This window comes from Ranitomeya variabilis, chromosome 2 (genome assembly GCF_051348905.1).
Source record: "Ranitomeya variabilis isolate aRanVar5 chromosome 2, aRanVar5.hap1, whole genome shotgun sequence".
Lineage (NCBI taxonomy): Eukaryota > Metazoa > Chordata > Amphibia > Anura > Dendrobatidae > Ranitomeya > Ranitomeya variabilis.
In genome coordinates, this window is record NC_135233.1 from 238,880,233 (window position 1) to 238,952,321 (window position 72,089).

At 47.7% G+C, this 72,089-nt stretch overlaps 1 protein-coding gene across 2 annotated transcripts; it reads left to right on the forward strand.

Annotated features, from left to right (window-relative positions):
* The first annotated feature begins 221 nt into the window (after positions 1-221).
* On the forward strand, positions 222-53,478 carry LOC143805221 (ficolin-2-like). Of its 2 annotated transcripts, none has more exons than XM_077284221.1 (8): positions 222-597; positions 29,085-29,198; positions 29,840-29,884; positions 30,190-30,270; positions 32,631-32,758; positions 47,721-47,850; positions 48,439-48,573; positions 53,079-53,469. In XM_077284221.1, the coding sequence occupies exons 1-8, from the start codon at positions 588-590 to the stop codon at positions 53,330-53,332; spliced, it is 897 nt and encodes a 298-aa protein (XP_077140336.1). In that variant the 5' UTR covers positions 222-587; the 3' UTR covers positions 53,333-53,469. The 2 variants fall into 2 exon arrangements, with proteins under 2 accessions (XP_077140336.1, XP_077140335.1); XM_077284220.1 differs by lacking the exon at positions 222-597 and adding an exon at positions 26,507-26,695 and having other exon boundaries at positions 53,079-53,478.
* Positions 53,479-72,089: the final 18,611 nt, after the last annotated feature.

The following is a 72,089-nucleotide window of genomic DNA, read 5'->3' on the forward strand; positions in this document are numbered from 1 at the left end:
GCTCTGAGTGCCGCCGTACAGTGAGAGCGCAGCACAGCAGTGACGTCACCGCTGCGCTCTGCTCTCACTGTACGGCGGCTCAGTCAGAGCAGGAAGCAGATGGCAAGGGACCTGACGGGCATCAGATGGCGAGTATGTACTGTTTGTTTTTTTTGGTAACCAGGGTAAACATCGGGTTACTAAGCGCGGCCCTGCGCTTAGTAACCCGATGTTTACCCTGGTTACCCGGGTGCTGCAGGGGGACTTCGGCATCGTTGAAGACAGTTTCAACGATGCCGAAGTCGTTCCCCTGATCGTTGGTTGCTGGAGAGAGCGGTCTGTGTGACAGCTCCCCAGCGACCACACAACGACTTACCAACGATCACGGCCAGGTCGTATCGCTGGTCGTGATCGTTGGTAAATCGCTATGTGAGACGGGGCCTTAAGGAGAGGGTGAGGAGCTGTAATGGCGATCCCCAGAGGAAGAGAAATGGGGGCGCAGAGGACGCTGATCCACCCGGACCCTATTGTGGCTGATTCACCTACCTGGACATGAGTCGTCAGCATTACTGAGAGCAGCACAGAGCGCGGCGAGCCAGCAGGTCTTCATGGGCAGCGGTAATGATCACTGTTCCTCGTGCAGACCTTCACTATGGTGTACGAATGGCTGATATGTTTTGGTAACTGGTAAAACCCCCTGTTATATAATGGTCTCCCACCCCAGATTGCATTGTTCTTTACTAGTATGTTCTGTTTGCAACTTTCTAACGTTTCCGATAGTTGTTCATAGCAATGAATTCAGTAATTTAATTAATAACGATGGAGACAAACAGTCATGAGAAAAAGTATGTACACCCTCTTTGAATCCAATGGTTTAACGTATCAAGACATAGTGAAAAAAGAACAAAAAAAATCTTGTCCTTTAGAAATTCTAAATCTTAAGACAATCCAAGCTCAAATGAACAACACATGACTATTATTTATGAAAAATTACACCGTGTCATTATTTATACTTCAAAAAGTAGGCCAAAATGCATAAGAATTGGTGTGAAAAATTAAGTACCGTAGCTTGCAGAAGTATTTTTTAGCAGTAATTACTTGCAGTGATCATTTTCAGAATGACTTTATCAGTGCCGCACATCGTTCTGGAGGAATTTTGGTCGACTCTTCGTTACCACACTGCTTAAGTTCTTTAAGAATTGTGGGCCGTCGTTTCAGCACCGATAGCGTAAGGTCTCGCCACAACATTTCTACTGGATTGAGGACTGGACAGTGACTCACTCATTTCAACATCTTGATTTATTTATTTTTCAGCCTTTCTCATGCGGATTTGTGGTTTTGCTTGGGTTCATTGTCCTGTTTTATTACCCAGTTTCAGTCAAGCTTTAGATTTTGGATAGATGGCCTCATGTTTAAAGGTACCTTCACACTGAACAACTTAAAGGGACACTGTCACCTGAATTTGGAGGGAACAATCTTTAGCCATAGAGGCGGGGTTTTCAGGTGTTTGATGCACCCTTTCCTTACCCGCCGGCTGCATGCTGGCTGCAATATTGGATTGAAGTTCATTCTCTGTCCTCCGTAGTACACGCCTGCACAAGGTAATATTGCCTTGTGCTGGCGTGTACTCCGGAGGACAGAAAATGAACTTCAATCCAATATTGCGGCCAGCATGCAGCCAGTGGGTAAGGAAAGGGTGCATCAAACACCCGAAAACCCCGCCTCTATGGCTAAAGATTGTTCCCTCCAAATTCAGGTGACAGTGTCCCTTTAACAACGATAACGATAGCGATCCGTGACGTTGCAGCGTCCTGGATAGCGATATCTTTGTGTTTGACACGCAGCAGCGATCAGGATCCTGCTGTGACATCGTTGGTCGGAGCTAGAAGGCCAGCACCTTATTTCGTCGCTGGATCACCCGCTGACATCGCTGAGTCGGCATGTGTGACGCTGATTCAGCGATGTCTTCACTGGTAACCAGGGTAAACATCAGGTTACTAAACGCAGGGCCGCGCTTAGTAACCCGATATTTACCCTGGTTACCATTGTAAATGTAAAAAAAAAAACAAACACTACATACTCACATTCCGGTGTCTGTCGCGTCCCCCAGCGTCCGCTTCCCTGCACTGTGTCAGCGCCGGCCGGCCGTAAAGTAGAGCACAGCGGTGACGTCACCGCTCTGCTTTACGGCCGGCGCTTACACAGTGCAGGGAAGCGGACGCCGGGGAACGCGACAGACACCGGAATGTAAGTATGTAGTGTTTGGGTTTTTTTACATTTACACTGGTAACCAAGGTAAACATCGGGTTACTAAGCGCGGCCCTGCGCTTAGTAACCCGATGTTTACCCTGGTTACCCGGGGACTTCGGCATCGTTGTTTGCTGGAGAGCTGTCTGTGTGACAGCTCTCCAGCGACCACACAACGACGAAACAGCGACGCTGCAGCGATCAGCATTGTTGTCTATATCGCTGCAGCGTCGCTTAATGTGACGGTACCTTAACTCTAGAGGGGTTCATGGTTGCCCCAATAACTGCAAGGTGATTCAATCCTGTGGCTGCAAAACATGCCTAAATCATCCCCCCTCCACCTCCATGGTATGACTTGTTGTGCTGATCAGGGTGTTATGGCCAAACATCTCCACTTTTGTTTTGTCTGTCCCAAGGACATTGTTCCAGAGGTCTTGTAGTTTGTTCAGATACAACTTTGCAAAGCTATATTATGCTAACTAAAGCCTTTAGAGTCTGAGCTGCAGCTCTTGGGTTTTTGCAATTTCTTTGAGCATTGTATGGTCTGACCTTGGGGTAAATTTTCTTGGACATCCACTCCTGGGAAGATTGTCAACTGTCTTGCATGTTTTTGTTGAATAATCTACCCTACTGTAGAATGATGGACTCCAAAAAGTTTGCAAATTACCTCAAAAGAGCTACTGCTACTACCACACACTTGTGGTATATTGGCTCGGTCTACAATATACACACACAGCATCTACACTATATATACATAATCTATACCATATACACATTTCCTACACTATATACACAGGAAAGTGTAGCGAACTCATCAATCTCTCTCCTGGCCCTTTGGTAACATGACCATAATGTCACCAAATGTAATTGAACCCTTCTAAACTCAGATACTAGTCAGATAGGACTAGCATTATCAGTGCAGTTTCTGTTTTTTCAAAGTAGGCAGCCCCCCAAACCTGCCGTTCTGTAACGTCTGGCAGTGCGGGATTGTTAACCTTGGCTCCAATTTTAATTCCTGACAATTGAATCAAAAGTCACAGACGGCCCACATTTTTTATGACCAGGCACTCTACCCTTTTTTTTATAGGCCACTCTCCCCAAAACCATTTCCTTTTTGGTTGTATGTACATGTGCATTTTTTGTTGCCTTTTTTGAGCCAAAGTCAAAAGTGTATATAAAAGGATAGAAAAATAGAAGGTAAGGACTTCTACTTCTCCATCCTGCTGGATCGACTTTTAGCTGTAACTCAGAAAACAGCTGAAAAATTGCTTCTTTTTTTTCTTTCTTTTCAGACCAATACAATGGGTTATTGTAAAACAAATGGTGCAGTCTGCTGACATATAATGAAACAAACGGGGAGTCTGTGAGCGGTATGGTATATGCCAGTATGTCTATAAAGGCATGGGGGGTATAGTGATAATGGGGAGTCGCTATACACCTAGGCTCAGATCTACTCCAGAGCTGCCATTAGGTAAGATGCCTTTATTAGGAGGCTCCATGCAGATTTTGTATATTTTACTGCTGCACTGTTAATGACGGCTAACCTAACAGAACCATAATGGACCCCATTGTAAGCCCGCAGGGCCTGCCATGTAATAGATCCGTGCCTGACATGAATTCCACTGTTCTGTTCCTAGTAAAGGACAGAATAATGGCATTCAGAATGCTTCTGTGACTCTCAACCCTATACTTGACAGAGGAACCCACAGAGGACACAGAGCTGCACAATGAGACTAAGTTCACAGAAGGCTGCATTTTTTTAGTGCTAATTTTCAACTGCGTAGCACAGTACCAGCAAAGCCTAAGAGATTTCAGAAATCTCATGCACACAAATTGTTTTTTTATTCATCAGTATTTTGTGCTGTGCATGGTTTTGTAGAGAAAAAAATGCAGCAAAAACAACTGTAACAACTCTGCTGGCATCACGGCATGGCCTCTCATCTCTCACACTATCTTACCCACTGCTCCAGGCCATGATGTGGTTTCTGTTTTATGCCAGCTCCATGTTCTGTGTCTCTGCTCTCTGCATGCTTCCTGGCTGTGTGCATAGGGGGCCGGCGCCTGAACTGTCTGGTTCTTATAGAAATCAGGTGCACCTGTCTAATCTGTTCCTGACCAATTACTAAGAGGCCTCCAGTATTTAGTGCAGCTCCACCCAGTGGACTGGGCCTGTGCAATGTGTTAGCTCAGTTTGTGTTTTGCTTCTGAGTTTGCCAGGCCTTGCTCTGAGTTACTCCCTCTCTGGAGGCTTTTCTCTGTGTTATTGCCTTGATCTTGTTGTCCGCCCTCCAGGAGGCAGAATATCCTGGTCCCTGTGTCTTTGTCCTTGTTTCTTGTCTTGTTCCATTTCCTTGTCTGAACTTAGTCTTATCTCGGTCTCCTTTTCTGTGGCTTCCTTCCCTGCTGTGTCTTTCCTCGTGTTCTCAGTCTGCTTACACTCCGCACTCTTGCGGCTCTGCCTGCTCTGTACCTTTGTGGCTTTACTCCTACAGTTCTGCTCCCTTCTACTCTGCTTATCTTCTGCTGCTGCAGTAATCTCTTGCTGCAGCTCCTCTCCGCATTCCTTGTGGTTCTGCTCTGCTTTGCTGCTACAGAAACCTCTTGCTGCAGCTCCTCTCCACATTCCTTGTGGCTCCGCTCTGCTTAGCTTTTATTGCTGCGATATCTCTTGCTGCTCTACCGCTCCTATCCGCAGCCTTGCGGTTCTCCTCCTGTGTGAACAGGTCCCAACCTGTTCCTCCATACTACATATCAGTACCTGCACCTCCTGTGTGAACAGGTCCCAACCTGTTCCTCCATACTACATATCTGTACCTGCACCTCCAGTGTGAACAGGTCCCTACCTGTTCCTTCATACACCACACCAACCAGTCCTGTGTTCCTGCCCTGCCTGTTGTGAAATTGGATTTTGGGCTCCCCCGGTGGCCACTGGTGGAATTGAACTGGTGTGCATCATCCCCTCTGTTCACCTGCTTCCATCAGGATGTGGGAGTCGCTATTTAACCTTGCTCCTCTGTCACTTCCATGCCGGTCAACATTGTAATCAGAAGCCTTTCTGTGCATGTTCCTGCTGCTAGACAACTCCCAGATAAGTTGGACTTTAGTCCTCGTTTGTTTTTGCATTTTGTTCCAGTTCACAGCTGTAGTTTCGTTTCTGTGTCTGGAAAGCTCTTGTGATCTGAAATTGCCACTCTGATGTTATGAGTTAATACTAGAGTCTTAAAGTAATTTCAGGATGGTATTTTGATAGGGTTTTCAGCTGACCATGAAAGTGCTCTTTCTGTCTTCCTGCTATCTAGTAAGCGGACCTAAATTTTGCTAAACCTATTTTCATACTACGTTTGTCATTTCATCTAAAATCACCGCCAATATATGTGGGGGCCTCTGTCTGCCTATCGGGGAAATTTCTCTAGAGGTGAGCCAGGACTATATTTTCCTCTGCCAGGATTAGTTAGTCCTCCGGCCGGCGCTGGGCGTCTAGGGATAAAAAACGTAGGCAACGCTACCCGGCTACTGTTAGTTGTGCGGCAGGTTTAGTTCATGGTCAGTTTAGTTTCCATCCTTCCAAGAGCTAGTACTTATGTTTGCTGGGCTATGTTCTCTTGCCATTGAGAACCATAACAGTTTGACCGGCCAAAAAAGGGTTAAATTAATTGACAGAGAAAGGAGAGAAAAGAGAAGTCTGCTGAAGATTTTTTTTTTTTTTTTTTTTTTTCCCCTTCAGTTCTGAGTGTGCTTGTAATTGAATCTCTTGCAAGTCTGCCTATATTGCAGCCTTTCTCTCTCTCTCTCTCTCCTTCTAATCCTGGAATGGCTCTGTGTTCACCTGTTTAAAATGGATATTCAGAGTTTAGCTGCAGGTTTGAATAATCTCACCACGAAAGTTCAAAATTTACAAGAGTTTGTTGTTCATGTTCCTATATCTGAACCTAGAATTCCTTTGCCTGAATTTTTCTCGGGGAATAGATCTTGCTTTCAAAATTTCAAAAATAATTGCAAGTTGTTTTTGTCCCTGAAATCTCGCTCTGCTGGAGATCCTGCTCAGCAGGTCAGGATTGTGATTTCCTTGCTCCGGGGTGACCCTCAGGATTGGGCTTTTGCATTGGCTCCAGGGGATCCTGCGTTGCTCAATGTGGATGCGTTTTTTCTGGCCTTGGGGTTGCTTTATGAGGAACCTCAGTTAGAGCTTCAGGCGGAAAAGGCCTTGATGTCCCTATCTCAGGGGCAAGACGAAGCTGAAATATACTGCCAGAAATTCCGCAAATGGGCTGTGCTTACTCAGTGGAATGAGTGCGCCCTGGCGGCGAATTTCAGAGAGGGTCTCTCTGATGCCATTAAGGATGTTATGGTGGGGTTCCCTGTGCCTGCGGGTCTGAATGAGTCCATGACAATGGCTATCCAGATCGATAGGCGTCTGCGGGAGCGCAAACCTGTGCACCATTTGGCGGTGTCTACTGAGAAGACGCCAGAGAATATGCAATGTGATAGAATTCTGTCCAGAAGTGAACGGCAGAATTTAAGACGAAAAAATGGGTTGTGCTTCTATTGCGGTGATTCAACTCATGTTATATCAGCATGCTCTAAGCGTACTAAGAAGCTTGATAAGTCTGTTTCAATTGGCACTTTACAGTCTAAGTTTATTCTATCTGTGACCCTGATTTGTTCTTTATCATCTATTACCGCGGATGCCTATGTCGACTCTGGCGCCGCTTTGAGTCTTATGGATTGGTCCTTGGCCAAACGCTGTGGGTATGATTTGGAGCCTCTTGAAACTCCTATACCCCTGAAGGGGATTGACTCCACCCCATTGGCTAGTAATAAACCACAATACTGGACACAAGTAACTATGCGGATTAATCCGGATCATCAGGAGATTATTCGCTTTCTTGTGCTGTATAACCTACATGATGTGTTGGTGCTTGGATTGCCATGGCTGCAATCTCATAACCCAGTCCTTGACTGGAAAGCTATGTCTGTGTTAAGCTGGGGATGTAAGGGGACGCATGGGGACGTACCTGTGGGTTCCATTTCATCATCTATTCCCTCTGAGATTCCTGAATTCTTGACTGAATATCGTGACGTTTTTGAAGAACCTAAGCTTGGTTCATTACCTCCGCACCGGGAGTGCGATTGTGCCATAGATTTGATTCCGGGTAGTAAATACCCTAAGGGTCGTTTATTTAATCTGTCTGTGCCTGAACATGCTGCTATGCGAGAATATATAAAGGAGTCCTTGGAAAAGGGACATATTCGTCCTTCGTCATCTCCCTTAGGAGCCGGTTTTTTCTTTGTGGCTAAGAAAGATGGCTCTTTGAGACCGTGTATTGATTATCGGCTTTTGAATAAAATCACGGTTAAATATCAATATCCGTTGCCACTGCTGACTGATTTGTTTGCTCGCATAAAGGGGGCCAAGTGGTTCTCTAAGATAGATCTCCGTGGGGCGTATAATTTGGTGCGAATTAAGCAGGGGGATAAGTGGAAGACCGCATTTAATACGCCCGAGGGCCACTTTGAGTATTTGGTGATGCCTTTTGGTCTTTCAAATGCCCCTTCAGTCTTTCAGTCCTTTATGCATGACATTTTCCGTGATTATTTGGATAAATTTATGATTGTGTATCTGGATGATATTTTGATTTTTTCGGATGACTGGGACTCTCATGTCCAGCAGGTCAGGAGGGTTTTTCAGGTTTTGCGGTCTAATTCCTTGTGTGTGAAGGGTTCTAAGTGCGTTTTTGGGGTTCAAAAGATTTCCTTTTTGGGATATATTTTTTCCCCCTCTTCCATCGAGATGGATCCTGTCAAGGTTCAGGCTATTTGTGATTGGACGCAACCCTCTTCTCTTAAGAGTCTTCAGAAATTTTTGGGCTTTGCTAACTTTTATCGTCGATTTATTGCTGGTTTTTCTGATGTTGTTAAACCATTGACTGATTTGACTAAGAAGGGTGCTGATGTTGCTGATTGGTCCCCTGCTGCTGTGGAGGCCTTTCGGGAGCTTAAGCGCCGCTTTTCTTCCGCCCCTGTGTTGCGTCAGCCTGATGTTGCTCTTCCTTTTCAGGTTGAGGTCGACGCTTCTGAAATCGGAGCTGGGGCAGTTTTGTCGCAGAGAAGTTCCGATTGTTCCGTGATGAGACCTTGTGCCTTTTTCTCGCGTAAATTTTCGCCCGCCGAGCGGAATTATGATGTTGGGAATCGGGAGCTTTTGGCCATGAAGTGGGCTTTTGAGGAGTGGCGTCATTGGCTTGAGGGGGCTAGACATCAGGTGGTGGTATTGACTGACCACAAAAATCTAATTTATCTTGAGTCCGCCAGACGCCTGAATCCTAGACAGGCGCGCTGGTCGTTGTTTTTCTCTCGGTTTAATTTTGTGGTGTCCTACCTGCCGGGTTCTAAGAATGTTAAGGCGGATGCCCTTTCTAGGAGTTTTGAGCCTGACTCCCCTGGTAACTCTGAACCTACAGGTATCCTTAAGGATGGAGTGATATTGTCTGCCGTTTCTCCAGACCTGCGGCGGGCCTTGCAGGAGTTTCAGGCGGATAGACCTGATCGTTGCCCACCTGGTAGACTGTTTGTTCCTGATGATTGGACCAGTAAAGTCATTTCTGAGGTTCATTCTTCTGCGTTGACAGGTCATCCTGGAATCTTTGGTACCAGGGATTTGGTGGCAAGGTCCTTCTGGTGGCCTTCCCTGTCTCGAGATGTGCGAGGCTTTGTGCAGTCTTGTGACGTTTGTGCTCGGGCCAAGCCTTGTTGTTCTCGGGCTAGTGGATTGTTGTTGCCCTTGCCTATCCCGAAGAGGCCCTGGACGCACATCTCGATGGATTTTATTTCGGATCTTCCTGTTTCTCAGAAGATGTCTGTCATCTGGGTGGTGTGTGACCGTTTCTCTAAGATGGTCCATTTGGTTCCCCTGCCTAAGTTGCCTTCTTCTTCCGAGTTGGTTCCTCTGTTTTTTCAAAATGTGGTCCGTTTGCATGGTATTCCGGAGAATATCGTTTCTGACAGAGGAACCCAATTCGTGTCTAGATTTTGGCGAGCATTCTGTGCTAGGATGGGCATAGATTTGTCTTTCTCGTCTGCTTTCCATCCTCAGACTAATGGCCAGACCGAGCGGACGAATCAGACCTTGGAGACATATTTGAGGTGTTTTGTGTCTGCAGATCAGGATGATTGGGTTGCTTTTTTGCCTTTAGCGGAGTTTGCCCTCAATAATCGGGCCAGCTCTGCCACCTTGGTGTCTCCTTTTTTCTGTAATTCGGGGTTTCATCCTCGATTTTCTTCTGGTCAGGTGGAATCTTCGGATTGTCCTGGAGTGGATGCTGTGGTGGAGAGGTTGCATCAGATTTGGGGGCAGGTAGTGGACAATTTGAAGTTGTCCCAGGAGAAGACTCAGCTTTTTGCCAACCGCCGGCGTCGGGTTGGTCCTCGGCTTTGTGTTGGGGACTTGGTGTGGTTGTCTTCTCGTTTTGTCCCTATGAGGGTTTCTTCTCCTAAGTTTAAGCCTCGGTTCATCGGCCCGTACAAGATATTGGAGATTCTTAACCCTGTGTCCTTCCGTTTGGACCTCCCGGCATCTTTTTCTATTCATAATGTTTTTCATCGGTCATTGTTGCGCAGGTATGAGGTACCGGTTGTGCCTTCCGTTGAGCCTCCTGCTCCGGTGTTGGTTGAGGGCGAGTTGGAGTACGTTGTGGAAAAAATCTTGGACTCCCGTGTTTCCAGACGGAAACTCCAGTATCTGGTCAAATGGAAGGGATACGGTCAGGAGGATAATTCTTGGGTGACTGCCTCTGATGTTCATGCCTCCGATCTGGTCCGTGCCTTTCATAGGGCTCATCCTGATCGCCCTGGTGGTTCTGGTGAGGGTTCGGTGCCCCCTCCTTGAGGGGGGGGTACTGTTGTGAAATTGGATTTTGGGCTCCCCCGGTGGCCACTGGTGGAATTGAACTGGTGTGCATCATCCCCTCTGTTCACCTGCTTCCATCAGGATGTGGGAGTCGCTATTTAACCTTGCTCCTCTGTCACTTCCATGCCGGTCAACATTGTAATCAGAAGCCTTTCTGTGCATGTTCCTGCTGCTAGACAACTCCCAGATAAGTTGGACTTTAGTCCTCGTTTGTTTTTGCATTTTGTTCCAGTTCACAGCTGTAGTTTCGTTTCTGTGTCTGGAAAGCTCTTGTGATCTGAAATTGCCACTCTGATGTTATGAGTTAATACTAGAGTCTTAAAGTAATTTCAGGATGGTATTTTGATAGGGTTTTCAGCTGACCATGAAAGTGCTCTTTCTGTCTTCCTGCTATCTAGTAAGCGGACCTCAATTTTGCTAAACCTATTTTCATACTACGTTTGTCATTTCATCTAAAATCACTGCCAATATATGTGGGGGCCTCTGTCTGCCTATCAGGGAAATTTCTCTAGAGGTGAGCCAGGACTATATTTTCCTCTGCCAGGATTAGTTAGTCCTCCGGCCGGCGCTGGGCGTCTAGGGATAAAAAACGTAGGCAACGCTACCCGGCTACTGTTAGTTGTGCGGCAGGTTTAGTTCATGGTCAGTTTAGTTTCCATCCTTCCAAGAGCTAGTACTTATGTTTGCTGGGCTATGTTCTCTTGCCATTGAGAACCATAACACCTGCCATCCCTGCCAGCCCAGTGTTCTGTGCCGTGCCTGCCAGCCCAGTGTTCTGTGCCGTGCCTGCCAGCCCAGTGTTCTGTGCCATGCCTGCCAGCCCTGTGTTCTGTGCCGTGCCTGCCAGCCGTGTGTTCTCTACCGTGTCTCTGCCAGCCATGTCTCAGCCATGCCAGTCTACTCGTCTGAGTTTCAGCCTTGCTCATCTGCCAGTCCTGCCTGATGCCCGCACCAATCCTGGTGTTCCTGTCTCCCAAGTGGGATCAGCAGCCACAGCCAGACACCACTCTGGAGTAGCACCTGGCAGCTGCCTGCTGCACAAGCCTGACCTCACCATCAGAGGCTCCAGTGAAAACCCAGGCAACTGTCATAGTCACGCCACAAACCCCCGAGCTCATGCCCACCAGTCAGGGCGTGAGCGTGACAACAACTAGTGTGAACTTAGCCTATGGAGGGATTCCTTAAACTTTAAAGGAAACCTGTTGTGAATTCCGTTCTGGAGCTCCCTCCTGTGGTTGCTAATGGTATTTTTGTGAGTTCTGCCCTTGGGCTCCCTCTGGTGGTTTCGAGTGGAACTGCTGCTCCTTTAGGTAGCTGTAGCAGCTGCCTTCACTGATCGCCTTGCCTGGGTTTGTTATTTAAACCTGCTCTGGGCTTTAGTTCATGCCAGCTGTCAATGTCTTAGGTTGGATTTTGTTCTCTCCTTGGATTTCTCATATGGCCTGTCCTTGTCAGCAAAAGATAAGTTTTTGCTAGTTCTTGTTTGTCCATTTTCTTTGGATTCTATTGCTCTGCAAATATGTCTCTTTTTGTCCAGCTTGTCACTATGTCATATTCAGGCTAGCTGGAAGCTCTGGGGAAGCAGATTTGCCCCTCCACACCGTGACTCGGTGTGGAGTTCATTTTTGTAAACTCTGCGTGGATTTTGTAGTTTTTAATACTGACCGCACAGTATCCTTTTCTCTCTGTCTATCAAGTTTAGTATTTGCCTCCTTTGCTGAAATCTGATTTCATTTCTGTGTACGTCATTTCCCTCTCCACTCACAGTCAATATTTGTGGGGGGCTATCTTTCCTTTTGGGGTTTTCTCTCAGGCAAGATAGCTTTCTATTTCCTACTTTAGGGGTAGTTAGTTCTTAGGCTGTGAAGAGGTGTCTAGGGAGAGTCAGGAACATCCCACGGCTATTACTAGTGTTGTTGTTAGGATTAGGGACTGCGGTCAGTAGAGTTACCACCTCCTCAGAGCTCGTTCCATGTTGCGTTTTAGCCACCAAGTCATATCAGTGAGGCCTCTTAACCACCACGTCATAACAGAAACCTGTCAGGTAACTAATTCTGCCCAAACTGCGGGCAGCATGAATCAGAGCCCAGCTGCTTGAAATGCAGCCAGGTATGTTTTTCTCTGAAGTGCTCTAGGGTTTTAGTGAAAATATACTGTGAAGATTTTTGGACCATAGGGGGAGATGACTCTAGTCTGGCACCGCCCCTGGCTGGCTCTTCCCAGCACTGCAGCTGGTGATTGACAGGTCTGTTCCTCATGTGTACATGTGGAGAGCCGTCACTAACCTGCAGTGGAGCTGGGAGAAGTAAAGTATCTTTAATGGTTATTTTCTCTGAAACATTGGAGCAAGTCAGAGAATAGTATACTTGCCGGCAATTGTGTAGCCAGGCTGCGATTCCTGCCACCCGTGGTTTGGGCAGCATAGATCTACTGACAGGTTCCCTATACATGCTACAGACCTTTTACATATTTGGCATGATTCTGCTCCCGTTGGGTTCTGCTACACACAATACGCATGAATTTCTATGTGACATACTCCAAGATGGAGGGGCAGGTTCACACAAATATGTTAAAGGGAACTTGTCACCAGGTTTACCCCATATAAGTAAACAAATTAGTACCCTCAGCAATGGGATGTGTAATATCACAAAATAAATACTGAAGAGAAAATTCAGAAAATTACCGCGTCCAAATTGGGTAATGTATAGGAGCAGTTCTACGGTAAATTAGCACAAACATATAGGCAGAGAGAAGTTACGCCAGAGCAGGAGCGCAATGGGGGACATAGTGATGATGTAGGACGTGTCATCCACACGAAGCAGGGAAGGAGGATGGTGGTTGTAAGAAGAGTACCGAGATACGCCTATCGGATCGGACTGCACCATAGGAGGGTGTAATAAAAGGTATTTTTTGTGCCTTGCATAGAGAGTTGGGGACATATATGCAGCACTCCAGAATGCTGTAACAGAGGACTGAGAGGTGCTGGCCGTACCTTATATGGGGAAAAACACAAGCATATAGACAAAAAAGCGTCTGTTTAGAAGCACTTCACCTTCATATTAAACGGTGCAGGTTTCTTTTAGCAGTGCCTCGGTTAATCTGCTCAGTTGAGAATTTTTGCAAACTTTCCTGCTTTCCTGCATTAATGATCTCAGCTGTTCGCTGTTAGCCACTCCCCTCTCCTATATATTTTGGGCATGGCAAGCACTCATTGCCAGAACTAGCTTATGCTGCATGGTTTTAGATGTTGGTTTGTGGTTGTTGTTTGAGAAGGTGTTCGGTGGATTTATCTGAGACTGTTGCAAGGTTTTGAGCATGTGATAATTCCCTTACTTCTCCTACCTTAGTTTTTCCCCATCCTCCACTCCCTGGTGTGAGTATATTTGTATGATTGGTATTTTCCTTTATCCCTGTTTGTATTATCTTGTTAGGCTAGTTGGTGTACTATGATACACCACTACTCCTCTCTTCCTTGGGAGGGGGACAGGTACAGAGTGAGGGTGGATTCAGGAGCTAAGGTGGGTGGCCCCGTGTCTTCACTATCAGAAGTAATCCGGGGAGCAGGGTGAGCTAGTAAAACAGTGAGGTAATACTTTATTGAACCACAAAACTGGCAAATAACACATAGAACAGTCTCAGCAAAATACCCAAGATGGTGAAAAATTAGAGTTTCACCCTTCAGCTGACTCGCCTGGGTAAGAACAGCTGTGACTTCAGAGCTTCCAGGGCCAACTACCCACACCTGTGGTACGCACAGAATGAAGGTATTGACAAGCTTAGAAAAATTACAGTCCATTATGGTACAAGGTCAGGTGACCGGAGGTCACAACTTGGCTTCTCCGAACATCTCCATGGAGCCTGGTGGATCACAATCTCGGCTTTCCCAAATGTATCCAAGGGGCTAAGGTGACCAGTGGATCCGAATCCTGTCTACTCCAAACTTATCCATGGGTTCAGTGATGGTCAATGTAGCAGTTCTGTATTCTTTCATCCGGGGTCATGGTCCCCTAAGCTGGCATCCTGTAGAATGTCAAATCTGGGTCCATCGTGAAGGAGCCATGATCTAGCAGCTATCCTGGAGATTGTTCCTGGCTGTGGTTTTGCAATGAGTCTCTGGTTCTTTGGATCTCTGGACCTCTTGAATGTCTGGATGTATATTGTTACAGAGGCATATCCCCTTCTTATAGTTCACAACTGTTCTTTAAGCCATTATTCACAGGTCAAGTGGAAGGGGCGATGACATTAACGTGCACTGTTTGATTATTTAGTTTATCCTTCAATGTTTGCAAGTCAACAAATTGCATGGCCTGGTATTATGTGTAATCAACATATCAGCAACTGTCAGGCCACGTTCACATTTTGCGGCGTCCCTCTGCGGGTTCTCCCGCAGCGGAATTGATAAATCTGCAGGGCAAATCCGCTGCGGTTATCCCTGCAGATTTATCGCGGTTTGTTCCGCGGTTTCCGCTGCGGGATTACTCCTATACTATTGATGCTGCATATGCAGCAATATGCAGCATCAATAGTAATGTTAAAAATAATAAAAATTGGTTATACTCACCCTCTGATGTCCGAATCTCCTCGACGCTGCACGCGGCGCACCGGTTCCAAAGATGCTGTGCCGAGAAGGACCTTCGTGACGTCACGGTCATGTGACCGCGGCGTCATCACGGTCATGTGACCGCGACGTCACCACAGGTCCTGCTCGCACAGCAACTGAGACCGGGCGGCCGCGTGCAGCGCTGAGAGGTGAGTATAGCATCATTTTTTATTTTAATTCTTTTTTTTTTTTACACTATTTATGCTTCCCAGGGCCTGGAGGAGAGTCTCCTCTCCTCCACCCCGGGTAGCAACCGCACATTAGCCGCTTACTTCCCGCAACGTGGGCACAGCCCCATGCGGGAAGTAAGCGGTTCAATGCATTTCTATGGGTGCAGAATCGCAGCGATTCTGCACAAAGAAGTGACATGCTGCGGGTTTTAAACCGCTGCGTTTCTGCGCTGCTTTTCCCGCAGCATGTGCACTGCGGTTTGCGGTTTCCATAGGGTTTACATGTTAATGTAAACGCTATGGAAACTGCTGCGGACCCGCAGCATCAAAATCGCCGCGGATCTCATTGTTCAGTGACCCTGCATACCTGTTTTGAAAATATAACAGTACAATAAACTGCAGGCCTTAATCAATTTACAAATATCAATTTAACCTACACGAAGAGTAAACATATCAGTTTCTTGACCAGCCGAAGAAATAAACACACAAATTCAAAAGTGAATTTGAGTGAAATGTAGATAAGTCTATTACTCCTAGCTTACTGAAAATAGACGTCTGGTTAATTAAGATTAAATGCTGTGTCGTCACAAGTACGTCTTCAGCATTACTATCCTTTCCTCCTGAACTATTCCTGTATCCCAGGGATTTCCTGTCCAGGCTCGCAGTCCACCCGAGACTTCACGCGATTTCATGTTCATTGTCTCCTGCACGCCAGAGGATAAGACACTCTTCATAGTACCTGTACCGAGTCTTGAGCTTCGGACGTTGGTGGAATGTTCGCAAGGGATTCCAGTAAGGCTTCACACTGCCCCTAACAGTGATGCTTGCCCAATGCAACTTGAACTTGTCCTTGGTTACTCTATTTCCCTATCTGATTAAATATCAAGAAGCAGTCCTTATTTTACTGGGGCTTGCCCCTCTCACTATGGGCTAGTCCTGAACTTTGTTTCACTACTAGTGATGAGCGAGTATACTCGTTACTCGGGTTTTCCCGAGCACGCTCTGGTGATCTCCGAGTATTTGTAAGTGCTTGTAGATTGTGAGCCTTCACGGGCAGGGTCCTCTCTCCTACTGTACCAGTTATGACTTGTATTGTTCAAGATTATTGTACTTGTTTTTATTATGTATACCCCTCCTCACTTGTAAAGCGCCATGGAATAAATGGCGCTATAACAATAAATAATAATAATAATAATAATAATAAAGTGCTCAGAGATTTAGTTTTTGTTGCCGCAGCTGCACAATTTACAGCTGATAGACAGCTTGAATACATGTGGGGATTTCCTAGCAACCAGACAACCCCCACATGTACTCAGGCTGGCTAGCAGCCGTAAATCATGCAGCTGTATCAACAAAAACTAAATCTCTGAGCAGTTACAAATACTTGGAGATCATGCAGCGCCCCAGAGTCCTGGTCGTTTCAGTACTGATGCTCCGCCGCTAAGGGGGGCTATGGTACGTCTGATGGCACTGAAGGAGTTCACCTGACCAGGTATCACAGACACCAATACACTTCACAGTCTGGCCTCCAGGGGGAGCTAAGGGTGCTATGTATTAGGCCACGCCTCACAATCTGGTAAAACTGGGGGTTGGATAGGAAGTTAGTGAGAAGCTGACTGGGAATCGAACAGGCAACACCCTGTGGCAGAGGGTGTTGCGGGGAGAGACTCAGGGGGGTCCCTGTCAGGGGTGGGATCCTGACAGAGGCCTAGCGAACAGAGAGAACGTTACGGGACCGCGCCTGCACTTGATCGCGGCGGTACCCTAAGAAAGGACAAGAAGCGAGGTTTATTGTGCTGAGTGAGAAACGAGATCAACGCAACAAGGAGAAACACCAGTAGGAGTCGTGCTGTAAGATCGAGGCAACATCCTACTGAGGCGCGTAGCCGGTGGCCGGAACGCCGAGGAAGTACTAAGCTCCAAGCAATACTTCAAACCTACGGCAGGACAGTCAGCTATAGGCGGGCTGTCTCACACCAATCACCTACGAAGACATAGGGGGCACACTAGGAGAAGGGCGACACTAGGGTCCAGGAAGAGCTCCGAGCCTACCCGTCATACAGGTGCGTCCTAGCCATATCATCTGGGGGACGAAGAAGAACATCAGAATCCAGTTGTGAGGGAACACGAGAAACAGACACAACAGTTGTGGGGACTATCCCATAAGCACAGCAGGGGAGGACCGCAACACACAAGCGCTAGAAGGTAGGCACAGATTTCCACCTGCAAAGGGAACTCTGGAGGTGCCATCGGACCGGCCGGACTTGCGCAGCCTGGTTAACCGTATTCTGGACTGAGGATCCTGAAGCCTTCAGTAAAGAGGTAAAGAGACTGCAACCTGGTGTCCTCGTTATTTACTGCGTCCGGCACTGTACCGCACTACCACCACCACCCACACCTACTACTGAGGCGCCCCTCGGCAGGGTCACGGACCGGGCCTAGCCACCGTGACAACCCCAGAGCAAAGAGACCCAGAGGCCCGGTACCGGGTACCCCTCGGCCCTGCGGCAGTGGGGGCGCTGCAATCACCCGAGCGTGCTCGGGAAAACCCGAGCAACTAGTATATTCGTTCATCACTATTCACTACCTTATGTCCTAAATCTTAACCTATACCTGTTCCACACTATGCATGACAAAATATATCTGACAACGCATGACACTATTCATATTATAATATACAGCACAGCACGATTGAGGTCTTCAGGGGTAGGAATACAATAACACAGTCCACCACTCTTACACACATGTAAGCCAGTTATAATGTTTGCAGGTCACATAGGCCAGAAGAAACCTGGAATGAAGCAAGAAACCCGGGAAGACTGCAATCGATAACTATTTTCATACATTTGCACATCATTACTGTTAGGACTGGCGGAACGCACCAAGTAAAAGGTGAGATAATATAGGTGCGTTCGCAGTCCGGGGTCCACCGTGCAGGTGAGAACCTGCTGCTAGTAAATGGCAGCGCTATATGGCGGTGGACGCGAACCCTGTTACGTCACAGGGTCGCGGTACCGCACAAAAAGCGTAAGCAAGGAGGCACCGAACTCAGTCCCAAGACACGGGATTAGAGTCCGTACAGACTACTTGCGCGTGACACCGCTACTGGGTGTAAGAGGTAACAAGTAATAATAGCTTGAAGCACAAGAGTGCGAGCTGTGCCGTATTGGCAGACACCACTAAACACCCAGATGTGGGTTAGGAAGCGCTCTACTGGCGCGTGGCGCCGCACTGGCGGTCACAGCAATGGACGCTGTTTCATGTGTAACACTTGTGAGTCTAGTCGGGCGCTAGATAGCAGCCATACACCATACGCGAGCAGTCATACAATAGGGATAGGGACGACTTGCACTCATCAACAAACACACGTATACAATTGTACACTAGCGCATGGCCGTGCGGTCATGCGAACCTTATATAGCTGCAGCATGTACAGGACCTTCCTAAAAGGACCAATAGGAAGCTGCCACAGAAGTTCAGCACCTTCAGGACCTTCCTGGAGGACCAATGGGATCCGCTGCAGTATCTGAGCATGTGACCCTCGATCTCCAACGGGAGATCTCACCCTGGGCATGCTCAGAAGGGTAAAAGCAGGACTTAGTCCCAAAAGCGTCAGCTCGTCGCTACCCAGCACTGGCTTTAATGGCAGAAGCTGGGAAAGCCACAGCAATCCTCAGCACAGAGTGAGACCGAGCAAGACGCTGGGACCGACGTCTCCGCTGAGCAGGCTCCACTGCGGCAGAAGAAAAATGGGAGACCGCAGCAGAAACGGCCCGAGATTTCCCCCTGTGCAGAAGCGGGAACTCGACCCCTAATATTACAATGAGCTGCGGAGCCCGAATGTGCTCAGCAGGCTCTCAGGACCACAGCCCTTCCAATCCACCAGATAAAATTTTTTGCCACGTACCACCTTGCACCCCAGAATTGCTTTCACCTCGTAATCGTCCGTAGACGAACCCGATGTCCCAGCAGATGACTCGGAAAACCGGGACATGTATACGGGCTTCAAAAGGGACACACGAAAGGTGTCGGTGATACCTAGGCGAGGCAGAAGGGCTAACCGGTAGACCACAGGGTTAACCTGTTAGAGGACCTTGAAAGGGCCCAAGTAGCGAGGTGTAAACTTAGTGGACTCAACTCGCAGCCTGATGTTACGGGCGGAGAGCCGCACTAAGTCGCCAGGAGCAAAGGTCGGAGCGGAGCGCCGATGTGCATCAGCAGAGGACCTCATTCTCTCCTTGGAAGCCCGAATAGCATCCTGAGTGCGGTCCCAAATGTCCCGTGCCTCCACAGCCCAGTCTGCCACCCTGGAATCGGTGGAAGACATGGGCATGGGCACAGGTACCCGCGGATGCTGGCCATAGTTAAGGAGGAATGGTGTCTGTCCAGTGGAGTCGGCTACAGCGTTGTTCAGAGCAAACTCTGCCCATGATAGCAAAGATGCCCAGTCGTCCTGCCTGGCTGAGACAAAATTTCGCAGATATGTGACCAAGGTCTGGTTGGCTCTCTCTACCAACCCATTTGTCTGGGGATGATAGGCAGAAGAGAGATTTAACTCAGTACTGAGAATATGACAAAGCTCTCTCCAGAACCGAGATGCAAACTGGGGACCCCGGTCACTGACAATTTTGTCCGGCATACCGTGTAGGCGGAAGATATGTTTTATAAACAACGCTGCCAAGGCCCGTGCAGAAGGTACTGAGGAAGCGGCGCCAAGTGCACCACTTTAGAAAAATGATCAGTGATAACCCAAATGACGGTACAGCCACGAGACTTGGGCAAACCCACCACAAAGTCCATCCCGACCATCTCCCAGGGCCTGTCTGCCACCGGCAGGGGATATAATAATCCAGCTGGCCGTTGTCGAGAAGACTTATTTTTGGCGCAGGAGACACACGCCTGAACATAGTCTCTGACGTCACGAGCCATATGTGGCCACCAGTACGTTCTCGCCAGCAACTCAGATGTCCTCTTTGTCCCAAAGTGAACACCCACTCTGGACGAATGAGCCCAAGAGAGAACCTCCGGTCGCAAATTAATGGGAACAAAGGTCTTGCCCGGAGGCACAGACTCTAGCGAGACCGGAGCTACGGTTCTCAGGCTCTCAGAAGGGACAATAAGCCGAGGCTCCCCTTCCTCCTCCTCGGATGACACAACGGAGCGACAGAGGGCGTCAGCATGAATGTTCTTCTCCCCGGCGAGATAATGGAGAGTGAAGTGGAACCGGGAGAAGAACAAGGACCATCTGGCCTGACGAGAATTCAGCCGCTGAGCTGTACGTAAATAGACCAAATTTTTGTGGTCCGTGAAGACTTGGAAAGGGAACCGAGCTCCCTCCAAAAGATGTCTCCACTCTGAAAAGGCCAACTTCATTGCTAGCAACTCCCTATCCCCAATGGAATAGTTCCTCGCCGCTGGTGTGAAGGTCTTGGAGAAGAAGAAGCAAGGATGCTTCCGACCTTGAGCATCCTTTTGAAAGAGGACTGCTCCAGCACCAATGGATGAGGCATCCACCTCCATAATGAATGGCTTATCCACATCGGGACGATGTAAGATGGGAGCGCTAGCAAAATGAGACTTTATTGAAGTGAAGGCCTTTGAGACCTCCTCAGACCACAATTTGGGATTCGCTCCCTTCTTGGTGAGGGCTACCAAGGGAGCTACCAAAGTTGAGAAGTGGGGAATGAACTGGCGATAGTAATTTATGAACCCCATAAAGAGCTGCACCACTTTAAGAGAGTGGGGTTCTTGCCAGTCCATCACAGCCTGTAGTTTGGCAGGATCCATAGCCAATCCCTGGGCGGAGATGATATAGCCCAGGAAAGTTAAAGACTCCTGCTCAAACACACACTTCTTCAACTTTGCATAAAGGGAATTCGCCCATAAGGGTACTGTCACACAGTGGCACTTTTGTCGCTACGACGGTACGATCCGTGACGTTCCAGCGATATCCATACGATATCGCTGTGTCTGACACGCAGCAGCGATCAGGGACCCTGCTGAGAATCGTACGTCGTAGCAGATCGTTTGGAACTTTCTTTCGTCGCTGGATCTCCCGCTGTCATCGCTGGATCGTTGTGTGTGACAGCGATCCAGCGATGCGTTCGCTTGTAACCAGGGTAAACATCGGGTTACTAAGCGCAGGGCCGCGCTTAGTAACCCGATGTTTACCGTGGTTACAAGCGTAAAAGTAAAAAAAAACAAACAGTACATACTCACATTCCGGTGTCTGTCCCCCGGCGTTCTGCTTCTCTGCATTGTGAGCGCCGGCCAGCCGGAAAGCTTTCCGGCTGGCGCAGACACAGTGGGACCCGGGACCTCGGCATCGTTGGTCGCTGGAGAGCTGACTGTGTGACAGCTCTCCAGCGACCACACAACGACTTACCAACGATCACGGCCAGGTCGTATCGCAGGTCGTGATCGTTGGTAAATCGTATAGTGTGACAGTACCCTAAGAGATCGAAGACTCTGCCAACATCTCTCCGGTGGGAGTCAATATCTGGAGAGAAGATGAGAATATCATCCAGATAGACTACGACCGAGGTGGAAAGCATATCCCGGAAGATATCGTTGACAAAGTCCTGAAAAACGGCTGGGGCATTACAGAGCCCGAAGGGCATCACCAGATACTCATAGTGCCCATCCCTGGTATTAAAAGATGTTTTCCATTCGTCCCCCTCACGGATGCGAATCAGGTTATACGCACCCCGCAGATCTAGTTTGGTGAATACCCTTGCTCCTCTTAGTCTGTCAAAGAGCTCAGAAATCAGGGGCAACGGACACTTATTTTTAATGGTGATGGCATTAAGACCCCTGTAATCGATGCAAGGACGTAATTCCCCATTCTTATTCTGCACGAAGAAGAACCCTGCCCGTGCAGGTGACACTGACTTCCTAATGAACCCTCTTGCCAAATTCTCCTGGATGTATTGAGACATAGCCTCCGTCTCAGGGAGAGAGAGGGGGTAGACCCTTCCCCGAGGAGGTTCAGCACCAGGCAAGAGATCAATAGGACAGTCATAGGGGCGATGAGGCGGAAAGGTCTCTGCAGCCTTTTTGGAGAAAACGTCTGCATAGCACCAATAGCACTTGGGAAGGGAAGAAAGATCTGCGGGTATCTCGGTAGTGGAAACCTGTAAGCACTCTCTCACACATCTGCCCATACAAGACTCACTCCAACCCAAAATTCTCCCTGAGGACCACTCAATATGTGGGGAGTGGAAACGGAGCCAGGGTATTCCCAGCAGAATCTCATCCATTCCCTCGGGAAGGACAAGAAGGGAAATAATCTCCTGGTGGGAAGGAGACATGGATAAGGTGAAAGGAACAGTCTGGTGTATGATTTGCAGTGGTAGTGTTGACCCATTCCCAACTCTAAGGCCGGCGTCACACTCAGCGTATGTAAATACGGTCTGTTTATTACGGCCGTAATACGCAGAAAAGTCCCCAAAATAGTGATCCGTATGTCATCCGTAGGCAGGGTGTGTCAGCGTATTTTGCGCATGGCATCCTCCGTATGTAATCCGTATGGCATCCGTACTGCGATATTTTCTCGCAGGCTTGCAAAACCGACATCTAATGGATTTATGTGCTCAAATGTTCGTTAAAACATATATACAGTATATATATATATATATATATGTCATTGAGACACATATATATATATATATATTCTGTATTTATATTTAATTCAGCGCGAGATATGTGAAAAGCCGGTAATTCAATTGCCGGCTTTTTCTTTCTCCTTCCCAAACCCGACATGATATGAGATATGGTTTACATACAGTAAACCATCTCATATCCCTTTTTTTTTTTTTTGCATATTCCACACTACTAATGTTAGTAGTGTGTATGTGCAAAATATGGGCGCTGTAGCTTGTAAAATAAAGGGTTAAATGGCGGGAAAAATTGGCGTGGGCTCCCGTGCAATTTTCTCCACCAGAATGGTAAAGCCAGTGACTGAGGGCAGATATTAATAGCCTAGAGAGGGTCCATGGTTATTGGCCCCCCTGGCTACAAACATCTGCCCCCAGCCACCCCAGAAAAGGCACATCTGGAAGATGCGCCTATTCTGGCACTTGGCCACTCTTTTCCCACTCCCGTGTAGCGGTGGGATATGGGGTAATGAAGGGTTAATGTCACCTTGCTATTGTAAGGTGACATTAAGCCAGATTAATAATGGAGAGGTGTCAATTAGGACACCTATCTATTATTAATCCAATAGTACGAAATTGTTAATAAAACACACACACATTTTTAAAAAGTATTTTAATGAAATAAAGACACAGGTTGTTGTAATATTTAATTATACTGGTAATCCAGCTGAAGACCCTCGTTCTGTAACAAAGGAAAAATAAAAAAACAACAATATCTCATACCTTCCGATGCTCAGGTCAGTCCCACGAAGTAAATCCATCTGAAGGGGTTAAATCATTTTACAGCCAGGAGCTGTGCTAAAGCAGTGCTCGTGCCTGTAAAAACCCCGGGGAATGAATGGAAAGCAGGGTGACCTGGAGTTACCTTGAGTTGCGGTGAGGCGCCCTCTGCTGGATGTCCTCATATGAACTCGAGCGTGGGAACTTTTACCAGGGAGCCACGCCAATTTTTCCCGCCATTTAACCCTTTATTTTACAAGCTACAGCGCCCACATTTTGCACATACACACTACTAACATTAGTAGTGTGGAATATGCAAAAAAAAAAAGGGATATGAGATGGTTTACTGTATGTAAACCATGTCTCATATCCTGTCGGGTTTGTGAAGGAGAAATGAAAAGCCGGCAATTGAATTACCGGCTTTTCTATAGAACACTGCTGCATATTTCTCGCAATTCACACTGCTGCTCCGTGTGTAATCCGTATTTTTCTCGCCCCCATAGACTTTCATTGGTGATTTTTTTTGCACATTACGGTGACAAACGCAGCATGCTGCGATTTTGTACGGCCGTAGAAGACCGTATAATACGGATCAGTAAAATACGGCTGATAGGAGCTGAGACATAGAGAATCATTGGGCCGTGTGTTATGCGTATTTTACGGGTGTATTTTCTGCGCTCATTTGACCGTAAAACTCGCCAGTGTGACGCCGGCCTAACAGTTACAGGTTTGGCAAGCATTACCAGTGGTATAGCGTGGCGCTGAGCAAAAGCAGAGGACATGAAATTTCCCTCTGCTCCTGAATCCACACAAAGCTCGACTGTAAGAGTGGACAAACCTATCAGGATTGTCCCTTCAAAGGACAGTTTGGAGGAAAATGCCGCTGTGTCTAGTGAACCTCCCCCAATGGTTACTAGACGCGATCGTTTCCCGACCGCCGTGGACATTTATTAACGTAATGTCCTAGTTGGTGGCAATTTTTACAAACCACCGGTACTCGAGCGGTCTGAGACTGAGATCCCGCTCGAGAAACCTCCATGGCCTCATGGGAGTCGGACGCCAGAACAGGAGATTCTAGAGGTCTGGCGAAGGTGGGAGCCAGACGAAACCTCTGCCTAAACTGGATCCGCTCTAACCTCCGCTCGTTAAAACGGAGGTCGATGCGGGTAGATATAGAAATGAGCTCCTCCAGTGTGGCGGGAATCTCCCTGGTGGCCAAGGCGTCCTTCACATGGTCTGCCAGTCCTTTCCAGAACACCGGAATAAGAACTTTATCCCGCCATTCTAACTCTGAGGCTAGAGTCCGGAATTGGACGGCAAACTGGCTGACCATGGACGAACCCTGAGTAATTGTCAACAACTGGAGCGCGGTATCGTGGGTGACACGAGGTCCCAAAAAGACCTGCTTCTGTGCATCCAAAAAGAGAGGAGCACTCTGTACCACACGATCATCACGCTCCCAAAGCGGCGTTGCCCACTCCAACGCCCTGCCCGACAAGAGAGATAGACTAAATCCCACTTTCGCCCATTCCGTAGGAAAACATGCAGCCAGGAGCTTGAGGTGTATTGAGCACTGGCTCACGAATCCGCGACATTGCTTTCTGTCACCAGCAAACTTGTCTGGAAGCGGGAGACGGGATATAGTCGGAGCAGGGGTGGCAGCGGACAAACTGGCTGCAGCTACACTTGCAGCCTGAACAGCGACAGCAGTGACATCCACAGCTGAGGTTGTATGCTCTAGAGCCGCCAACCTTCCCTCCAGCTGCTGGATGTACCGCTGTAGACGCTGATCGTCCGCCATTTACTAGCCAGACCCTGGCGCTAGTGTTCTGTTAGGACTGGCGGAACGCACCAAGTAAAAGGTGAGATAATATAGGTGCGTTCGCAGTCTGGGGTCCACCGTGCAGGTGAGAACCTGCTGCTAGTAAATGGCAGCGCTATATGGCGGTAGACGCGAACCCTGTTACGTCATAGGGTCGCGGTACCGCACAAAAAGCGTAAGCAAGGAGGCACCGAACTCAGTCCCAAGACACGGGATTAGAGTCCGTACAGACTACTTGCGCTTGACACCGCTACTGGGTGTAAGAGGTAACAAGTAATAATAGCTTGAAGCACAAGAGTGCGAGCTGTGTCGTATTGGCAGACACCACTAAACACCCAGACGTGGGTTAGGAAGCGCTCTACTGACGCGTGGCGCCGCACTGGCGGTCACAGCAATGGACGCTGTTTCATGTGTAACACGTTGTGAGTCTAGTCGGCCGCTAGATAGCAGCCATACACCATACGCGAGCAGTCATACAATAGGGATAGGGACGACTTGCACTCATCAACAAACACACGTATACAATTGTACACTAGCGCATGGCCGTGCGGTCATGCGAACCTTATATAGCTGCAGCATGTACAGGACCTTCCTAAAAGGACCAATAGGAAGCTGCCACAGAAGTTCAGCACCTTCAGGACTTTCCTGGAGGACCAATGGGATCCGCTGCAGTATCTGAGCATGTGACCCTCGATCTCCAACGGGAGATCTCACCCTGGGCATGCTCAGAAGGGTAAAAGCAGGACTTAGTCCCAAAAGCGTCAGCTCGTCGCTACCCAGCACTGGCTTTAATGGCAGAAGCTGAGAAAGCCACAGCAACCCTCAGCACAGAGTGAGACCGAGCAAGACGCTGGGACCGACGTCTCCACTGAGCAGGCTCCACTGTGGCAGAAGAAGAATGGGAGACCGCAGTAGAAACGTCCCGAGATTCCCCCTGTGCAGAAGCGGGAACTCGACCCCTAACAATTACTTACATAATTAGGACTGTTTAGGAAATACAAATTTTGATGGGACATCTTCCTTTAGAAGTCACAAAACATGACAAATCTCAGCTTGTCCTCCACCAAGTAGACTGAAACGTGCAAGTGTTGCCCGTAACGTGAGTTTTCCTGGTCTACAAATATGGAGTCTTCCACCAAAGTAGTTATGACATGGAGGTAACCAGAGGTGGGACTCTTTGTAACTTTATTAAGAAGACAGGAAAGATCAAGATCCTGGATGCCGACATAATGTTTCGATTCAAGTTATACTTGAAAGAGAATAAATTCAGAAGAACAGCGAACCTAGAGAATATGGACAGAAAAATGAGAGAGCTGTCAGAAAACTTATTAGAACCACCCCTTACATTTGCCCTGGTTGTGACAGAATCTTGGTGTTAGGATATTAAAAATAAGATTGTGAAACCCCCATGGGTATGAAGCCGTAATGAAAACTGTGTCATTCAGATTCCTATCAAAGTAAAACAGCCGAGAACTTCATCTTTCATGGACGTAAAAGAATCTTTCTCGCATGAAAACAAGAAGATGGCACTGACCCTGAAAGTCCTGATCTTCTGGTTGGGGACTAACTTGGTCCTCGCCACTGACACATGCCCGGGTGAGTGATATAACTATAGAGATCGAGCTTCTGTAGTTGTTATTAAACACAGTACAGGACTGCAGCGGAAGAACAGGAAACCAAAGAATGTATGGACCCAAAAATGCTTCCTAATGAGGCCATAGAGAACATTTAACAAATAGCAAATCATAAAGCTTCAATCCCCGGGGCAGATCTGCAGTGGTGTCCAGCCTCCCAGTGTTCTGTAAGGGTAATATCTGCCATTCTGTTTTGTTGGAGATCCAAAATTCTGTCTTCAGTTCATAATGTATCTTATTATATTGGTATATTTTTCTGACTTGATTAATGATATATTCTGAACTGCATGCAGTCACCACTAGGGGGAGCTCATCACATAAACTGTATGTAGGGAATATTTGTCCTGGCTCCTGTGTCGGACCCTGCTTCCTTCTCTTATGGCCAGGTTCCTCTGTACTAAATTAGCTGGTTCCTTCCTGCCCCATATATTGTAGGTTTTTTAGTCCAGGAGAGGTGTCTTATCAGGACAGTGATCCATCACTGAGGTACACCTTAACGATGGCTGTTGGGCTCACATATATTGGCCAATTTATGCACTGTGTACCTTCTTTTTACAGCAATTTTTCTGTAAAAACATTGCAGATCCATTTTTTCCAATATTTCATATGCACATAATGTAGTGTTTACGCGTTTTCTATGGCAGTAATGCAGTTCCAAGTTTCTAGATTTGTTATTCTTAGCTTCTCAGAATGCAGCCATGTTTTCTCCTGGAATTTTTGTCTTGGCTGGCACCTGTACGCACTAGCTTGGATATGCTGGTCAGTTTTTCTGTTTGTTCATACCTTGATCTCTGCAATCAAGGTACCTAATTATTGTCTGTCTCTGCTGATACTCGCTGCTATTACTCTGTTCTGTGTGTAATTTCACCTCTGCAAGCAAGTTACCAGATAGCCTAAACACCTATTATTCCTTTGCATAATTGCATCTCTGCAAGCAAATTACCAAACTGCCTATACATCTTCTGTTTGCATGTGTATCTGCACACCAGGCTTGGCTTCATCCAGTGCTTCCTGCTCCTTTTTGCTATCTCCTGTCATGCATACCCCACTGTCCAGGTCCTCGTTGATCTACGTACCATCTGGCATGACACGCTCAGTTGATTCATCGCCTCCTATCAGGCTGCTCACACTGACCTACAATCTAAAAATATCCATCTAATAAGTATGACCATAACAGTAAATTTTAAAGACCTGTCACTTGCAATACATATGCAATGTTTTATCTGGTGTAAATGCCGCTGTTTGCCTAAATCTGGTGTTATTTTGGGATTGCTTTTTTTCCTCTTTCTGCCTCTATCCATTCATGAGATATTTTCCCTGTATATAAATGCCACCTTGTTAGCCATGTGGGTGTAATCTTGAAAACTAAGCCTACATAGAAGAAATGAGGGCCATAGGGCCATAGATACATGATTAAAAAGTCTATGGAAGCTCCACTAATGGAGGTCACCTCGGTGTCCCCTCACCCCGACGCGCGTTTCACAAGCAGCTTATACAGTTAGGTAAATGAAACGGCACAAAGCACCTTATTACTGTTAATATTACGTCTCTTCCATTATAGAATATGTGATTAACATGTGGGTCAGGTCTGCATCTTTTGATTCACTCACACTGCTGTAAAAACACATTTTTAAATGATACCTATCCCAACACTTGTTATAGTACCATCTTCTTGAGACCTTCATTGTCCAAAATACTATAAATATGAAAAAAAAACCACTCATATTCATTTATCTGTTGTATAGTATTTATTATGATTTCATTTCAATAATTTGCTGCTCCCTAAGGAATTGGAATTTAATATAATATCATTTTACCAAATCATGTATATTCCATTCTATTTGAGTGCCACCTCTGTGCGTCCTCTATTGTGACATCTCTGCTTATTTTAAAACTGTATTTTAATTGTTTAAATATATGGTTTGTTTGTTTTTTTATCATAGATCTCTTCTGTATTCGACCCACTATTTGGTTCGAATTTTCTTATATCTTATGGCCACGCAGATACCTAACTAGTATAGAGGGGTTTTTTTGCAAATATTTTTGTTAGGGAATGCAATGTTTAACTTTCTTATTTGCAATACATTTTTTTATCTGTAATATTTAGTTATTTTTACTCTACTGAATTAATTACCATTTTTTGTGTTTTTGTTTTTTTGTGAGGGAGACGAGTGGTTCTATATTGAATTATATCTTTATTTATTCATAGACATAACTGTAATAAAACAGAGTATGGCTATAGATCAGCGTTTGGGGTCTCGGACATACAGGAATGGCGGCCATGTTTATCACCTGACTCTCCCAGTAGCCATATTGCCGTTTTTAACCTGTTTTCTCACTTGTATCCCTAGAGGTGAACATTGTAGGAATTGGCGGCTCTGACAAGTTGTCCATCATCAGAGGTTGCCCCGGGCTTTCAGGACCACCAGGACATAAAGGAGACCCTGGAGCGGCTGGACTAACCGGTGATTGCTATTCCAATATTATGTCATTTTTCTTTAGAGATTTATTTGCACATTTTATATTTTTTACATCTGATCTATTGATTTAAATATGAATAAAGTTTGATTTGCTGATTCCTAGGACATGTATGTGGGCTGTCATGTGGATGATCCCACCTCAATGTAACAGTCACCTTTTGCCTTATGGGATACAGCGGCACTTACATGAGATCTAAATAAGTACCCCATTATAGTGCTGGGTTTTGCCACCATGGACAGGAGGGCATGGTGTTTGTTTGTCCCCTTCCCCCACACGTTATCACCCCAGGGCCAATTCCACACCCCCTGATGTGCTAACAGGGCAGTTTCCCAATGCCGTTCTCTCCCCCCATTATTAAAGGGGGTAGAACAACCACAGCAGAGATCCCAATCTACTAAGATGCCATAGTGTTCACATGGAAAGTAGGAAGAGGAATTGCCCTACCTGTAGAGGGGGTGACCAGATGGCCAAAGACCATTCTCCATACCTAAAAAAATGGCCGACAATGATGGTAACTTCACATCTTCATCCTCTGAGCTTAGTTATGAGGGTCGTATAACTCAGCAGAGTGATCGTCAGCAGATGAGCTGACTTAGTGTTCATGAAAATGTCTTGTATTTCCCAGGAACCGATGGAAAACCAGGAAAAGCCGGACCCCAGGGAGAAAAAGGTGACGTGTAACATTATAAGAGAGGTCATTTGCAACCTGTGGCTCTCCAGCTCCGGAGAAAGTACAACCCCCAGCTTGCCCTGACAGACATAGGACACGCTACACATACTACAAATTGGGGCACACTGAGTACTTGTTTCAGTAATCGTCGGCCCTGTACTGCACACACAGGGGTATAGTACGGGCCCACAGCAGGTACAACATGGATCCATGACACAAGCATGGGGCTGCCTGGGTTACATTACTTGTGGCATGTGGCAACTGATATCAGAAGGTCTGAATACATGTTTAATTACCTTGGACAGGTGAAGCTGGGAAGACCGGAGCCACAGGAGTAAAAGGAGAAAAGGGAGAACATGGTGACTCAGGAATAAAAGAAGAATATCGTGAGTAGAAATTTCTAGAAGAAGAGATTACGCTGGCTGCAATAGGACACGCTGTGATTGGGGTCTAGCCTACCTGCATTGTATACAGGGGGGCTATGGTAGTCTACAATTCTCATCCTGCCTCATCAGATGCTCAGACACATGACCTTTTCCTCCCCTATGCTTTACACTGCAGTTTTGTTATGTATGAAGCTCCCCAACACTTTATTTTTTCAAGAAAAGCACATCCAGGTCATGAAAGGCAGCGCTTCCCAGGACTCGCATCCAAAGATGATATTTTATATTTTTTTATTTCATAACTTAAAATAGAAGAGATACAACACATTTCGGATACAGTATATATCCTTCTTCAGGTATCATAAAAACACAGTACAAATCCTACTAGTATAAAATTCAATTACACTTATATATAGTATCAAACCTTTTATCCCAGCCTCAGAAACTTGATTTGGGGTGTGGACCAAGTTCAGGAACTCACCCACTGATTGATACAGCCTTGTTAACATTGATGCAAGAAAGAGAGAAAAAAAAAAAACAACCTTTAAACTCTCTCTATGATATCATTCAATCCATTTGGAAATGATGTTCCCAAACGATATATCCAAAACGTTTCTTTCCTGTTTAAAAGAGCATTCCTGTTTGCAACTCCAGAGGGTATCTGCTCCACTGGAGTTACTTTTAAAGCTTGTTTCCACTTGCGAGAAACACGTCCGTGTCTCGCATGTGGAAACCAAGCTCTGGCGCCGGCACATTGGAGCGGAGCGTGCAGCTCCATGTGTTGCTATGCGGCCCCACACTCCGCTCTGTGCCAGTACCAGAGCTTGGTTTCCACATTTGAGACACGGACGTGTTTCTCGCAAGTGGAAACAAGCCCTTATGTTAAAAATGTTATTATGTTTAATTAGCAGATGCCTTGAGAGACTATGTTTTAAAAAGCCGTTTTTTGCTCTATTTCTGTGGCCATTAATGCGGGAGCGCAGTGTCTGTACAGTGCGTCCCGCATATTGCAAACCACAACTGCATGTGATGACATATACAACATGATCACTGCTACAGGTGAGTCTTTGTGAGATTTCAAAGACATCACCAGTATTATTGCATTTGATAGTTTTAGCCCCATGATCTAGGATCCCACAGGTACAACATTTTTTGGAGTTACATTTAAAAACTCCTGTGCCTTGAAGAACTCGACATAAAGTTTGATCCTTATTTTTTATAGATGTTTTTTCTTTTTGAATCCAACTGTTTTTTTAATTTACTGGGGGCCACCAAATTTTTCTAAGTTTTCCCCCTTCTATATGTAATCCCTGGTTTATCAGGGAGATGTTTTCCCAAGACAGGGTCACGCTTCAAGATATACCAATATTTAGAAAGCACAGTTCTTATGACTTTATTTTCCCTATTGAATGTTGTCACAAAATTCAATTTCCAGCGATCATCACTTTTTTCTTTACCAATAGTCAAATTATCCCCCTTCCTGGTTTTTCCTTTTAAACATTCCTCCTGTGTTTTTATTTTGTTGTCCCTATATGCACCATTTATCAAATTTTTCGGGTATCTTTTTTCCTTAAATTTTCTTTTTAGAATTTTAGACTGAGCTACATAATCAGATTCTCTTGTACAATTCTTTCTGATGCGAAAAAAATTGGCTGTGGGGTATATTAACCTTCCACTTCTTGTAATGTGCACTATTGAAATCTAAAAAGCCATTTGAATCCACTTTTTTGAAGTGGGATTTCGTAATGATTTTTTTCCCACTATGGCTGATCTCTAGATCAAGAAACACGATTTTTTCTTTATTAATTTGTGATGTAAAGGTAATCCCCAAGGTGTTATTAGTGAGCTCCTTTATTAATTGTGCCGCTTCCTCCTCTGTCCCCTTCCATATGATAATCAGATCATCTATGAAGCGCTTACAAAACCTTATTTTGTCATAGAAAACAGGCCTAGAAAGTGACGATGAGGACTCGAATCGCCCCATGAATACGTTTGCGAAACTTGGCGCGACCCGAGTCCCCATCGCGGTGCCGAGAAACTGTAAGTACAGTACGCCTTCAAAAATGAACACATTGTGTTCAAGAATGAATTTCAAACCCTTTAACAGAAAATCTTTTTGTTCGGGGAGCATCTCTGTCTTTGCTAAATAAAAACCCACTGCATTTACCCCCATTTCGTGATCTATGTTGGAATATAATGAATTTACATCCAATGAGATAAAGGAATAGTTATCTTCCCATTCAATATCCCTCAGTTCCTCGATTAATTGTGTGGAATCATGACCTTTTCCTTCCCCATGCTTTACACTGCAGTTTTGTTATGTATGAAGCTCCCCAACACTTTATTTTTGTATGTTATTCCAGGTGCCAGAAATTGTAAGGAGCTGCAAGAGCAGGGAAAAGTATTAAGTGACTGGTATACAATGTTCCCTGATGGAACGACCCCCTTGAAAGTGCTATGTGATATGCACACAGATGGAGGGGGCTGGATCGTAAGTTAGTAGACAATTTACTTCATTTAATGATGTTAGTGTGACGCTAAGCCACATCTCATTGTCACTCACAAAACCTACAGTCCAGCACACCACAGATCCAATAGGGCAGCTGAGCTGTCACTCGCAGTCCAAGGCCACAGTCAAATGTGAAAACGTGACAGTACCCCCTCTTCTAGGAGGGGCCACCGGACCCCAGGCTTCGCAGGTAACTTAGTATGAAAGGCCCTGACCAGACCATCGGCGCTCACGGATTGGGCTGAAACCCAGGATCTCTCCTCTAGTTCATATTCCTTCCAATGTATGAGGTACTGGAGAGAATTTCAGACCCTCCAGAAATCCACAACTCTCTGTACCTCATATTCTAGACTGTTGTCATTAACAGCAACTGGAGGAGGTGGAGACAATGGCAACACCACCGGAGGAACATATTCCTTCAACAGGGTAATATGGAAGACATTAGGGATGCAGAGAAATGGAGGAAGCTTCAACCTAAATGCCACCGGATTGACCACTTCCAGGACTTCATAGGGTCCGATGATTTTCGGATCTAACTTCTCCGATGGTACCTTAAGTTTAAAGCTTCTGGATGATAGCCAGACCCTTTCACCTACTTTAAAAACAGGAACAGCCGAACGTCTTCTCTCAGCCTTCCGTTTTTGGTAAGCTTGAGTAACCCCAATATTCCTTTGAACCTCCACCCCAAACATCCCCAAGGTTCTGTATAGCGACCTCCACCCCCGGCCACTTAGAACTTATCCTAGAAAACTCAGCAAAATGGGGATGAAAACTGTAATTACAGAAAAATGTCAAAGTTCCAGTGGATTGATTGACCCTACTGTTAAAGGTGAACTCTGCCAGAGGTAGAAATGATGACCAGTCCTCCTGCTGAGCTGCAACAAAACACCTAAAGGTGCCGTTACACTAAGCAACTTACCAGCGATCGCGACCAGCGACGTGATCGCTGGTAAGTTGCTGTGTGGTCGCTGGGGAGCTGTCACACAGACAGCTCTCTCCAGCGACCAAGCGACTTCGGCATCGCTGAAACTGTCTTCAGCGATGCCGAAGTCCCCATGTAAAAAAAAAAACAAAAAAACACTACATACGCACCTTCTGTCGTCCTTCATGTCCCTCGGCGCTTGCCGCACTGACTGTGTCTCAGCGCCGGCCGGCCGTAACAGCGGTGCCCAGCGGTGAACCGCTGTTACTGCAGGTTCACCGCTGGGCTCTGCTTTACGGCCGGACGGCGCTGAGACAGTCAGTACGGCAAGCTCCAGGGGACATGACGGACAACAGACGGTGAGTATGTAGTGTTTTTTTTTTACTTTTACCATGGTATCCATGGTAAATATCGGGTTACTAAGCGCGGCCCTGCGCTTAGTAACCCGATGTTTACCATGGATACCAGTGAAGACATCGCTGGATCGGCGTCACACACGGCGATCCAGCGGTGTCAGCGGGAGAGTTGCGACGAAAGAAAGTTCGTCCACTCTCCCTGCAACCAGCGATATCCCAGCAGGATCCAGATCGCTGCTGCGTGCCAAACATAGCGATATCGCTATGCAGGACGCTGCAACGTCACGGATCGCTGGCGATATCGCCTAGTGTGACGGTACCTTAAGAATTTGCTCCAAAGATTGATTTGTCCTCTCAATATGACCGTTGGTTTCAGGGCGGTAAGCAGAGGAAATGAATTCACCACAATGAATGGCTCCTGAAGATTGGGTTGGATTAGAACTGGAGCAGACATAAAATACTTTTTTTAAAAGCCTCAATAGCATCCGGTGACCAAACCTTGAGATTCGCCCCCTTACATGTGAGGTCAGTAAGAGGTTTAACAATCTGAGAAAACTTCTTAATGAATTTCCTATAATAGTTGGCGAATACTAGAAAATGTTGCAACGCTTTTGAGGTCACCCAATTATAGATTGCACCTTCCCAAGATCCATTGTAAAAAAAATCAGCTGACAAAATGCATCCCAGAAATGAAACCTCCTGAACAGAAAAAAACACATTTCTCAATTTTTCCTCAATATTTGAAAAACAACACGAATATGTTCCTGGTGAGAATCCAAATTGGGCAAGAAAATTTAAATATCATCAAGGTAAATAACAACAAATCTCCCAATGTAATCAGAAAAGAACATCATTCATAAAGTTTTGAAACATGCATTGGCTAACCCAAAAGGCATGACCAGATTTTCCAATAGACCCTCAGATGTTAAAAATACTGTTTTCCACTCATCACCCTTCCGGATGCGTATCAAATTGTAAGCCCCTCTAAGGTCCAGTTTAGAAAACCATGTAGCCCCCGCCAGCTGATTATAAAGGTCGGGGATGAGTTGAAGTGGGTATGTACTGTTAACCATGATATTGTTCAGTTGTCGGTAATCGAGGCGAGGACAGACCCAGATAAAGTATACAGGCGCGCTTTAGATAATTTAGTACAGTCATAAGGACAATGGGGAGATAATATCTCTGCCTCTTTTTCTAAGAAACGTTGTAAAGGATAATTTGTGGATAAAATCCGTGCAGTAGTCCTCAGCAGTGCGGCGCCCTGTGTCAGGTCCATCTTCCTAGCCTCAGCAACCCAGATTCTGTTGGGTTCGTCATAGATTACCCCTAAGGCATCAAAAAAGGCATTAACTGAAGACGGTTGTGGAGCTTGTGGGGAAAACAAAAATGGTCAAGTCTGGGGGCCCCCTCACAATAGAGACATAACTATTCCCACCTGCTGGAAATCATCTCCTAAAGACCGGGGTCATGGGGTAAGGAATAGCTTACAACTCTCCCTGAACAATCTAAACCAGTTTCTCTCCACAAAAAAAATATCAGGGAGGGTCACTACTGGTCTGGGGGGACCAATTGAACGTCATAGGGGACAGACATTACAGTCTCCGCTAGCAGTGAAGGGCTTCATAAGGCTAATTATCTGTAACTGGAACTGCAATAATCCCTGGCATTCCTTAGGCAGATCCTGTATCATCTGCGTCAAATTCGCCACCTGGTTGCAGAGCGTGTGAACAGGCTCCATACTGACGAACAAAAAAAAAAAGTACGGTCAGTTGTAACGTGACGTTGAGTCACTACTCACGGGCAAGCTGTGAGACAGGGTAGTCGGGAGGTCCGACGGCACATACCAGGAGGGCTCGTAGTAGAGAGGAGTGATGCAAAGACGTGGTCAGGTAACAGTCCAGGGTCAAATGCCAGGAATGTACTTCAAAACCAGGGAGTACAACAAACGAATAGTCAAAGGCCAAGTCCGGGGTCAGATATCTGATGTTAGACAGCATCAAAAGCTGAAGGGATAATCCAAAAGAGTAGTCACAACAAAATCCAGGGTCATCAGCAAGATCAATAGTGAGACACAGAGCAAGCATACACACCTAACAATAGCAAATCTGACGCGCCCACAGGGCAGTGGGATACTCGGTACCGGGTACGGTCGCAAAGGGTGATGTCACAGTGGCTGCGACTCGGTCCGTGGCCCTGGGTATCAACGTTAAAGGGGTTTAAATGTTTAAATTTTGTCATTACGCCACCTGTGGAGTTCGGTCAATAGGGGGGACCGACGCTGCATTGGAGGGATCCCCTGGGGGATGTTGCGGCAGCCCAGATGTTACACTTTCCACAGGTGAAGCAGGGTCCCATGTTGTGTGGCGTAGATGGCATAGCCGGTGAATAAATGAGAGGAGACAAGTTGTAAGTATTTACCTGGTTTACTTGTGGGTGACAGGCCACAGTCCAGGGCATCGGCAACAGGTAAATTAGAAGTCCAGGTAGTCCAGAGACAAGTGGAATCCCCTTGGCAGGTCAGGTAGGAGCCTTCCACTCTGCGCTTACTGTCTCTGAGGTCCCTGCTGCCACTAAGTGTCCTAAGCAAAGTCCTTATTCGTTCTCCTGTCCAGGGACAGGTACCTGTATGGCAGGCAGCTTGAGCCGTGCCTATTGGGGTCCTTTCACGGTGACTACAGGCTCCAAAGTGCTGCTGTGCCACAGGTAAATATGGGCAAAGTCCATGTAATTCAATACCCTCCAGTTCTGCTCTGTGTTTTATAGTCCACAAAAGCCTCAGGCTCCCAGTATCTGACTACTGAGCTCTGACTCCCTGGAGGCCTTCCTAGTCCCCTCCTGGAGTCCTGTATCTCCACTCTGCTCCGTCCCTGTCTGTCCTCGCACTCAGACTGTCTGTACTCACACTCAGACTGTCTGTACTAATTGAACTCACTCGCTCCGACTCCAAACCAGGATCTTTATCCAGGAAAGCTGTCCTAAAACAGGGTTCTGAGCTCCCCCTCCTGGTCTGGATTTGGAAGGTGTTATGTGTGTCAAAACCTACTGAAGGGAATCTCACTTGTCTCCAGACATAGCACTACTCTCCCCGAGAGGAAGGCAGCACTACTGTGGTACCCGAACTCCTGGGGTGCCACAAATCTATAACTGACAACCTGTCGCACACAGTAAGCCAGTTAAATACCCTGAAAATCATTTGAGGATGAGAGGCACCTGAGGAAACGCCCGCAGACAAAACCATATTGAACAGCAGGCCTGTCAATCAAAACGCTGACGGCCCAGCACGCACCAGGATCAGATTACAGGATTGGACTGTCACTCACAAAACTGACAGTCCAGCACACCACAGATCACATAGGGCGGCTGAGTTGTCACTGAGTCACTAGGGCACAGTCAGATGTGAAACCGTGACAGTGAGGGCAACAAGTGAAACACCTAGATAGGTCAGGTCAACAAGATTAAGGCATTGTTTGGTCTTATGTAAATGGGAGGGTGCCCCATATCCAAGCCCTTCCCCTATCAGCCAGAATGGATGGTGGCTACACAGGGGGTCTCTCATTCTAGAGGGCATTACACTATGTTCCAAATTATTATGCAAATGACATTTTTCTCGGATTTTCCTAAATAGTCAGTGCAAATGACAGTCAGTCTAATAAAAGTCATCACCCGTTAGAGTATACATCGAATTTTATTGAAGAAACCTCCCAATGATAACAGTATAATCTCCAAAATGAATAAAAACTCAAAATGCACTGTTCCAAATTATTAGGCACAGTAGTATTTCTAAACATTTGATATGTTTTAAAGAACTGAAAATGCTCATTTGTGGAATTTGCAGCATTAGGAGGTCACATTCACTGAACAAAAAAGCTATTTAACTCCAAAACATCCTATCAGGCCAAGTTACATGTTAACATAGGAGCCCTTCATTGATATCACCTTCACAATTCTTGCATCCATTGAACTTGTGAGTTTTTCCAGAGTTTCTGCTTGTATTTCTTTGCATGAAGTCAGAATAGCCTCTCAGAGCTGCTGTTTTGATGTGAACTGCCTCCCACCCTCATAGATCTTTTGTTTGATGATACTCCAAAGGTTCTCGATAGGGTTGAGGTCAGGGGAAGATGGTGGCCACGCCATGAGTTTATCTCCTTTTATGCCCATAGCAACCAATTACTCAGAGGTATTCATTGTCATGCATGAAGATGATTTTGTTCCTGAAGGCACATTTCTGCTTTTTAGACCATGGAAGAAAGTTGTCAGTCAGAAACTCTATTTACTTTGCTGAGGTCATTTTCACACCTTCAGGAACCTCAAAGGGCCCTACCAGCTGGTTCCCCATGATTCCAGCCCAAAACATGACTCCTCCACCTCCTTGCTGACGTTGCAGCCTTGTTGGGACAAGGTGGCCATCCACCAACCATCCACTACTCCATCCATCAGGACCGTCCAGAGTTGCTCGACACTCATCAGTAAACAAGACTGTTTGAAAATTAGTCTTCATGTATGTCTGGGCCCACTGCAACCGTTTCTGCTTGTGAACACTGTTTAGGAGTGGCCGAATAGTAGGTTTATGCACCACAGCAAGCCTTTGAAGGATCCTACACCTTGAGGTTCGAGGGACTCCAGACACACCAGCAGCTTCAAATAACTGTTTGCTGCTTTGTAATGGTATTTTGGCAGCTGCTCTCTTAATCCAATGAATTTGTCTGCCAGAAAACTTCCTCATTATGCCTTTATTTGCATGAACTCTGTCTGTGCTCTGTTTCAGTCACAAATCTCATCAGAGTATGATGATCACTCCTAAGTTTTCATGAAATATCAAATTTTTTCAATACCTTTTCCAAGGGATTGCACTATTTAATGCTTTTCAGCAGCAGAGAGATCCTTTTTATTTCCCATATTGCTTGAAACCTGTGACCTGCATAATAATGTGGAACATCATTTTTGAGTAGTTTTCCTTTAATTAGAATCACCTGGAAAACTAATTATCACATGTGTTTAAGATTGATTTCAGTGATTCATTGAGCCCTGAGACACAATACCATCCACGAGTTTATTTGAAAAACAAAACAATTAAATCTTTAAGACACTTAAATCCAATTTGCATAATAATTTGGAACACAGTGTAAATACTTGTGAATTTCATGAGCTGCCCATTGAATTAAATAGGAACTGTATAATACTTCATTTTTCCTGTGGTGGCGCTACTGGGAAATTAAACACTCGCTTTCAGGTTCGACCACAGGTTACACATACCTCCCAACTTTTGAAGACGGGAAAGAGGGACAAAGTTTGTGGCGTGCTTCGCGCGCCGCGGCAAATTTTAGGCCACGCCTCTGACCACACCCATTCATAATTAGTCACACCCATATCCACGTCCCAACCACACCAATTTAGCACTGCTGATCACACTGTTTCATATACAATAATTATAAACAAAAAAATATGGCCACACAGTGCTCCATACTGTATAATGGCCACACATGATGCCCCATACTGTATAATGGCCACACATGATGCTCCATACTGTATAATGAACACACATGATGCTCCATACTGTATAATGACCGCATGCATACTGTATAATGGCCGCACATGATGCTCCATACTGTATAATGACCGCACATGATGCTCCATACTGTATAATGACCGCACATGAGGCTGCATACTGTATAATGACCGCACATGATGCTCCATACTGTATAATGGCCACACATGATGCTCCATACTGTATAATGACCGCACATGATGCTCCATACTGTCTAATGACCGCACATGATTCTCAATGCTGTATAATAACCGCACATGAAAATCCATACTGTATAATGGCCCCACATGATTCTCCATACTGTATAATGACCACACATGATGCTCCATAATGTATAATGACCGCACATGATGCTGCATACTGTATATACTCAAGCTACTTACCAGGTAGCGGTGTTTTTCAGGAGTCCATGACAGCACTAACGAGAGAGGGGATCCGCCCTTCAGGGACAGGAAACCTACAGAGATAAAAGGGCGGCACCTCTCTCCCGCATCAGTTGGATTACAGAGCATGAGAGGACCTCCATTGATTAGTAACACATAAATATCTTAACACATTTCACCTTGTGACTAAAATTTGTAGAAAAATAACCTACATGAGAATATACTTATCGTGATGAAACCCATACCAGTAGAGAGGGAGGGAATATAGGAGTGCTGTCATGGACTCCTGAAAAACACCGCTACCTGGTAAGTAGCTTGAGTATTTATTCAGTCGTCATGACAGCACTAACGAGAGAATTACAGAGAAAAGAGTATTAGGGTGGGATTACTGCTTCCAGCACCCTTCTACCAAATGTGAGATCGTTGGAGCTACCAAGATCTAATCTATAATGATTCAAGAAAGTAGACGGAGATGACCATGTGGCCACCTTACATATGTCCTCAATTGACACCTCCGATCTCTCTGCCCAGGAAGATGCCATGGCACGAGTGGAATGAGCCTTTACGCCTTCCGGGACTTCTAGGCCACCTGCTGAATAAGCCAGAGAAATTGCCTCCCTAATCCATCTACCTAAGGTGTTTTTGGATACTCTAAACCCTTTCTTGACTCCCTGATAGGATATAAACAAGGAATTGTCTTTTTTCCAGGGGTCTGTTAAAGAAATATATTTAAGAAGGCATCTTTTGACATCCAATGTATGGAGTTTGAGTTCCTTTGGGTTTTTAGGATTAGGACAAAAAGTGGGGAGATTTATCTCCTGGAGTCTGTGGAACTTAGACGCTACCTTCGGGAGATAGAGGGGATCAGTTCTTAATACTACTCTATCTTCTCTAATCTGCATATATGGAGTCAGTCTAGAGAGGGCCTGTAAATTACTAACTCTCCTAGCCGACGTAAGAGCAATCAAAAGAGCTGTTTTTAAGGACAGGATCTTTATAGATGCAGATTCTAAAGGCTCAAAGGGGGGTTCCGTTAACGCTGAGAGGACTAAAGGCCCCGTCTCACATAGCGAGATCGCTAGCGAGATCGCTGCTGAGTCACAAGTTTTGTGACGCAACAGCGACCTCAGTAGCGATCTCGCTATGTGTGACACGTACCAGCGATCAGGCCCCTGCTGCGAGATCGCTGGTCGTGTCAGAATGGCCTGGACCTTTTTTTGGTCTTTGAGGTCCCGCTGATATCGCTGAATCGGTGTGTGTGACACCGATCCAGCGATGTCTTCACTGGTAACCAGGGTAAACATCGGGTTACTAAGCGCAGGGCCGCGCTTAGTAACCCGATGTTTACCCTGGTTACCAGCGTAAATGTAAAAAAAAACAAACAGTACATACTCACCATCTGTTGCCCGTCAGGTCCCTTGGCGTCTGCTTCCTGCTCTGACTGAGCCGCCGTAAAGTGAGAGCACAGCAGTGACGTCACCGCTGCGCTCTGCTCTCACTGTACGGCACTCAGAGCAGGAAGCAGACGGCAAGGGACCTGACGGGCAACAGATGGTGAGTATGTACTGTTTGTTTTTTTTTACATTTACGCTGGTAATCAGGGTAAACATCGGGTTACTAAGCGCGGCCCTGCGCTTAGTAACCCGATGTTTACCCTGGTTACCCGGGTGCTGCAGGGGGACTTCGGCATCGTTGAAGACAGTTTCAACGATGCCGAAGTCGTTCCCCTGATCGTTGGTCGCTGGAGAGAGCTGTCTGTGTGACAGCTCCCCAGCGACCACACAGCGACGCTGCAGCGATCAGCATCGTTGTCTGTATCGCTGCAGCGTCGCTGTGTGAGACGGGGCCTTAAGTTTAAGTCCCACGGGGCTAGTCTTTTCTTAACAATGGGTCTTGATCTAGCCGCCGCTTTAATAAAACGAGCAATCCAATAATTTTTAGCTAACCCACAATTATACAGCGCCCCCAAGGCTGAAACCTGGACTCTAAGGGTGCTTGTAGCTAGCCCCATCTCGAGGCCTTTCTGCAGGAACTCCAAGATCTTTGGAATATTAACTTTCTGACTCATAACCGATCCTGAGACCGAAAAGAATTTTTTCCAGATTCTTACATAAATATTTGTTGTGGAATCTTTCCTGCTTTTTAATAGGGTATTAATAAGTCCCTCTGAAAAACCCTTTTTTCTTAGTAATGACCCTTCAAATCCCACGCCGTCAGATGTAAACTGGCCACTCGTGGATGGAAGACCGGACCCTGTGAGAGGAGGTCTGGGAGTTCTGGGAGAATCCACGGTTGAGAAATAGACATTTTCCTCAGCCAAGGAAACCACGGCCTCTTGGGCCAGAACGGCGCTATCAGAATTACATGAGCTTTGTCCTCCCGAATTTTCCTGAGGACTATCGGGATCAAGTTCAACGGGGGAAAGGCGTAGGCTATGTCGAAGTGCCAAGGAATCAGGAGAGCATCCACCGCCACCGGATTGTCTCTGGGGTTTAGGGAACAAAATCGACGACATTTTTTGTTTTCTTTGCTGGCGAAGAGGTCTATCTGTGGGTACCCCCAACGATGGGTGATCTGATCGAAGACGACCTGATTGAGCACCCAATCTCCTTGCCCGAGTTTTCTGCGACTTAAAAAGTCGGCTACCACGTTGTGTTTCCCCTTTATGTGCAGTGATGTGAGTGACCGTAGATGACTTTCGGCTATCTGTTAAGATACGACCCGATACCTCCATTAAGGACCTGGATCGGGTTCCCCCTTGGTGGTTAATGTAAGCTACCGTTACCTGATTGTCTGAGAATAGTCTGACGTGATGGTCCTGCAAGGATATAAGGAAATGTCTCAGAGCTTGTTCTACGGCTAACAACTCTTTAAGGTTAGATGACAAATTCTGTTCGGAGGGTGACCAAACCCCCTGGACCCACATCTCGCCCATATGCGCCCCCCATCCCGTGGGACTAGCATCTTTGGTTATCACCCGCGATATGTGGTTTATCCAGGGAACCCCATTACGTAGGTTTGGAGCGTGTAACCACCAACATAAGGACTGAATAGTGGAATCCGACAAGGAAAGAGAACTATCCAAGTGACCCTCTAACAGACGAGTGTTGTACAAAACCTCCCACTGTAGGACTCTGGTGTGGTACTGGGCCCAACGTACTGCCGGGATACACGACGTGAGTGAGCCTAACAGTGACATTGCTCCCCTCAATGTTATTACCGGATTATCAATCACTCTAAGAATCTGTCGTTGGATTTTTTCCAACTTAACGTCAGGTAGACGGCATTCTTGTAATCTTGAGTCCAATTTGAGACCCAGGAATTCTTGAACCTCTAGAGGCTGTAACCGCAATTTTTTAAAATTAATTATCCACCCCAACCTTTGCAAGGCTGCAATTACTTTGTGTAGTTGGGACGTGCAGTGTGATTAAGAGTTTCCTATTATTAATAGGTCATCAAGATATGGAACTATGAGAATATCCTGCTCATGGAGATGTGCCATGACCTCCACCATTATCTTCGTGAACACCCGAGGGGCCACCGCGACACCAAAGGGGAGTGCCTTGTATTGGAAGTGTTTTATCGATTCCCCTAAGAGGACTGCAACTCTTAAATAACACTGGTGGTCTACGTGTATGGGGACATGATAATATGCGTCTTTAAGATCTAAGACGACCATAAAACACCCGCCAAACAATAACTTTATTGCAGACTTGACCGACTCCATTTTAAATGACGGAATCCACAAAAACCTATTTAGGCCTTTAAGGTTTATAATTGTGCGAAAGGTATTATCTGGCTTCTTAATCAAGAAGAGGGGAGAATAGAATCCTTTACCCCTTTGTACTTCAGGAACCTCCACCAAAACAGCTTTCTGTTGGAGTTCCTGGACCTCAGTTTCTAATGCCAGCTGTTCTGCGGAGGAAGAACGCACCGGTGTTACTAGAAACCTGTCGCCAGGAGTGATTTGAAAGTCAAACTTTAGTCCAGACTCAACAATGTTCAGGACCCACGGGCTATTGGAAATAATACGCCATGCCGGATAGAAGGCTAGAAGCCTGCCCCCTACCCGGTCCGCCAGTCATTGTGGCTTCCTGTTGTCTCTAAAGGAATTAAACATGTAGCCTCTACCTTTCTTTTTATTGGCGTCATATCTGGATTTTTCTCTATTTGGTCTTGTTCGGTCAAACCACCTCCTATTAGTGCCTCTTCTGTAAGTGGGCCTACCGAGGTAGGGAAAACGTTTCTTACTGTCTCCCGCTTTCTCTAATAATTCGTCCAGGACCGGACCGAATAAGTGCTCCCCTTCGCACGGAATGTTGCATAATTTGGATCTGGCCTGCATGTCTCCTTGCCAACATTTCAGCCAGATTGCTCTATGGGCTGAATTAGAGAGTGCGGCCGACCTAGCCGCCAATTTAACTGAGTCAGCTGAAGCATCAGCAAGGTAAGCCGCAGCCCCTTGAATCATAGAGAGGGAGGATAACATTTCCTCTCTCGGGGTTTTGTTCTTCAGCTGACTCTCCAGGCTATCCAACCATACCATCATAGAGCGTGCCATGCAGGTGGCAGCAATTGATGGTCTGAGAGCCCCTGCTGAAGTTTCCCAGGCTCCCTTGAGAAACACATCTGCCCTCCTGTCCAGTGGGTCCTTTAAAGTCCCCAGATCCTCAAACGGTAGAGAGGATTTTTTAGAAGCCTTGGCTACAGCAGCATCAAGCTTCGGGGCTTTATCCCACGTGGCCGATGCGGACTCCTCGAACGGATACTTCCGTTTAAAGGATGGAGGAAGAGAACCTTTTCTTTCCGTTTTTTTCCATTCTCTGGAAATTAGGGCGCTAACTTTCTCCACCACCGGAAAGCATCGGCGGGATTTACGGTCCAGACCTCTGAACATGACATCCTGCATGGATTTTTCTGGCGGTGTCTGCTCAATTCCAATTGTGTTATTTACCGCTTTAACGAGGCGGTCTATGCGGTCAAAAGAAAAACAAGAATGTTCGTACTCCGTGCCCGAGGAGGATACTGATGAGAGAGAGGCTTCCGACTTCAGATCTCCTAAGTCACTATCCTCATGTGAACTTGGGGATCCAGGGTCTATTATTTTAGACCCCCTATTATGAGATTGAGATCTTGTAGAGCTTCTAATCTCTTGTCTAACAATCTGTCTTAGACTAGAAGCGAAATCTGGTGTCTCTTCCGCTATTAGACGCTGGATACACGGACCACATAGTCTTTTAACGTACTCGTCAGGGAGAGGAATACCACATTCTGCACATTCCTTGTGCTTGGATTTAGAGGACCGCTTTTTTCCCTGATGTAAAAAAGGGAATAAGGAGGGACACCAATCACTAAGTGAACTTTCACGATGATCACTTACCCCTACAGTGTCCAAGTGGTACCGAAGATTGCGGGGGGACCCTCTCCACCGAAGCAATATCCATCCGGCTTGAGGACTTTCCGGCTTTAGCAGATTGACCTCCAGGACGACTACTGCCACTAGAACGTCGCTGGGTGTTTGCTGCATGGGGCTTCTCCAGGGGTTGACACTGTTGCTCAGAAGGCAACTGCTCCTGCTCCTGAGACTCCATTGTAACAATGGATATGAAGCATGAAGCAGCCATCATTGAATCCTTAAGTAGCCGGCCCCCTAAAGGTACCTCCCCCTGATGGGGGACAGCCGGACAATCCTGGTGAACTGCCTGGTACAAGCCGGCGTGTGGGAGGCCCCTCCCTTTCCCGAGACCCCCGCCAATGGTACTCACGATATCAGTCCGGAAGTACCGCCGCAAGTTGCAACCGAAAATACCCCCACGCCGACTATTCAGGGGAGACCGACGGGCGCCGCCATGTTTTTTCTCAGTGTGACGCACTGCGCATGCGCCGGGCGTCATTGCCTGCTGCCGAACTAAGTACCGCCCCCCTATGCGCGTCACCTCCGGTGCGACGCTTCCGGGACGCTGAGCGCAGCGCTCGTGCTGCTTAGGACGCCGGTGCAGAGGGGAAGCTCCAGCGCCCAGCGCCGGCAGCAAGGGTACCGCCGCTGCGATGTGCGCTACCAGCGGAAAAATGCGCTCGTGCCACTTAGAACGCCAGTGCAGAGGGGAAGCTCCAGCGCCCAGTGCCGGCAGCCGCTGCGATGTGCGCCACCAGCCGGGAATACCAGACACATTCTTAGTTTCGGAGGGCCTCCCACACAATACTCACCCGTACCTGGCGATGGGACACCACTCGAGACAGCACTCCCCCTGAAGGCTGCTCCTGCCGTGCTGTTGCCTACCCCCACAGCCCTCTGTGGTGCGGCACTTCCAGCGTCGCGATCAACACCGGGGAAGGGGCCATCCCGCCTCCAGGATCGGTGAGTCGGACCTGGGTCCAAAATTTCTTCGCCTTTCTTCAAAAGGCCTCTGCAGGGTCCCCTGTCAGGGACAGGAAACCAACTGATGCGGGAGAGAGGTGCCGCCCTTTTATCTCTGTAGGTTTCCTGTCCCTGAAGGGCAGATCCCCTCTCTCGTTAGTGCTGTCATGACGACTGAATAAAATGACCGCACATGATGCTCCATACTGTATAATGACCGCACATGATGCTCCATACTGTATAATGACCGCACATGATGCTCCATACTGTATAATGGCCACAGTTCTCCATACTGTATAATGACACACACGCACGTAGCTCACACACATGCAGCATCACACACATACACGCTGCCATGACACACACACACGCAGCCATGACACACACACACGCAGCCATCACACACACGCAGCCATCACACACACACATGCAGCAATCACACACACCCATCACACACACGCAGCCATCACATACACACCAGATACCTCATACACACATGACACACACACACACATGCAGCATCACACACACACACACATGCAGCATCAGACACACACATGCAGCATCAGACACACACACACATGCAGCATCAGACACACACATGCAGCATCAGAGACACACACATGCAGCACCAGACACACACACATGCAGCATCAGACACACACACATGCAGCATCTCACACACACACACACACATGCAGCATCTCACACACACACACACACACATGCAGCAACACACACACACACACTCTCCTCTGTGGTGCAGGGGCGGCTGATCTGTCCATGTGCACTGCAGCTCTTCAGTTTCTCCGGCTGCTCACAGCTCTGCACTGTCCCGGCACCTCCCCCGTCTCTCCTTCTCTGCCGGGATAGCAGATAAGAGCAGGAGAAGCCGGAGCTCCGTGCATACACAGGAGGGAGGTGAGTCGCTGACCTTTCATCTTGATCGCTGCTGGCTCTCCCTCAGCGTGGCAGGCAGCGCAGCGCCGCACAGGGAGGAGGGAGGCGGGGGGGGGGGGGTGACCCAGCTTTTATAAAAAAAAAAAAAAAACAGCCACAAACCTAAGTTACTCATGTGCCGCCCCCTGAATTGTCCCCGCCCTAGGCACGTAGTGCGGGACAACTAATGTCCCTCCCGGGATCCCGGGGCTGGCTGTCAAAATCAGGACAGTCCCGCGGGATCCGGGACGGTTGGGAGGTATGGGTTACAGCCGATCACTGACCATACAATACATAAGAATTCTGACCGGAGCATGGGGAAGACAAAGGGCAGCAACAAATGAAGGACTGGAGAAGGAGGACAATGATAAGGAGGGGTGTGGAGAAGATTTAGGAATGATGACACTTTCTCAATTGCTGATCTTTCCTCTTCTATTCCAGGTTTTCCAGAGGCGCTCAGATGGTTCGGTGGATTTCTTCCGTGATTGGAATTCATACAAGATTGGATTTGGGAACCGCATGAATGAGTTCTGGTTGGGGAATGAAAATCTTTACAGAATCACATCCTCGGGTAACGCTGCGCTCCTCATGGTAGGAGCATGTATATTTATATATACTCTATATGGAGAAAAGTATGTCTGGGCATTGAGCTTGGTGATGTACGGCTGCATGCAGCTGCATGACCATGAAGCTCCCGGAGGGGCGCAGTGTTTGTGCTGCTGTAGCTCCCAGATGAGGTCTGGACTCTGCAGTTATGGAGTGAGCAATGTGTTGGTGACTTTTTTGCCCTCTGCTCCTCAGCACTCAGCCCCCCACACTGTAATGTTACAGGGTCTCCACTTTGTGGCTGAGTTGCTGTGGTTCCTTGCACTTCTCAATAATATCACTTACAGGTGATAGGGAAAGATTTAGAAGAGCCATGAACGGACTTGTTGCCCCGGCGGCTCCTATTACAGGACCAGTATCAGTGTGCTCTGCCCCACCCGCCATTGGGTCACATGTTAGCAAAGGGTAAAGTTACATTCGGATGGAACGTGGCAATGGTCTTTCTGGTATAAGTTGCGGCCCCTGCCTGTACAGGTTGCAGCCAGCAGGAGGCGCCCTCTGAGAACGTTGCACTCTATTACATGGGTAATATCTTTGTATTCATGTATTTCAGGCTCCTGGACGCTGCGGATCGATTTTCAGGACCTGGAATATAATAAATATTTTGCCGCATATGAATCATTCACGGTTCTTGAAGAGTTGCAAAAGTACAAATTATTGTTGGGCCACTTCACAAGTGGCAATGCAGGTGAGAGAGCCGGGCCGTATACGTGGCCTCTATATCATCCAGGAGCACTTCACTGTCACATGGCGCTGCTCAGGATGCTGAGATATGGGGTGCCGTGTGGTGCATCCTCGCACAGTCGAGCTACTCCTATGTCAGTCTGCGTATCGTTGTTTTGTTATCCTGAAAAAGAGAGTGATTGGTGACCACATAGACAGATGTGAGACAGTGTGAAGACCCCACCAGACAGCACCTCATATCCTCACCTGGACCCCTATGACTGTGATGTGGATGTGCTAGAAATCAGGGTCAGGAATGACCTTAGTCTTGGACGAAAGTGTTGGCACCCTTGAAACTGTTCCAGAATATTAACTATTTCTCCCAGAAAATATTACAATTACACATGTTGTGTTGCACGCATTTATTTCCTTTGTGTTTATTGGAACAACACACAAAAAACATGGACATAATTTCACACAAAATGCCAAAAATGGGCCAGACAAAGTTTTTGGCACCCTCTTCTTAACCCCTTTACTACCTATGACGTATAGATACGCCATAGGTTGCCTCCCTTTCTATGATGCGGGCTCCGGCGCTGAGTCCACATCTTTTCAGGCACATGACAGCTGATTTGATCAGCTGACATATGCTCCCAATAGCCGTGGGTGGAATCACGATTCACCCGCTGCTGTTAACATGTTAAATGCCGCTGTCAATCTCTGTCACCGGCATTTAATTTGCGTTTACCTTAAGCACATCACATGAACGCAGGGTGCCGATGGGTTGGCACGATAGCCTTGCTATATGTAGCACAAGCAATTGGATGATTGCAGCTTTAAGTCTCCTAAGACGACTATTGAAGCCAGTAAAAAGTGTAAAAAAAATATAAAAAAAAAAAATATGAAAGTTCAGATCACCCCCCTTTTGCCCCATTCAAAATAAATAAATAAAAATAAATAAATACAAAAAAATAAACAATTTTTGGTATCGCTGTATTCAGAATCACCCGATCTATCAAAATGTAAAATAAATTAATCCGATCAGTAAACGGCGTAACAAGAAAAGAAATCTAAATTGGAGACTTACGGTTTTTTTTGTCATGAAATAACGGGCGATCAAAACATTGTATGTACCCCAAATTGTATCAATAAAAACTACAGCTCAGCGCAAAAAAATAAACTTCACTTAGCTTTAGATTCCAAAAATTGGAGTCAAGACACCCTGTGCCAGAGGAAGCAAAACAACCCCAAAACATCTTTGAACCTCCGCCATATTTGACTTTAGTTACTGTGTTCTTTTCTTTGTAAGCCTCAATCCATTTTTTGTAAACAGTGGAATTAGGTGCTTTACCAAAAATCTCTATCTTGGTCTCTTCTGTCCACAAGACTATTTCCCAGTAGGATTTTGGCTTACTCACATATATTTTGGCAAACTACAGTCTAGCTTTATGTCTCTGTGTCAGCAGTGGAGTCCTCCTGGGTCTCTTACCATAGCATTTCATGTCATGTCATTCAAATGTCGATGGATAGTTTGCTCTGACACTGATGCACCCTGAGCCTGCAGGACAGGTTGAATTTCTTTGGACCTTGATTTAGGGCTGCTTATCCACCATCCGGATTATCCTGTGTTGCAGCATAACATCAATTTTTCTCTGCCGTCGAGGGTGATGAGCTACAGCGCCATGGGTTGTAAACATCTTGATTATGTTGCACACTGTCGAAAAAGGAGCATCAAGATCTCTGGAGATGGATTTATAACCTTGAAATTGTTGATATTGTTCAACAATGTTGTTTCTCAAGTCCTCAGACAGTTCTCTTCTCCTCTTTCTGGTCTCCATTTTTAGTGTGGCACACTAGACACACAATGCAAAGAGTGGGCCGACTTGTCCCATTTTTTATCTGTTTTCAGATGTGCTTTTCATATTGCCCATACCTGTTACTTGCTACAGGTAAGTTTGAACGAGCATCACATGCTTGAAACAAAGTTGCTTATACAGATTTTTGGAAAGGAGCCAATAATTTTGTCAGGCCTGTTTTGTGCAAAATTATATCCAATTTGCCTTTTTTTCTGTTGTACCAGTACACACAAAGTAAATAAACATGTGTATAACAACAAAACATGTGAAATTGCAATCATTTTCTGGGAGGAATACTTCATTTTCTGGAACAATTTCAAAGATGCCAATACTTTCAACCTTGACTTTAAATTGGCTGTTCCTGATGACCTGGCACCTTGAGAAATATGGGCAGGGGCGGTCATACCGCCTGTGCAGCCGGTACAACTGCATCGGGCTCCGGAGGTGGAGGGGGGCCCCTGTAGGCAGGGGCATACTACCCATAGTGGCAGAGTATGCAGCCACTATGGGGCCACTGAGTGAAGATTACGGGTGGGGGTGAGAAGGGCCCGGTCTCATTCAGCATCGGGCCCTTGTCACTCCCTCCCGTAATTATGCGAATACCTAGAGCCGGGGAGAGAGAGGTGCACAGAGAGCAGGGGTTCACAAAGGGGCATGTCACGCAGGGAGAGACATTGGCTAATTAACGCTTTCCCCACCAGACTGATGAGTGCTCACTGGCTGCTGTCTCTATCCTCCTGCATGGCGCTTCCCAAAGGTGAGTGCTCACCTGTAGTCAAGGGTGTCTTCTGCTCCTTCCACAGTTTCATTCCCAGCAGCATCTCCTCACAGAGAAGAGGTCGGGGTTGGAGGCTGACTGCATGGGACAGCACAGCAGCAGCAGGGGGCTGATACCAGTCCTCTCTGCAGTGTCCCCATCTTCCACAGTGTGTTCTCCAGCTCTCTCCAGCTGATCCCTGAATTATGTGGCCGACCTCTTCCAGGACTCATCTGAACACCTGATACCATAGATTAGTATATGTGTGTTTGTACATATTTTTGTATGTACAGTATGTATGTGTGTATTCGTGTCTGTATCTATGTGTATCTTAGTGTATGTGTGTGTATGGTATGTGTGTGTGAATAGAGCAGATACCAGATCATACAGATACCAGGCATATATTAGTTGTCACCTGACTGCAAGTTTGACTGCACTGGAGACAGCAGAACCGCATGCTAACGGATATATATTTGCAATGTTCAAAGATAAAAATACCGGCACCAGTCAGCATGTAAAAATCCCCTGGAAGGATGAGTAGCCATCCCATATGTAGAGTTACAGTGGCTGATGGAACGGTGTTTGGTGCTCTGCATAAAGTGCTTACATGTACAATAGTGAAGAAAAAATTTTTTTTGCTATGGTGTTCTATGATTGCTACGTACGCCCCTTCTTGCAGGGCAGTAATAAAGAGGGTGATCTGGCTTGTTTGTCAGAGCCCAAGGCTCGAGGGGTCTCATTGCCAGATTGCCCTCATCATAAGCAGTGTACCGGACAAGGAGGGGGGCCCAGACACATTTCTTGCACAGGGGCCCCAAGCTGTCAGTGCCCACCCCTGCTTATGGGTGTATGGTAGGCGCCAATGAAGGTGCTATACAGGGGTGGATTAAGGGTAGCCAGGTCAATTTACCCTTCAGTTCAGTATATAGTATACAGTGTATAGTGTCAGTGTATAGGTAACACTGACTCACCAGTGACGTCTCTATTTGAAGTCCTTCATCTTTCATCCAGCACAGACCGCCATCACTTCATCCAGCCAGGACTTGTCTCTGCAGGAAATAACACAGTTATCTCGAGCTCCGCTTGTAGAAAACATTACTTAATTTTTCCCAACTTCTACATTACACCACATGAAGAAAAACAGGCGACATAGTGTCACTCTACACAGTAACAGGACCGCCCCCCCATTTAAAACAGTATACTCAAAAAATAAAATAAATACATCACTGCAGCAATAATATCCCTTAATTAGCCCCTATGGTAATAATATTCCCCATCCTGCCCCCGTGTATCTCATTCCTGGCTCCAGCCATATGTTCTCTCATCCTGCCCTCATGAGTATCCATTCTACCCCATATTATCTCCCCATCCTGCTCCATCAGTCTCCATCGTATCCATCCTGCCCCATGATCCTGCACGATCTGTCTCCAATCCTGCCCCATGTCTCCAATCATGCCCCGTATCTACATTCTGCCCATGCCTCCAGTCCTGCCCCCAGTGTGTCCAGTGCGCCCGCACGTCAATAGGTGAAACTGCCGCAGCGCCGGTAGGAGCCCGGTGAGCAGATGAGACGGGGCCCGATGCGGGCCCCCTCTCTGCCCACCGGGCCCATACGCCAGTCAGGGCAGTAATGCCCTGATGGCGGCGGGAAATCTGAGCGGTAGCCCAGGGCCCCCCCCACACCACTGGGCCCTGGGCTACCGCCCAGATTGACCCTATTATAATCCACCCCTGGTGCTATACCTGACACCAGAAGATCATGTGTGACCTTGAAAATCCAGATAGGAAGTTAAGTGAAGTTTTGGATGGAACACCCAGGTGCAGTGCAGATCTATGTGATAGGAATCTATGGTGCTGCGGCAAGTTTGGTTACTAAGACTAAGAGGCCTAATAATGTACATTTTTCTGAATTTCCAGGGGACTCCATGACCTACCACAATAATTCAATGTTTTCCACCAAGGACCAGGACAATGATTCCAGCACAAAGGACTGCGCAGTAAACTACATGGGAGGCTGGTGGTACAACGCTTGTTTCTTCTCTAATCTGAATGGACTATACCTCCACGGCTCATACAGCAGCACCACGAATACTGGCATCACCTGGAAGACTGGGAAAGGCTTTCAATATTCTTACAAACGTACCGAAATGAAGATCAGGCCCAAAGAGTGAGGAACGTAGAGAGACGTCTCATGTATCTACTCATTCTGAGACCAGAACGTAAACACGCGGCCGCCATCTATATCATAGACGGACACGATGTACAAATCATCTGCTCAATGTGTAACCTGACGACAATAAAATATATTCCTGCAGTGGCTCAGTGGCTTTTATACTATTTTGTATGGATTTTGCTGTTACCAATGTAACTGCTACTACATGGCTCAGTGCTGGACCACTGTATCTATCTATTATCTATCATCTATCTCTCATTTATCTATTATCTATCTTCTATCTAAGAAAAAAAGAAAACCAGGAGAAAACTAGGCACTGCTCATCACCTGCCCAATACAGTCCCAACAGTGAAACATGGTGGTGGCAGCATCATGCTATGGGGGTGTTTTTCAGCTGCAGGGACAGGATGACTGGTTGCCATTGAAGGAAACATGAATGTGGCCAAGTACAGAGATATCCTGGATGAAAACCTCTCCCAGAGTGCTCTGGACCTCAGACTTGGCCGAAGGTTCACCTTCCAAGAAGACAATGACCCTAAGCACACAGCTGAAATAACAAAGGAGAGCACAACTCTGTGGCCATTCTTGACTGGCCCAGCCAGAGCCCTAACCTAAACCCAATTGAGCATCTCTGGAGAGACCTGAAAATGGCTGTCCACCAACGTTCACCATCCAACCTGACGGAACTGGAGAGGATCTGCAAGGGAGAATGGCAGAGGATCCCCAAATCCATGTGTGAAAAACTTGTTGCATCATTCCCAAGAAGACTCATGGCTGTACTAGCTCAAAGGGGGCTTCTACTCAATACTGAGCAAAGGGTCTGAATACTTATGACCATTTGATATTTCAAATTTTCTTTTTTTTTAATTTACAAAAATCACTACATTTCTGTTTTTTTTTTTTTCAGTAAAGATGGGGTGCAGAGTGTACATTAATAAATAAAAATGAACTTTTTTGAATTTACCAAATGGCTGCAATGAAACAGAGTGAAAAATGTAAAGGGGTCTGAATACTTTCTGTTCCCACTGTATATGGACCCTATATTCTGTATATTTTCATTGTTTTTTTTTCCACAGGGCAAAAAGGATGTACAGGAGATCGGACCCACCAGGACCAAAAGGTGATTATCACTGTCTGCCTAATGACCCAGAAAGATGAAGAGATGTCTCTGTAATGTGCATGGGTCCAACAACTATTATAAGAATATAATTCACTGTTATCCTAACACAATTTATTTGATAATTTAATCTGTAGAAGAGAAAGGAGAATCTGTAAAGCCCAAGGAAGGACCATCCAGTTAGTGGAAACTGGTAACTACTTGTATTATGTGTCAGCAGATCCGGGGTAGACACAACTATTTTATGTAGACTACCATCTATGTGTGTCTTGTATTGATCCTGATTTACATCCTGTATTATATTCCAGAGCTGCACTCACTATTCTGCTGGTGCAGTCACTGTGTACATGCAGCGCCCCCACTGCCACAGGGCCGAGGGGTACCCGGTACCGGGCCTCTTGAGTCTCTGCTCTGGGGTTGTCACGGTGGCTAGACCCGGTCCGTGACCCTGCTGAGGGGCGCGCAACTAAAGGTGGTGATATGGTGCTGATGTTATGGTGCGGTGTGGGAACAGTCGCGGTCAATAACGAGGACACAAGGTTGCAGTCTCTTTACCTCTTTACTGAAGGCTTCTGGGTCCTCAGTCCGGAATACGGTTAGCCAGGCTGCGCAAGTCCGGCCGGTCCGATGGCACCTCCGGAGTTCCCTTTGCAGGTGGAAATCTGTGCCTTCCTTCTAGCGCTTATGTGTTGTGGTCCTTCCCTGCTGTGCTTACGGGATAGTACCCCACAACTGTTGTGTCTGTTCCTCGTGTTCCCTCACAACAACTCGATTCTGATGTTCTTCTTCTTCTCGCCCCCCAGATCTTATGGTAGGACGCACCCGTATGACGGGAAGGCTCGGAGCTCTTCCGGGACCCTAGAGTCGCCCCTCTATGTCTGCGTAGGTGATGTAGGTGAGACAGCCAGCCTATAGCTCTCTGCCCTGCCGTTGGTTTGAAGTAATGCTTAGAGCTCTGTACTTCCTCGGCGTTCCGGCCACCGGTTATTTACGCCTCAGTAGGATGTTGCCTCGGTCTAACAGCACGACTCCTACTGGTATTTCTCCCTGTTGCGTTGATCTCGTTTCTCACTCAGCACAATAAATCTCGCTTCTTGTCCTTTCTTAAGGCACCGCCGCTATGAAGTGCAGGCGCGGTCCCGTAGCTTTCTCTCTGATTGCCAGGCCTCTCTCAGGATCCCACCCCTGACAGGGACCCTACCGAATCTTCCCCTACAACACCCTCTGCCACAAGGTGTTGCCTGGTTCCAACCCAGTCAGCTTTCTCACTAACTTCCTGCCTAACCCCTAGTTTTACCAGACTGTGAGGAGTGGCCTAATGAATAGTGCCCTTAGCTCCCCCTGGAGGGCAGACTGTGAAGTGTATTGGTGTCTGTGATACCTGGTCAGATGAACTCCTTCAGTGCCATCAGACGTACCATCGCCCCCCCTTAGTGGCGGAGCAACAGTACTGCAACGACCAGGACTCTGGGGCGCTGCACTCATACATTACATTACTGATCCTGTACTGATCCTGAGTTACATCCTGTATTATACCCCAGAGCTGCCCTCACTATTCTGCTGGTGCAGTCACTGTGGTACATACATTATATTACTTATCCTGAGTTATTGTTAGGGGTCGAGTTCCCGCCTCTGCACAGGGGGAAACTCGGGCCATCTCTGCTGTGGTCTCCCATTCGTCTCCTGCCGCAGTGGAGTCTGCTCAGCGGAGACGTCGGTCCCAGCATCTCGCTCAGTCTGACTCTGTACAAAGGGTTACTGCTGCTTTTCCAGCTTCTGCCATTGAAGCCAGTGCTGGGCAGCGGCGAGCAGACGCTTTTGGGACTAAGTCCTGCTTTTCTCCTTCTGAGCATGCCCAGGGTAAGATCTCTCTTTGGAGATCGAGGGTCACATGCTTGGATACTGCAGAAAAGTCCATTGGTTCTCCAGGAAGGTCCTGAAGGTGCTCAGGCTCTGTGGCAGCCTCTCATTGGTCCTTCTAGGAAGGTCTTGTACTTGCTGCAGCTATAAAAGGCTCGCATGGCCGCACGGCCATGCGCTAGTATCAATCCAAATATGTGCTTTGCGCCAGTGTGGTTATGTGTGAATGGATTCAGGGACCCGGCTGAAATAAGCCCCTAGAATACCGGCACCTCCGGTGAGGAGATTGTATGAATGTATTCAGGGACCGGGCTGAAATAAGCCCCTAGAATTCCGGCACCTCCGGTGAGGAGATTGCGTGTGTGCATAACCACTGACTGCTATCAGTTCGGCAGCAAGCTTGTGCTCCTGTGAGGCTAACAGGGCGCAGTGCTTTCCTCTCATGGCTACTCTGTGAAGTAACAGAGCTAGTCTATACCGCCAAACAGTGCCACCATTCACTAGCAGCAGGTTCCTCCTGCACGGTGGACCCCGGGCTGCGAACGCACCATTTATAATAAACGGCTATATTTACTCGGTGCGTTCCGCTAGCCGTAACAGAATACTAGCGCCAGGATCTGGCTAGTAAATGGCGGACAATCAGCGTTTACAGCGGTACATCCAGCAGCTGGAGGGTAGGTTGGCGGCTCTTGAGCGCACAACCTCAGCTGTGGATGTTACTGCAGTCGCTGTTCAGGCTGCAAGTGTAGCTGCAGTGTTATGATCCTGGTGGTAGGATCTCAAACTGACCTGACACATATACCCTGAATATATAGGACAAGTTCTGGGGATGTGGAAGCTATGCTGACCGCAATCCTGATCCTATCCAAACACACTAAAGGCAGCTGTGGAGCGTTACCTGAAAACCTAGACGCCTCGTCACAGCCTGAGAAACTGACTACCCCTAGAGAGAAAGCAAAGACCTCACTTGCCTCAGAGAAATATCCCCAAAGTTTTAGATAGCCCCCCACAAATAATAACGGTGAGTTAAGGGGAAAACACAAACATAGAGATAAAACAGGTTTAGCAAATGAGGCCCGCTAATACTAGATAGGCAGATAATAGGTAGGTGTCTGTGCGGTCAGTACAAAAACTATCAAAAGTAAACCACGCAGAGAATACAAGAACCCCCACACCGACTCACGATGTGAGGGGCGCACTCTGCACCCCAGAACTAACCAGCAAGCAAAAAATCACATAAAAGCAAGCTGGGCTGAACTCATAATATAATGAGAAACGTTTTCAAGGAAATAATGAGAAACTGAACAAGCAAACTTAGCTTCTCATAGCAGGAGACTGGTCACAAGGAATATTCAGGAGAGCACAGGATCAGGACTGAATACACCGACAGCAGGCGACAAGTAAAGGTCCAGGTGAGTTAAATAGGCCCAGCCTAGCAGGAGATGAAACAGCTGAGCCCAGACAAGACCAGCCATATCGCTAAAGGCCACCAGAGGGAGCCCAAGAACAAACTCACACAGTACCACTCATGACCACAGGAGGGAGCCCGAGAACGGAATTCACAACAGTACACCCCCCTTGAGGAGGGGTCACCGAACCCTTACCAGAGCTCCCAGGCCGATCAGGACGAGCCAAATGAAAGGCACGAACCAAATCGGCCGCATGGACATCGGAGGCGACAACCCAGGAATTATCCTCCTGACCATAACCCTTCCATTTCACTAAGTACTGAAGCCTCCGTCTCGAAATACGAGAATCCAAGATCTTCTCCACCACATATTCCAACTCCCCCTCGACCAAGACCAGAGCAGGAGGATTAACAGAAGGGACCACAGGCACCACATATCTCCGCAACAATGACCTATGGAACACATTATGAATGGCAAACGATGTTGGGAGGTCCAAACGAAAAGACACAGGGTTGAGGATTTCCAAAATCTTATAAGGACCGATGAAACGAGGCTTGAACTTAGGAGAGGAAACCTTCATCGGGACATAACGAGAAGACAACCATACCAAATCCCCCACACAAAGTCGGGGACCCACACAGCGACGGCGGTTAGCAAAGCGCTGACCCTTCTCTTGGGACAAAGTCAAATTGTCCACCACATGGTTCCAAATCTGCTGCAACCTATCCACCACAGAATCCACCCCAGGACAGTCAGAAGACTCAACCTGACCCGAGGAGAAACGAGGATGAAAACCAGAATTGCAAAAGAAAGGTGAAACCAAAGTAGCAGAACTAGCCCGATTATTGAGGGCGAACTCAGCCAATGGCAAAAAGGTCACCCAATCATCCTGGTCAGCAGAAAGAAAACATCTCAAATAAGTTTCCAAGGTCTGATTAGTTCGTTCGGTTTGACCATTCGTCTGAGGATGGAAGGCTGACGAAAAAGACAATTCAATGCCCATCTTAGCACAAAAGGATCGCCAAAATCTGAACACAAACTGGGATCCTCTGTCGGACACAATGTTCTCCGGAATACCATGTAAACGAACCACATTCTGAAAAAACAGTGGCACCAAATCGGAGGAGGAAGGCAACTTAGGCAAGGGTACCAAATGGACCCTTGCCTAAGATCACAAACCACCCAGATGACAGACATCTTCTGAGAGACAGGAAGATCCGAAATAAAATCCATGGAAATATGCATCCAAGGCCTCTTCGGGACAGGCAAAGGCAAAAGCAATCCACTGGCACGAGAACACGAAGGCTTGGCCTGAGCACAAATCCCACGGGACTGCACAAAGGAACGCACATCCCGCGACAAGGAAGGCCACCAAAAGGATCTCGCCACCAAATCCCTGGTACCAAAAATCCCAGGATGACCCGCCAACACCGAAGAATGAACCTCGGAAATAACTCTACTGGTCCATCTGTCTGGGACAAACAGTCTCTCCGGTGGACAACGGTCAGGTCTATTGGCCTGAAACTCCTGCAACACCCGTCGCAGATCAGGAGAGATGGCAGACAAAATCACCCCCTCTTTGAGAACACCAGTCGGTTCAGAAACTTCCGGGGAGTCAGGTACAAAACTCCTAGACAGGGCATCAGCCTTCACGTTTTTCGAACCCGGAAGATATGAAACCACGAAATTGAAACGAGAGAAAAACAGCGACCATCGAGCCTGTCTCGGATTCAACCGTTTTGCAGACTCGAGATAAGTCAAATTCTTGTGATCCGTCAAGACCACCACACGATGCTTGGCTCCCTCAAGCCAATGTCCCCACTCCTCAAATGCCCACTTCATTGCCAACAACTCTCGATTACCAACATTATAATTCCGCTCGGCAGGCGAAAACTTTCTTGAAAAGAAAGCACATGGTCTCATCACAGAGCCATCAGAGCTTCTCTGCGACAATACAGCCCCTGCTCCAATCTCAGAAGCATCAACCTCGACCTGAAAGGGAAGAGAGACATCGGGCTGGAGCAAGACAGGAGCCGAAGAAAACCGATGTTTCAACTCCTGAAAGGCCTCCACGGCCGCAGGAGACCAATTCGTCACATCAGAACCCTTCTTGGTCAAATCCGTCAAAGGCTTCACCACACTAGAAAAATTAGTGATGAAGCGACGGTAAAAATTAGCAAAACCCAAGAACTTCTGAAGACTCTTCACAGATGTAGGTTGAGTCCAGTCATGAATAGCCTGGACCTTGACTGGATCCATCTCGATAGTAGAAGGAGAAAAAATAAAGCCCAAAAAGAAAACCTTCTGGACTCCGAAGAGACATTTAGAGCCCTTCACAAACAAGGCATTGGCACGCAGGACCTGAAATACCATCCTGACCTGCTTCACATGAGACTCCCTGTGATGTCCGAGGGGACGGACAGAGAGTGGACCCTCTGGGTCACGGTACTGACGCACCCAAGGGCGAGCGGGCCCGGGGGGCTACCCCTATACAGGGACAGTTGGGAGCAGGCCAAAGGAGGTCGAGTACCGCAACAGCTGATGCCAAGAGGGACGGCTCGAGGAGAGGCAGGTTGGGTATGGCAACAGAAAACAAATGGAAGGAAGGTGGAGAGAACCGAAGGAAGGCAAGGGAAATGGAGGAAGGGAAAAACCAGGGAATAGGACTGCAAGAGCTGAATAGACAGGAACGGGCAAGAGACCGAACCACAAGGACCTGAGTTAGAGCACAAGAAGCACAATAATAATCAGGCGCCTCCATTATGGAGGAGCCGCCTGATATAGCCGTGGGAGGTACCTGATTGGAGGGAGGGGGAAGCGTGGAAGAGGTTAAGAGGAGTGAGGAGCGGGCGCCCGGGTCCTAAGGCGCATGTGCGGGGCAGACGCAGGGAGAGAGGAAGCGCGGACACCACGCCGGAATCCCCGGACAGCAGGAGGAGGAACCGGGGAACCGGCGCGGCGCAGAGAGCGGCGACTGCCGCGGGAAGAGCCGGCAGGAGCAGGAGCCGCAGCAGCGGGCAAGACAGCAGGAGGAACCAGAGAACCGGTGCGGCGCAGAGAGCGGCGGCTGCAGCGGGAAGAGCCGACAGGAGCAGGAGCTGCAGCAGCGGGTATGACAGTACCCCCCCTCTTAAGACTCCCCCCTCTGAGGCTGGCCCAGAATCTATTTAGAATCCGTGGGGCATTAACGTTCTCCCTAGGTTCCCAAGACCTCTCTTCAGGACCAAACCCTTTCCAATCAATAAGGTAGAAGACTCTCCCTCTAATCCTCTTCATGGCCAGAATGTCCCTTACTTCGAAATCGTTGTCACTGCTTAGAGGCAAAGGAGAGTCAAGTGGTGCAGGACAGAACCGATTAAGGACGAGGGGTTTCAGGAGCGAGACATGGAAGGCATTAGGGACTCGGAGCGAAGCCGGCAACCTCAATTTGTAAGCGACGTCGTTGATACGTCCCAGTACCTCGAAGGGGCCGATGTATCGAGGAGCCAACTTGTAAGAAGGGATCTTCAAACGGATATGTTTAGTAGAAAGCCAGACTTTATCACCAGGACGGTATGGTGGAAGATCTCTTCTCCTCTTATCAGCGTGTCTCTTCATTTGGGCAGAGGCCCGAACGAGTGCCTCCTTTGTCTCTCGCCAGATTTGAGAAAATTCAGAAGAGAGAGAATCCGCAGCAGGTACACCCGAAGAAGAAGACATAGGGAGGGGTACTCCCGGGTTTAGACCGGAGACCACAAAAAATGGAGATTTAGAAGTAGCCTCACTAGGATGATTATTATGGGCAAACTCAGCCCAAGGGAGAAGAGACACCCAATCATCGTGATGAGCATTGGTAAAGTTGCGTAGATAGGAGGTCAAGATTTGATTTATCCTTTCCACTTGCCCGTTGGTCTGCGGATGGTAGGCGGAGGAGAAATCCAGGGATACGCCTAAGAGCTTACAGAGAGCTCTCCAGAACTTGGAGGTAAATTGAACCCCCCGATCGGACACAATTCGCAGAGGAAGTCCATGTAATCTGAAGATATGAAGGAAAAAAATTCTTGCCAATTCTGAAGCTGAAGGCAGTCCCGGTAAGGGAATGAAATGGGCCATCTTGGAGAAGCGATCCACAACTACAAGGATGGTTGTACATCCAGAGGAGCGAGGCAAATCTGTGACAAAATCCATGGCTATCTGTTGCCAAGGGGCTTCAGGAACGGGTAAAGGATGTAGAAGACCAGAAGGTAGTTCTCTGGGTACCTTGTTTCTAGCACAGGTCATGCAGGAGGCTACGAACTCTGAAACATCTTGTCGTAGGGATGGCCACCAATAATATCGGGAGAGAAGAAGAAACGTCTTCTTAGTACCGACATGTCCAGCAATCTTAGAGGAATGTCCCCAATGTAATACCTCTGTTCTCTTGTCACATGGGACAAAAGTTTTGCCAGGCGGAACTGAGTGGAGATTCGAAGGAGCTACCATAATGAATTTAGCAGGATCGATGATGTGAGAAGGGACTTCCTCCGTCTCGGGAGATTGCAAGGACCGAGAGAGTGCATCTGCTTTAGCGTTCTTGTCTCCGGGACGAAAATGCAGTTTGAAATCAAAACGAGAAAAGAACAAAGACCACCTAGCTTGCCTGGAATTGAGTCTCTGAGCGGATTGAATGTAGGCCAAGTTCTTGTGATCAGTGAAAATTACAAAGGGATGAATGGCTCCCTCCAAGAGGTAACGCCACTCCTGTAGAGCCAATTTTATAGCCAGCAACTCTCGATCTCCAATAGAATAGTTGCATTCCGCAGGAGAAAACGACTTTGAGAAGAACCCACAAGGAACCAGACGACCAGAGAGAGAGCGTTGAGAGAGGACCGCCCCGGCACCAGTAGAGGAGGCATCCACCTCGAGGATGAAGGGTCTGCTGGCTACAGGCCGATGAAGAACAGGAGCGGAAGCGAAGGCCCGTTTCAAGGAAAGAAAGGCGTCTTCAGCCTCCTGAGGCCAAACGTCTGGTTTTGCTCCTTTCCGGGTAAGGACGACAAGAGGTTTAGTTACTGAAGAGAAATGCGGGACGAACTGTCTGTAGTAGTTTGCGAAGCCTAAAAATCGTTGGATGGCCTTGACCCCAACGGGACGGGGCCACTTGAGAACAGCCAGGGCCGTATTTAGAGTTTCTGCTGCCCTAGGCACTTTTCGTGCTGCCTCCCCCACTGGTGAGTATGACTCAGGCTACGTTAACATTAGCGTTGTTCGGCGCAGCATCGGGCGCAGCCGCGGCGACATATGCGTCATGCGCCCCTATATTTAACATGGGGGGCGCATGGACATGCGTTGTCTTGCGTTTTGTGACGCATGCGTCATTTTGGCGCAACTGTCAGGGCGCAGAGGACGCTGCATGATGCAGTTTTTTCTGCGCCAAAAATCATGCAAAAAATGAACGCATGCGTCACAAAACGCTGCGTTGTGCATGCGTTATGCATGCGTAGTGCGTTGCGTCGCCGACACTGTGCCGCACGACGCAAATGTGAACGTAGCCTAATGCACTGTCAACAGTGACTTGGGCTACTTTCACATCAGCGATTTTTACCATTTGTGGCAGATGCGGCAGTTTTTCTGCATCTGCCACGTAACGCATCACTTACTGCAACACTGCGTTCGGTCTCTCATTCCCTGTGGGACTTGCAGACATGTGCTGCACTTGCAGTGCACTTGCAGTTTTGCCGCGATCCGGTAAATGCGGTACTTGCAGCAACAGAAAAAAAAACGCTGCTAGCAGTGTTTTTTTGTCTCATCGTAAGTGTAAAATCGCAAGTGCTGCACATGTTCGCAAGTCCTATATGGAATCAGTAAGGGGTCCAAATCTATGTATATGCCCATGTAGCTCTTTCAAAGACAATTCCAGCAATATTTTTACATGCTCAGTCCACTCATCTGAAATCGGTTTGCATACATATGCAAATAAGGGAGTAGATCTGTTACTCCATCTCTATAGTGCTGTATTATGTAGTATATAACACAGCCACGTAGTATATAGGAGCCACGTAGTATATAGCAGAGCGCACGCATTATATGCATTATATTAACACAGCCCACGTAATATATAGCACAGCCCACGCAGTATATAGCACAGCCCACGCAGTATATAGCACAGCCCACGCAGTATATAGCACAGCCCACGCAGTATATAGCACAGCCCACGCAGTATATAGCACAGCCCACGCAGTATATAGCACAGCCCACGCAGTATATAGCACAGCCCACGCAGTATATATCACAGCCCACGCAGTATATAACACAGCGCACGCAGTGTATAACACAGCGCACGCAGTGTATAACACAGCGCACGCAGTGTATAACACAGCGCACGCAGTGTATAACACAGCGCACGCAGTGTATAACACAGCGCACGCAGTGTATAACACAGCGCACGCAGTGTATAACACAGCCCACGCAGTGTATAACACAGCCCACGCAGTGTATAACACAGCCCACGCAGTGTATAACACAGCCCACGCAGTGTATAACACAGCCCACGCAGTGTATAACACAGCCCACGCAGTGTATAACACAGCCCACGCAGTGTATAACACAGCCCACGCAGTGTATAACACAGCCCACGCAGTGTATAACACAGCCCACGCAGTGTATAACACAGCCCACGCAGTGTATAACACAGCCCACGCAGTGTATAACACAGCCAGGCAGTATTTAACACAGCCCACGTAGTATATAACACAGCCAGGCAGTATATAACACAGCCCACGTAGTATATAACACAGCCCACGTAATATATAGCAGTATGGGCACCATATCCCTGTTAAAAAAAAAGAATTAAAATAAAAAATAGTTATATACCCACCCTCCGGCGTCCACCGAAGCTGTCCCGATGCGCGCGATGCTGCCGCCAGCTTCCGTGCATCACTGGGAACGGAAGCTGGCGGGAGCATCGCGCGTATCAGTGGACGGCGGAAGGTGAGAATAGCACAATTTTTAAAATTATTTTTAACATTATATCTTTTTACTATTGATGCTGCATAGGCAGCATCAATAGTAAAAAGTTGGTCCGGGATGGGGCGACACACTGCCACTGACAGCTCCGCACACACATACAGCTCCACACACATACAGCGCCACACACATACAGCTCCACAAGCATACAGCGCCACACACACAGCTCTGCACAAACACACATACAGCTCTGCACACACATACAGCACCACAGACACACACATGCATACAGCTCCACACACAAACACACACAGCTCCGCACACAAACACACACAGCTCCGCACACAAACACACACAGCTCCGCACACAAACACACAGCTCCGCACACAAACACACAGCTCCGCACACAAACACACACACACATATAGCTCCGCTGCCCGCACACACACACATATAGCTCCGCTGCCCGCACACACACATATAGCTCCGCTGCCCGCACACACACACATATAGCTCCGCTGCCCGCACACACACACATATAGCTCCGCTGCCCGCACACACACACATATAGCTCCGCTGCCCGCACACACACACATACAGCCACACACACACACACACACATACAGCTCCGCTGCCCGCACACACACACACATACAGCCCCACACACACACACATACAGCTCCGCTGCCCCCGCACACATACATACATACAGCTCCGCACACACACACAGCTCCGCTGCCCGCACACAGCTCCGCTGCCCGCACACACACACAAACACATACAGCCCCACACAGATATAGCTCCGCACACACAAACACATACAGTACCACACAGACAGACATACATTCAGCTCCGCACACACACACAGAGCTCCGCACACACACAGCACCACACAGACACACACATACATTCAGCTCCGCACACACAGAGCGCCACACACACATACAGCACCACACAGACACACATACAGCTCCGCACACACAGATGCACACACACACACATACATACAACTCCGCGCGCACACACACATACAGCTCCGCTGCCCTTGCACACATGCCCATACAGCTCCGCTGCCCGCACATACAGCTCCGCACACACAGAGGTCCGCACACACAGAGGTCCGCACACACAGACGCACACATACAAACAACTCCGCGCACACACACATACAGCTCCACTGCCCGTGCACACAGCACCACACAGACACACACATACAGCTCCGCTCCGCACACACAGAGGTCCGCACACACAGACACATACATACATACAACTCTGCGCATATACACATACAGCTCCGCTGCCAGCACACACGCACATACAGCCACACACATACAGCTTTGCACGCACAGACACACACACACACACACACACACACACACACACACACACACCTCTGCACACCAGCACTGGCAATGTTTGCTCCCAGGACCCAGATAGAGTGAGTGGGGCTGTATTATATCCCACCCCCACCACTCACTCTCTGGGTCCGTCTGCCGGGAGGAAAGATCAAAGACATTAAACATTTAAGGGCTGCTGTGTTTGCACGGCTCCTCCAGCCTCAGGCACTACAGGCAGAGATAAGGCTGAGGAATGTGAGGGAAGGGGTGAGGACCGTGACGTGAGTCACAGACAGCCGTGCAGCAGGCAGCGCGCGGGCAGGAGCAAGGAGGCTGATCATTGCAGAGACAGTACACTACTCACTGTGTATGTACTGCTCTACTGCGATTCCTCCTGGCAGGCAGTGTGAGTCCAGGACAGGACCCAGGGTCGGGACACAGGGCGCCGCCCCTCCACCTCAGCAGTCACTCACATTCCGGCCGGGCACCAGACTGTGAGCAGGGGGTCACTGTGTCTCAGCAGGGGGAGTAGGGAGAGTCGGCACCAGCACCACGTGTTCTGGCTGCCGCTCTGCCGCCCCCTGTGTTCAGGAAGGGACGCGTCGCACAGGACTGGTATATAAAAAAAAAAAAAAAAACCTTGCTCAGGTGCCGCCCCCCCGCCTGTCCCCGCCCTAGGCACGTGCCCTCAAGTGCCTAGTGGCAAATACGGCCCTGAGAACAGCAGACAATTTCTCTGGGTCCATCTTCAACCCCAAGTCAGAGATAATGTACCCCAGGAAGGGCAAGGAAGTTTGTTCAAATAAACATTTCTCAATCTTCGCATAGAGACGATTCTCCCGAAGACGTTGTAGAACCAGACGGACGCTTCTCCTGTGGGAAGACAAGTCGGGAGAAAAAATAAGGATGTCATCTAAGTATACTACTACACAGGAATACAGTAAGTCACGGAAGATCTCATTCACGAATTCCTGGAAGACTGCTGGGGCATTACAGAGACCAAAAGGCATGACTAGGTATTCATAATGACCGTCTCGAGTGTTAAAGGCGGTCTTCCACTCGTCTCCAGCGCGAATTCGGACCAAATTATAGGCCCCTCTCAGATCTAGTTTGGAAAAAATTCGGGCTCCCCTCAAACGGTCGAAAAGCTCAGGGATCAGAGGTAGGGGATATCTGTTCTTGACCGTGATGGCATTCAGGCCCCGGTAGTCAATACAAGGCCGAAGGGATCCATCTTTCTTCCGGACGAAGAAGAAACCGGCTCCAGCCGGGGAAGACGACTTTCGGATGAAACCCTTGGCTAGATTTTCTCGGATGTACTCAGACATGGCTGTGGTCTCTGCTGGAGACAAAGGATAGGTTCTTCCTTTAGGAAGAGAAACTCCAGGGATTAGCTCGATTGGACAGTCGAAAGTTCGATGTGGAGGAAGGATCTCTGCATCCTTTTTATCAAAGACATCGGCAAACGAAAGGTAGGCAGAAGGAAGACTTGGAGGGTTGACGGATGCTTGAGGGCGGACAGAACGGGAAATGGGCTGCAGACAACGTTCATGACAACCATGCCCCCATCGGAGAATCTCCCCAGAGCGCCAATCCAGAACTGGCTCGTGCGACCTGAGCCAGGGTAAACCCAAAAGCAGAGCATGAGACAGGTAGGGCAAAACATAAAATGCTATCTTCTCCCGGTGTAGAGCTCCAATCTGCATCTCCAACTCGAGGGTCACCATTTTAATGGGGACAGAAAGCGGTTTGCCGTCTACTGCAGAGATTTGACGCGGAGTCTCAAGAGCAACCACTGGTATCTGAAACTGGTTCACCACGTCCTCACGAATGAAATTACCAGCCGCACCCGAGTCCACATATGCCTCCACAGACCTGCGCTCCCGACCTAAGAAAATCAAAGCTGAGATGGTTAAGGGTAGAGAGGGATTAGGGTCACCTAGGAAGGCCTCTCTTACCTGGCCTAGGTGGAGGAGTTTCCCGGCCTCTCTGGGCAGGAACGTAGGAAATGATTGACCCCTCCGCAGTAGAGACACAAGCCCTGTGCCAACCTCTCCTTACGTCGCTGCTCCGACAATTTAACACGATCTACCTGCATCGGCTCCGGGGCAGGTAAAGCGGAGGGTTTGAAGGAAGGAGAACCGGATGCCAAATTGGTTTTAAAAGGCCTCCTCTCCCTGACTAACTCCCGAGAGCGTTCCTGAAAGCGTAAATCAATACGCGTGGCCAGAGATATAAGGTCCTCCAAGGTAGTGGGAGTATCCCGGCCAGCGAGCTCGTCCTTAATCTTGGACGAAAGCCCTCTCCAAAAAGCCCCTACCAATGCCTCGTTATTCCATCCGAGCTCAGAGGAAAGAGTTCGGAAGCGGATTGCATATTGCCCAACTGTGAGATTTCCTTGTTGCAGGTTAAAGAGGGATTCTGTAGTAGAAGCCACCCGACCTGGCTCATCAAAGACCCTCCGAAAAGTATCTAAGAAAATCTGAATGCTGGCTACTACCGGATCATCCCGCTCCCATAATGGGTTTACCCAGGCTAGGGCCTCCCCCTCCAGATGAGACACAATGAAGGCCACTTTAGCACGATCTGATGGATACTGCTGTGGTAGAAGCTCGAAGTGAAGACGGCACTGGTTCAAAAAACCCCGACACAATTTGGGGTCACCGCTATACCTAGGGGGCTTTCCCAAACGAGGAGGGGGAAGTGGTACTGAGTCACGGCGAGAGACTGAAGCAGCGGTAGTAGATTGTAGAGAGAGTAAACGGTCGTCAACGGACGCCATATAAGTGAGGATATGGGACTGGGTATCTCGCTGCTGCGCAAGCTCCTGCTGGAGACCAGCCAACAGTGGAGCGTTACTAGGATCAGAAGTCTGCAGGGCTGTCAAACGGGAGTCCATAGATTTCATGACCGACATGATCCGGGTCTGATTCTCCCGTAAGAACAACAACTCTTTCTGAGTTGCCGCAGAGGCACCAGCGGGGTCCATGGCCTGATTATACTGTGATGTCCGAGGGGACGGACAGAGAGTGGACCCTCTGGGTCACGGTACTGACGCACCCAAGGGCGAGCGGGCCCGGGGGGCTACCCCTATACAGGGACAGTTGGGAGCAGGCCAAAGGAGGTCGAGTACCGCAACAGCTGATGCCAAGAGGGACGGCTCGAGGAGAGGCAGGTTGGGTATGGCAACAGAAAACAAATGGAAGGAAGGTGGAGAGAACCGAAGGAAGGCAAGGGAAATGGAGGAAGGGAAAAACCAGGGAATAGGACTGCAAGAGCTGAATAGACAGGAACGGGCAAGAGACCGAACCACAAGGACCTGAGTTAGAGCACAAGAAGCACAATAATAATCAGGCGCCTCCATTATGGAGGAGCCGCCTGATATAGCCGTGGGAGGTACCTGATTGGAGGGAGGGGGAAGCGTGGAAGAGGTTAAGAGGAGTGAGGAGCGGGCGCCCGCGTCCTAAGGCGCATGTGCGGGGCAGACGTAGGGAGAGAGGAAGCGCGGACACCACGCCGGAATCCCCGGACAGCAGGAGGAGGAACCGGGGAACCGGCGCGGCGCAGAGAGCGGCGACTGCCGCGGGAAGAGCCGGCAGGAGCAGGAGCCGCAGCAGCGGGCAAGACAGCAGGAGGAACCAGAGAACCGGCGCGGCGCAGAGAGCGGCGGCTGCAGCGGGAAGAGCCGACAGGAGCAGGAGCTGCAGCAGCGGGTATGACACTCCCAATCATCAGAAAAGACCAAAATATCATCCAGGTACACAATCATAAATCTATCCAGGTACTCTCGGAAGATGTTGTGCATGAAGGACTGAAACACAGAGAGGGCATTAGAAAGCCCAAAAGGCATCACCAAGTACTCAAAATGGCCTTCGGGCGTATTAAATGCTGTTTTCCATTCATCGCCCTGCTTTATGCGCACAAGATTATACGCTCCACGAAGATCTATCTTGGTGAACCAACTGGCCCCCCTAATCCGGGCAAACAGATCGGACAACAGTGGCAAGGGATACTGAAATTTGACCGTGATGTTATTTAGAAGGCGATAATCTATACAGGGTCTCAGAGAACCATCCTTCTTGGCCACAAAAAAGAACCCCGCACCCAAAGGGGACGAGGACGGGCGAATATGTCCCTTCTCCAAGGACTCCTTTATATAACTCCACATAGCGGTATGTTCTGGTACAGACAAATTAAAAAGTCGTCCCTTAGGGAACTTACTACCAGGAATCAGATTTTTGGCACAATCACAATCCCTATGAGGAGGTAGAGCACTGGATTTGGGCTCATCAAATACATCCTGGTAGTCCGACAAAAATTCAGGGACTTCAGAAGGAGTAGAAGAGGCAATTGACACCAAAGGAGCATCGCCATGAATCCCCTGGCAACCCCAACTTGACACAGACATTGCTTTCCAATCCAGGACTGGGTTATGAGCCTGCAGCCATGGCAGACCCAACACAACAACATCATGCAAATTATGTAGCACCAGAAAGCGAATTACCTCCTGATGTACAGGAGCCATGCACATGGTCAATTGAGTCCAGTACTGAGGTTTATTCTTGGCCAATGGTGTAGCATCAATTCCCTTTAGCGGAATAGGGAATTGTAAAGGCTCCAAGATAAAACCACAGCGCCTGGCAAATGACAAATCCATCAAATTCAGGGCAGCACCTGAATCCACAAAAGCCATAACTGGGTAGGATGACAGAGAGCAAATCAAAGTAACAGACAAAATGAATTTAGGTTGTACAGTACCAATGGTGACAAACTTGGCAACCCTTTTTGTGCGCTTAGAGCATGCTGAGATAACATGAGCAGAATCACCACAGTAAAAGCACAACCCATTCTGACGTCTGTGGTTTTGCCGTTCAACTCTGGTCAGAATCCTGTCACATTGCATAGGCTCAGGTTTCTGCTCAGAAAATACCGCCAGAGGGTGCACAGGTTTGCGCTCCCGCAAACGCCGATCAATCTGAATGGCCAAAGACATTGACTCATTCAGACCCGCCGGCGTGGGGAATCCCACCATAACATCTTTAAGGGCTTCAGAAAGACCCTTTCTGAAAATCGCCGCCAGGGCTGTTGTGAATTAGACTTTTTGGCTCCCTCTTGTGGTCACTAGTGGTATGACTCTGGGATTGTCTTTTTTGTTTTTGGCACTCACCTGGGTCGTTAGTCCAGGGGTGTCGCTATATTAACTTCCTGGATCCTTAGTCCAGTGCCTGGCATCGTTGTAATCAGATCCTTCTGTTGCTCCTGTCTGCTGGTCCTGGCTCTTGCAAAATTAAGCTAAGTCTTGCTTCTTTGTTTTTTGAGTTACTTGCTTTGCTACTATTTTTGTCCAGCTTGTACTAAATGTGATTTCTGACCTTGCTGGAAGCTCTAGGGGGCTGGTGTTCTCCCCCCGGCCGTTAGACGGTTCGGGGGTTCTTGAATATCCAGCGTGGATATTTTAATAGGGTTTTTTGCTGATCATATAAGTCATCTTACTATATTCTGCTATTAGCTAGTGGGCCTCTCTTTGCTAAATACCTAGCTCATTCTTATGTTTGTCTTTTCCTCTTACCTCACCGTTATTATTTGTTGGGGGCTTGTATCCAACTTTTGGGGTCTTTTCTCTGGAGGCAAGAGAGGTCTTTCTTTTCCCTTCTAGGGTTAGTTAGTTCTCCGGCTGGCGTGAGACGTCTAGAACCAACGTAGGCACGTTCCCCGGCTACTTCTATTTGTGGTGCTAGGATTAGATATATGGTCAGCCCAGTTACCACTGCCCTATGAGCTGGTTTTTTGTGTTTGCAGACTTGGTAGTTATTCCTTGAGACCCTCTGCCATTGGGGTCATAACACAGGGCGCACTCATTCCACTGAGTGAGCACTGACCACTTCCTAAACTTCTGACAATAAACCTCTGCTTCATCCCAACCCTGAGAGAGAGCCAGCAAAACCTTCTCTGCTTGGTCTACCAGATTTGGTTCCTCATAAAGCACCCCAAGTGCCAGAAAAAACGCATCAACATTTAGCAGTGCCGGATCTCCTGGCGCCAGAGAGAATGCCCAATCTTGAGGGTCACCCCGCAACAAAGAAATAACAATTTTAACTTGCTGAACAG

What these genes read in the sequence shown, in the direction of transcription:
- LOC143805221 (XM_077284220.1), top strand. Translation starts at nt 26,584, where the DNA reads ATGGACGTAAAAGAATCTTTCTCGCATGAAAACAAGAAGATGGCACTG. An exon ending in CAGATGGAGGGGGCTGGATC is followed by an intron (nt 32,759 to 47,720) that starts GTAAGTTAGTAG and finishes CTTCTATTCCAG; the next exon opens with GTTTTCCAGAGGCGCTCAGA. An exon ending in TTACAGAATCACATCCTCGG is followed by an intron (nt 47,851 to 48,438) that starts GTAACGCTGCGC and finishes CATGTATTTCAG; the next exon opens with GCTCCTGGACGCTGCGGATC.